Raw genomic sequence first — 72089 nt, 5'->3', positions numbered from 1 at the left:
AGCATATAATTGAATACTTACATCTACAAATGACAGAACGCTCTTAGTCTTTAAGAATATCCAGAATATGTACTATATCTGTAGGAGTTTAATATAATACCAGTCCCATATAATACCAGTATAATCTAGCTTATAATTGAATCTCCAAATGACAGAAGACTCTTAGTTTGATGACAGATTTTAAAGCATGCATTGCGTTGACAGCATGTTTCCTATGATACTCATCCAGACTCTCTCTCTCTTTTCCAGGCTCCTTTGACCAGCTCTGTCACCGTTTCTCCATCATCATCAGCTCTGCTTCCCGGCAGCTCAGGGTTTTGTGTGTATCGCCATGGTAACCCACAGCAAGTTTGACAACGCAATGAGCAGCGGCCTGTTTGACGCTAGCTTGCGGCTGCCGTCTCATCGCTTCAAGACCTTCAGCTCCAAGATGCAGTTCCAACTGGTGCAGCATGCCATCAGAATGCTGCAGGAGAGTGGCTTCTACTGGGGCGCCATCAGCGGGAAAGAGGCCAACCACCTGCTGAGCTCCGAGCCCAGCGGGACCTTCTTGGTCAGAGACAGTTCGGACAATCGGCACTTCTTCACGCTTAGCGTGAAAACTGAATCAGGCACCAAGAACCTGCGCGTGCAGTGCGACAACAAGTCCTTTTTCCTGCAGACGGACTCAAAGAGCATGCAGTCCGTACCCCGCTTTGACTGCGTGCTGAAACTGGTCCAGCACTACATGCCGAAGAGCGCTCTGTCCATCGGGATCCCTCGAAGTTCCTACTACATCTACACAGGAGGGGAGAAAATCCCTCTGGAGCTGCTCAGGCCTCTGCAGTGCACGATGTCCTCGCTTCAGCATCTCTGCAGGAAGACTGTAAACGGACACACGGATGTTTCCAGCAAGAGAGAACAGCTGCCCCAGCAGCTCAAAGACTTCCTGCAGGAGTATGACGCCCCTATTTAAAGCCTGAAAGAGGGAGCTGATTATGGCTTACATTTTTGGGCCTGGAAGTACATGGAGAGCACATGGAGTTGTTCAGCCACTGGTATGATCACTGATCCATTCCTATGCGGCTGATGTTGAAGCGCCATTCTTGCCATAAGAGACTTGATGGATGGATATTTTGCCAGTACAACAAACAACCCACTCTGTGGGCACCAATCACTGCCTTTGCACTGCCCTGAATCTCCACGCAGGGAGACGTTAGACAGAAACCAGCCGCCACCGCCCTTCTTCCAAGTAAATATTTGTGCCTTTCAAAGGAAAAAGGAAGAACTGCACAGCGGGCATGCTGTTGAGAAACAACTTGTGGACAGAAACAAAAAAACAGCAGGACTGAACACACACAAATACAGTTGAAGATCAAATTATTAGCCCTGTACTGTGAAATTTCAATTCTTTTTCAAATATTTCCCAAACAAAGCAAGAAATTTACTTTTTAATACTGTACATTCTTTTCTCTTTTTTAGTTTGGCTGGAATAATACTAGTTTAAAACTATTTTTAAAGGTCAACATTATTAAAAATTCGTTTTGTTTTTAGTTTACAGAGTAAACCACTGCTGTCCAATGAACTTTATTAGCATAGTTAAGCTTTTAAATGGCACTTCAAGCTGAATACTTGTATCTTACAATATAAGCAACATAATAGAAAGAAATTCGTTTTTAGAAATAAGTTATTGAAACTCTCTCTGTTAAACATCACTTGGGAAATCTCTGAAAAAGAATTAACCTCACAACATGGTGAATAATCCAACTTCAGCTTGATATAAAAGGACACTTTTCTGCTTGTACTTGAACGACAGACACTGTGGAACAAAATGTTGAGTGAAGATGTTTGTGTTAGCACCGTTACTGAATGTATTAACCAACACGGGTCTTCTGTGTCTGAGGATCGCCCGTGTTTTTTCAGACTTCTCATGCCAGACACTGTTTACATACATGAAGATGCATTTAGACCTTTTGTAAAGACATCTCAACCATGTTTGATGATGGATGTGACTCGTATTTATATTTATGAAACCGAAGAACCATTTCAATAATTTATTAAAGAGCACTATTTTTCTAAAAATGAATGCTGTGTCTTGGGCTTTTTCTCATTTCCTTGTCCTCATAAACATCTGTGGTGGTTCATGAATCAGAGTTGTCTGTGATTCAGATTCCTGGACTGCTCTCAGGAAGGGTTAAAGTTGATTCAGAGATATTGGCTTAAGCGAGCGGGAATGATCCTCCCCTCGCTCTTCCAGTAAGACTTTGACTGATATGAGGAAGCTCGGGATTACAGTCAATGTTTTACACACTCTTTAAGGGAACAACCTTGGGCAACAATAGCAACTTACTGTACTGATAAGCCTTTTACATAAGAGAGGAAAAATAAATACTACGCAGGGTTAAAGTTAGGGACAGGTTTAGGACGTACAGGTTTAAGAGTATGTTAATATCTAGTATGTAGGCTTATCAGATGACTTAAGTGGTAACACGTGTTATATAATATAATATAAAGGGGTTCCAAAATAAGCCGTTTCTAATCCACTAGTATCATGTATAATCAGATTCTGTCTACATTAAGTGCATAAAAAAGGTTACATATTTACACATTTAATAATGAACACACAATACGTTACTTTATTAGCAATTTAATACTAACGTGTGTGTGTGTGTGTTAGTTTAAAGAAGAGAACATTTTTAAGCAAAATACACTGTAAAGAGCGATTAACTGACATTAAATAGAGAGTAAACCTGTTGCCTTATAATTATTAAGTAAACAAACTATGTGCGTAATTATAAAAGTTTACTACTGACTTTGAGTAAAATCAACTTGTTGCATTAAAGGCTTTTTAAAGTAAAGTGACTAATCACTTTTTACAGTGTAGCTTCAATAATTATATAACTATAATAATATGTCTATGCTATGATAACAATACAGTACATAATGGTGTGCTAGTTAATTAGCTATTTAAAGGCTTAACTGGCTTAATTTGACAATTCATTGGACAACAGTGCTTAGCTTTAGCCAACCAGGGAAAACAATTTGTATGGGGCTAATAATATTGAGTTTAGTGGTTTCTCAGAATTGTAAAAAAAATGCTTGGTACTTTCCTTTTTACTTGGTAAATACGTGAAATAGAACCTTAATTTTGTAATAAGTTCATCTGTTAACACTTTAGGTCACAACTCATGCTAGTCACAATTCATGCTATAACTACTGCCTTATTACCTGTGATTATATGACACGATCTTATTCTACATCCCTAATACTACCCAAAACCTAAACCTAATTTCTACCTTACTAACTATTTTGTTCTAAGTTCACCTGGTAACACATTAGGTCATAATTTAGGCTAGTCACAATTCATGCTAGTCACAAGTCACACTATTAACTACTGCCTTATTACCTGTGGTTATAAAGTATGATCTTATTCTACATCCTTAATCCTACCTAAAACCTAAACCCAACTTCTACCTTACTAACTATTTGGTTATAAGTTCATCTGGTAGCACTTTAAGTCACAATTCATGCTAGTCACAATTCATGCTATTAACTACTGCCGTCTGTAGTTTTAAAGTATGGTATATTCTAGGCCTACATCCCTAATCCTACCCAAAACCTAAACTCAACTTCCACTATACTAAATATTTTGTAATAGGTTGATCCGGTAACACTTTAAGTCACATTTCATGCTAGTCACAAATCATGCTAGTCACAATTCATGCTTTTAACTACTGCCTTATTACCTGTAGTTATAAAGTATGATCTTATTCTACATCCCTAATCCTTCCCAAAATCTAAACCCAATTTCTACCTTACTTCCACTATTTTGTAATAAGTTCACCTGGTAGCACTTTAGGTCACAATTCATGCTAGTCACATTTCATACTAATAACTACTGGCTTATTACCTGTAGTTATAAAGTATGATCTTATTCTACATTCCTAATACTACCCAAAACCTAAACTCAAATTATACCTTACTAACTATTTTGTAATAAGTTCATCTGTTAAGGTCACAATTCATGTTAGTTACAATTCATGCTATAACAACTGACTTATTACCTGTAGTAATAATGTATGACCTTATTCTACATCCCCAATCCTTCCCAAAACCTAAACCCAAATTCTACCTTACTCCCACTATTTTGTAATAATTTCACCTGGTAACACTTTAGGTCACAATTCATGCTAGTCACAAATCATGCTAGTCACAATTCATGCTATTAACTACTGCCTTGTTACCTGTAGTTATAAAGTATGATCTTATTCTACATCCCTAATCCTTCCCAAAACCTTAACCCAATTTCTACCTTACTTCCACTATTTTGTAATAAGTTCACCTGGTAGCACTTTAGGTCACAATTCATGCTAGTCACAATTCATACTAGTAACTACTAGCTACCTGTAGTTGTGAAGTATGATCTTATTCTACATCCCTAATACTACCCAAAAGCTAAACCCAAATTCTACCTTACTAACTATTTTGTAATAAGTTCATCTGGTAAGGTCACAATTCATGCTAGTCACAATTCATGCTAGTCACAATTCTTGCTATTAACTACTGCCTTATTACCTGTAGTTGTGAAGTATGATCTTATTCTACATCCCTAATACTACCCAAAAGCTAAACCCAAATTATACCTTACTAACTATTTTGTAATAAGTTCATCTGTTAAGTTCACAATTCATGCTAGTCACAACTCATGCTATAACTACTGGCTTATTACCTGTAGTAATAATGTATGACCTTATTCTACATCCCTAATCCTTCCCAAAACCTAAACCCAACTTCTACCTTACTTACTTTTAAGAAGCAGCTAAATAGTAGTTTTTTAAGCTAGTGAATTGTGACAAAATAAACTGTTAGCATTCATCTTCAACATATATGTAAGTCTGTAGCTATAGATAATTTAAATGATATATGCTGGAGTTCATTAGTAATATGTCGCACTACAACAAACAAAACAAACATAAAATAAACCTGTTCATTCAAATAAAACATTTTCTTTTCTTTAAATATTTAGGTACACATTTAAACTAGAGCACATTTTTTATTTGTGTAGAAAGTTTGAGCAGAAGCCACCTCAAAAACAAAATTCGGAGAAACTGTAATTCCGCTTTAAGTGTACAAACTTTTCTCTGGTGTTTGCGTAGTAACAGCTGATCTCTCTCTCTCTCTCTCTCTCTCTCTCTCTCTCTGTTTCTCTGTATCTGTGATAAAGGGGAAGAGGTGTGTGACTGTCGCAACTCTTTTGAACTGCGTCTGCTGGGAAGGCAGTGGTGTTTCTGAAGTCACGCTGTGTGTTGTGGTGTACTTCAGCGGACTGGAATGCATACACTGTGCTTACACACTTCTGGGAGTAAACGTGAGGGGTTAGTCTGAGAATGTGCGTTTGAGAGTCATTGTGTTCGTGGAAGAGCAGTGCGCATGTGACAATGCAGAGTTAAATACGTCAGCACAATGCTGGGAAAATACATTTAGGCTGTCATTTAGTACATGCTTACAATTAAAAAGGTTTAACTTTGGTGATCAATAAATGTTGAAACACCAGACTTTAGCTTTGTTTTCATGCAAAGCCAAATTATTCTATAATTGTTTCCATGTACTTTCATGCTTAAGGTCTGAATGAAGTGGAAGCTGTGAATGTTTTTGTGTCTATTGTGATGCAGTTCCTAAAGAAACGGAATATTAAATGAGAAAACAGTGGGCGTGGCTTGTTTTTTTCTACTGCAAGCTGATTGGACATAGTAAAGTAACTAATAATTTAATAATTCTTTTCAATTATATAGGACTTTTCTGGACACTCAAAGCCAACCCAGGCTCATTCTGAAAACATACCTCCACGGACGTTTCTGGAGACCGCGAAATACGTCCTGGCGGCACGTTTTTCAGCAGTTTTTGTTTTCGCAAATCCGCCAGAGGTCGCCGTGTGCGCTTTTCAAGATCTTAAATTTCTCTCGCGAGTGCCATTCGCGCCTGCTGTTCTCGTGTAAACCCACCAGAGGCTGCTGTTGACTTACTTTCTGACTGACTGAGCGAACGATTGTCTGACCCACCCTCCCCCTTCCCTAAACCAAACCAATTTCATCGATTGACCCGCCCACCCACTTCCCTAAACCCAACCAACATGTTTCAAAAGCAATCCAAAAAAATAAAAGCCCTCGTCTGATTTTTGTTACCACGTTCTCAGATTTTACCACACTCTCACCCTGCTATTCACTTGTTTGTTTTATATTTTGAATTCTGTTTTTGTCTTACCTGCTTTCTGGAACCACTCTACACCGGACTTGAACCCCCATCTTTGTGGTCAACTCCTCTCTGCATCTCAAATCCGCCGACGGACGTGGCGCGCTAACAGGACATACTGGTTACAGCCGGAATGCCATCCATACGGAGGTAAGCGGTCGGTCAGCTGGTAAGCGCGAAAAGGAACGGCGTCACACCGACCCGTAGTGTTTGTTTAAAAAAATTAAATGCAGCCATACGTACCTCTGCTTACGTAATTCACTGTTTCCAGAAACGTCCGCGGAGGTACGTTTTCACAATGAGCCTGTGTTGCTTAAAGCTCTTTACATATTTTTGAGGGGAATCTTCTAATCCACCACCTGGATGATGCAACAGCAGCCATATTGCACCAGACCGTACACCACACACCAGCTGATTGGTGAAGAGGAGACATATGAAGCCATGGACAGGGCCAGTGGGCAAATTTGACAGGATGCCGGGGCTGAACCCCTACTCTTTTTTGAAGGACATCCTGGGATTTTCAACAACCACAGAGAGTCAGGACCTTGGTTTAACATCACATCCAAAAGACAGTACAGCACTCACTGTGTAGTACCCCATCAATGTATTGGGGCGTTAGGACCCACACAGACCACAGGATGAGTGACCCCTGCTGATCTCACTAACGCCACTTCCAGCAGCAACCTAGCTTTCCCATGTGGTCTCCCATCCAGGTACTGACCAGGCACAGCCCTGCTTAGCTTTAGTCAGCGACCATGTTGTAAAGTAGGCATTTCATTCAGAAAGATCGGGAAAATATTTACCTCCACCTCACTTTTTCTGGTTGTTGTCAAAACTGACAGTTGAAGGGGCGTGGTTAAATATGTTAGCCACACCCAATGCCTCAATTCATACGTACCCTACTGAAAAAAACAGCTTAAACCAGCCTAGGCTGGTTGGCTGGTTTTAGCTGGTTGACCAGCCTGGTTTAAGAGGGGTTTTGGCCATTTCCATAGCTTGACCACCTAGCCAGGCTGGGAGCCCAGCCAAAACCAGCTATGTCCAGCTTAAACCAGGCTGGACAAGCTGGTTTTAGCTGGATTTAGCTGGTCATTTTCCAGACTGACCAGCTAAGACCAGGCTGGAAATGGCTGGAAACCAGCCTGGAAATGGCCAAAACCCCTCTAAAACCAGGCTGGTCAACCAGCTAAAACCAGCCAACCAGCCTAGGCTGGTTTAAGCTGGATTTTTCAGCAGGGTAATCTGAGAATTTAACTGAAACAAACAGGAAGTGCATTTTTAAATCTTGCAGTTTGTCACGTCCACCAAAATGGATCAACTATTTGTTTGACGTCACTTCATACTTCAGTTCCTTATCAAATCTACCGACCAATCAAATGCTATCTAGTATCCCACATGCCTCGTCCCCTTCAAGAAGTTTCTCATTTGCTTTTCATTTGATGTGCTTTGAGCTCAACCACTTTCACTAGCAAAGCTGTGATAAAACAAAATGCTATTGGCTGATTTTTTTTATAAAAGGGGAGGGACTACTACAATATACCCCGCCCTCTCTTCATAATTTAAGTTTGTAATTACATCAAACTTTGCACTATTTACTTGTGCACTATTGGAAGCAGCCATTTGTAGTGGTGACCGAAACCATAGTGGATGTTCTGAAGTGCACTCAATTCAATCCCACAATGCACTGCATTACTGAGTGCGCAACCCATTTACACTAAACAGCTAGAAAATACCCATAATGCACTGAGATTTTTGCGCGCCAAATTAATTTTCGTTTAAGATGGCGTTCACAGCAGAATCCTATTAGCGAATTATTATTTAATTATTAAATTGTGGCTCAGTGGTTAGCACTATCGCCTCACAGCAAGAAAGTCAATGGTTCGAGTCCCAGCTGGGCCAGTTGGTATTTCTGTATGGAGTTTGCATGCTCTCCCCGTGTTCGCATGGGTTTCCTCCGGGAGCTCCGGTTTCCCCCACAGTCCAAAAACATGTGCTATAGGTGAAGTGAATAAACTAAATTGTTAGTGTATGAGTGTGCGTGTGAATGAGTATGTATGGATGTTTCTACCAGAAAGACTTTTTAGGTGGCAGATAAACGGTTAACATTTATTGTGAATTGTTTGGTTAAATGCAAGTTTGTTACTGTCCTTTCATAAAGTCCTTTGGCGTAAGCCCCATCTATGGTGCAGAACTCTGCATGAGCTGGCAGATCCTGCCTGAAGATGAAGGCAGGCTGAAGCCAACCCCCTGAGTGAAGAGGAGGTCAACTTGGTGGTGTTGGTGGGGAGGATGGAGGGAAACTTCCGCAACGTCACCTGAGTACAGTGAAACAGATTGTTTAGATGGGCTTATATGTAGTGTGCTTGGTTGTTATAGGCTGACAAGATAATTATTATGAATGACGTGAAATATCGGGGCGACGTTGTGGCGCACTTGTTAGTGCTGTCGCCTCACAGCAAGAACATTGCTGATTCGAGCCTTGGTTGGGTCAGTTGGCGATTCTGTGTGGAATTTCCTCCGGGTGCTCCGGTTTCCCTCACAGTCCAAAGACGTGGTACAGGTGAATTGGGTAGGCTAAAATTGTCCGTTGTGTATGGATGTGAATGAGCGTGTATGGATGTTTCCCAGAAATGGGAAGGACATCCGCTGCGTAAAACATATGCTGGATAAGTTGGCAGTTCATTCCGCTGTGGTGACATCAGATTAATAAAGGGAATGAGCTGAAAAGAAAATGAATGACGTGACATTCCAGTCTTCCTGGCAGAACTATCGCTAAAGCTTTCATTTCCCAGTAGGCTACTGGTTTGCAGTTGGAAGGGCATCCGCTGTGTAAAACATATGCCGGAACAGTTGGAAGTTCATTCCGCTGTGGCGACCCCTGATGAATAAAGAGACTAAGCTGAAGGAAAATTAATCAATAATCATTAAATTAATGTTGGTATGGCAGCTCACTGAGTGTTAAAAACAATAAAAGTGAGTCTTTCCAAAGGTTATTGAGTTTAAATGAGTTTGTAAAGATTATTTTGCTTCTTTTCAGACAAAAACAACTCATTTAACTTTGACATTATTTCTGAAAACAATATTTTTTCCTTGTCTAGAAAATGCTTCTTTATTCTGGGATTTTTAGGACTGGATTTAGACTGAAAAAAAGACAAAAACTCTAAATAAGAAAAGCATTTTTGTCAGTGTAGGACTATTTATAACCACAATAAGCAGTGCACATGTTGCATTTTAAAGCTAATTTTTAAGTGAAATTTTAAAATGATCTGCACATGAAAACGTTTCAGAGAAACAAGGTACTTCTGGCAATCAGACCTATTTCGTACAAACAGCCCTTTGCCATTTTCTTCTTCCTTCTATACTGACGTTTACAGTAAAACGAGAAAAGGCTCGCCTGTCTCATGTGAACCAGAAGACTCGTAACCAGGAAACAGTTTCATACCAGCCACATAAAGGTGTGAAGCCAGCTGCTGTGGCACCACATGGGCAGAGCAGAGTCTTCAGCGCTCCTGCGTTTACCAGAAATAAACACACTCAGCTGTTTGGCTGTGTTTCTTACACCCTCACCAATCTACTGCACTGGTAATAGTCAAAACACAAACTAAATTGCCAGCAAACTTTTTAAAATTTATTAATTTATTTATAGGGCAGCACAGTGGCTCAGTGGTTAGCGCTGTCATCTCACAGCAAGAAGGTCGCTGATTTGAGTCCCAACTGGACCAGTTGGCATTTCTTTGTGGAGTTTGCATGTTCTCCCCTTGTTCGCATGGGTACATGTGGTATAAGTGAATTGAGTAAGTTAAATTGTCCATAGTGTATGTGTGTGAATGAGTGTGTATGGATGTTTCCATGTGATTGGTTGCTGCTGGAAGGGCATCCGCTGCATAAAACATATGCTGGATAAGTTGGCGGTTCATTCCGCTGTGGCGACCCTTGATTAATAAAGGGACTAAGCCGAAAAGAAAATGAATGAATGAATAATTTATTTACAGGGCAGCATTGTGGCTCAGTGGTTAGCAGTGCCACCTCACAGCAAGAAGGTCGCTGATTCAAGTCCCAGCTCAGTTGACATTTCTATGTGGAGTTTGCATGTTCTCTCCATGTACGCGTGTTTCCTCAGGGCACTCCGATTTCCCCCACAGTCCAAAGACATGCGCTATAGGTGAATTGGGTAAGCTAAATTGGCCGTAGTGTATGTGTATGAATGAGTGTATGGGTGTTTTCCAGTACTGGGTTGCAGTTGGAATGGAAAATGAATGAATGGTTACACAAAATAACCTTTTTTGTTTTCATAATAGCTGTTCATTCACAACTTTTACGCTTCAGCGAAGCGAATCGCATGCATTTTTAATGCGTTTCCACTTGGAAATATCCCAGAATGCACGGAAAAATGCATGGGTGGAAATATAGCTGTTCATTTTTGTTGACACTACACATAGAAATTTGATATTATGGCAACATATGCAAAGTAGATGCATTATATGACACGTGTATATATATATATATATATATATATATATATATATATATATATATATATATATATATATATATATATATAGTTGAAGTCAGAATCATTAGCCCCCCTTTGAATTTTATTGTTCTTTTTTTAGATATTTCCCAAATTATGTTTAACAGAGCAAGGAAATTTTCACAGTATGTCTGATAATATTTTTTCTTCTGGAGAAAGTCTTATTTGTTTTAGTTGAGCTATAATAAAAGCAGTTTTTAAGGTCAAAATTATAAGCCCCTTTAAGCTATATATTTTTTCGATAGCCTACAGATCAAACCATCATTACACAATAACTTGCGTGTGTGTGTGTGTGTGTGTGTGTGTACATGTACAAATACACATTTGCAACAAATGTAAAAATATTGGAAGACTGTCTGTTTACATATATGTTTTTCAACCAATGTAATTTCAAATATCCACATATATGTTTACTGTAAATATCATGGCAATCTGGCAATCCCTCGGTTCGATAATAGTCCTTGTCAGTCCGCAGGTGACTGTGATGAGCCTGATTTTGAGCTACACGTTGTTCCCAATGTGTGATGCCCGAGGTTGTTGCTGTTGCTCTTTGTGTTGTCATTTTTTGATGGATTCTGCGATTCGTTTGCACTCAAACTTTGCTGTACCTTCACTGATGATGGTTCTCCACAGTGCTCGGTTCTTCGCTGTCATCTACTTGCAGATTTCTATTTCACATTTCATCAGATTTGCACTAAGGACATCTTTGAAACGTTTCTTTGGAGCACCTCTAGTATGTTTGCCCTTTTTCCGTTCACAGTAGAAGATCTGCTTAGGGAGACGACCATCAGACATTCACACTAGGTGACCGCTCCACCTCAACTGGTTTTGGATAATACAGGCTTCAATGCTGGGTAGTCTGGCCTCCTGTAGTGTTCTGACATTTGTTCTTCTGTCTTCCCATCGAATACTAAGTATCTGTTGGATGGTGGAACCTTTCGAGCATTTTTAGATTCATTCACCTGCCACTTTATTAGGTACACCTGTCCAACTGCTCGTTAATGCAAACTTCAAATCGGTCAATCACATGGCAGCAACTCAATGCATTTAGGTATGTAGACATGGTCAAGACGATCTGCTGCAGTTCAAACCGAGCATCAGAATGAGGAAGAAAGTTGATTCAAGTGACTTTGAACATGACATGGTTGTTGGTGCCAGACGGGCTGCTCTGAGTATTTCAGAAACTGTTGATCTACTGGGATTTTCATGCACAACCATCTCTAGGGTTTAAAGAGAATGGTTCAAACGTGAGAAGCAGTTCTGTGGGCGCAAATGTCTTGAGAAGAGGAGAATGGCCTGAGTGCTAACTCAAATAACCACTCATTACAGATGAGGTCTGCAGAAGAGCGTCTCTAAACACACACAACATGTCGAACCTTGAGGCGGATAGGCTACAGCAGCAGAAGACCACACCGGGTGCCACTCCTGTCAGCTAAGAACAGGAAACTGAGGCTACAATTCACACAGGCTCACTAAAATTGGAAGATTGTAAAAACGTTGCCTGGTCTGATGGGTCTCGATTTCTGCTGCCACATTCGAAGAATTAAGGCAGTTCTGAAGGCAAAAGGGGTCCAACCCGGTACTAGTAAGGTGTACCTAATAAAATACCTAATATACATGTTCATATTTGGCCATACATTGGATTTTCTTCAGCTCTGCATGTTAACCCTTTATAGGGAACCTGTTTAAGCACTCATTAAAAAACTGGAGTGTTATTAAGAGTTATTACAAACCTTCAGAACTTTTATGACTTACAAAATACAAAACTATACTGTACCCAGATGTCAATAAAGCTACCATACCAGGCTCTTCACCCAAAAAATGGGGTTAAATATTGTCTTTTATTTCTTCACAACAACAGTACACCTCTATATAGTTGCCAAATGTGTTTAAAAAAGAAGTATAGGATTTAGGATTGGGAGTGTGTCCAGATCTCCAAGAGAAAGCACTACTGTCTCTTATCATTAAGCTGCGGGGAAAAAAAGACAAAAAGTCCTTTCATAAAGTTTAATCGGTATCTTCGGCTCTACGCCAGCTGTCAAGAGTGTTCCAGTGTACTTCCATAATCAAATGTGAAATTCTCTAGTAGCGGCTGCTGTGATCATGTGATTCTGCAGAACTTCTGTGTAATTACGCAACAGAGAGAGAGAGAGAGAGAGAGAGACACTTTCACTCTGTCTTTTTTCTCTTTCACAAGCTTACGACAATATTTCTGCCTGTGCTGAGCTCAACGTGTGCCGCTTTAATACATTGCTTTTCTGAAGAAACAAGAAAGTCGTAGATTTACAATGAAAACTAGAGACAGAAGAAGACCGAAACAGGAAGTAGCTTGTCAAATTAAACATTTCGGGTTGAATTTTGACGTCATGAAGATTCACTGAACCCACCGAGGTCAAATATCATGGAGTTCACCTAAAAATGCTTAAAACAACTAACGTTTTGATTGGTGCTATTCATATACAGATTATTTTATTTATCTTGTATTTTTTTTTTGTAATCACCTCCCGGCCCATCTTCACGACTGAACCTCCCAGAACATTTATCTTACATGTCTTTGAAAATACAGTCATATCTTTATGGACATTGAGATAACCGCCGCTTACGCTGCAGTAAAACGTAAAGCTGGTGATGATAATCAAAGGGACTGTCCCTCACAAGCGGCTCATTGTTATTTTTCTCATTTGCAGGCTGCACTTTTCCTGCATGACGAAAGGGAAATGATGTAAGAGGCATATCATCAACACCGTTTGCTCTGTGCTTGATAACTGATTAAAAAGAGTGCACCGTTTTCAGCATGGACTAATAGGGCAACTCTTAAAAATAAATAAATTAATAAAAACTGTATTGTGACAGAGTGCAGGTAATAAATATAGAATGAGTCAGGCTGGGTTTGTCTTACTCCCACTTATAGACGCAGGTAAACACACCTACAGTACATATTGCGCATTGTGTAGGACGTCTACAACCATGTGAGGGCTTGTTTTAGAGTTATGTAACAGTCTGAACTCTCAGTGACATTTATGATGAGTTTACAGGGCAATGCTGGACTGTAAAAGGATGACCTTTTAAAATACACAAGATGGAAGTGAATAGATATGTGTATGGTGAAGAGATTCCAAACATTTTATCCAGGAGACACGCATTTTAACATTCAAAATGTTAAATCGACCCCTCACCATGTGAAGTTTTATAAATTATTTTGAGAGAAGCATGTTATATGATTGATCGTAGCTGGTCTCTCATCTGCAACCATGGATAAACCAATCAGATTAATCCAAACCTGCAATAAATAGCCCGTTTCACCTTAGTTCCCGTATCTTCGTTTTTAAAGAATCCCCCCGTCCAACACATTTCCCCCATTTCCTTCTTTACCAGGGGGAGCTCTCGAGAACTACCTCATCTTGGACCCCTGTACATGCTAATTGACCAGGGGGAGCCCTGGGCTCTATTATCTCCGAGCTCAGGGTTCTCTCCCAGGACAGCATGCCAAACCTGCAATTAGTATCAACCAACATCTAAGTGTGAACTATTGAATTAAAATAAACCCTACCAGACAAAAATTGAAAAGCCAACCCTTATGACCAAAATACTGTAGTAATTTATAGTAAAACTACAAAGTTTTTGAACCATACTATCGTGAAGTGTATTATACTGTGTACATATTACAGTATTTACAACACATTGTTTATTAATTTATTCATTCATTCATTTTCTTTTCGGCTTAGTCCCTTTATTAATCCGGAGTCGCCACAGTGGAATGAACCGCCAACTCATCCAGCACATGTTTTGCACAGCGGATGCCCTTCCAGCCGCAACCCATTTCTGGGAAACATCCATACACACTAACCCACACTCATACACTACGGAAAATTTACCCTATCCAATTCACCTGTACCGCATGTCTTTGGACTGTGGGGGAAACCGGAGCACCCGGAGGAAACCCACGCGAACACAGGAAGAACATCCAAACTCCACAGAGAAACGCCAGCTGATACAGCATACTGCAATATTAACTGTAGTGAACTGATAAACCATAGTAAATACAGTACCGTTTCTAAGTATATGTAAACTAGGTGGTCGCACATATCCCCAGTTGCAGGGGCACTAATGAGCGACCCCCTGTCCTGTCCCCAAGAATAAAACTATGGCTGCGTCTGAAATCGCCTACTACTCAGTAGCTACCACATTTGAATTTACTACTCGACCGTTAGAAAAGTACGTTCTATACAGCATGAATGGAAGCAGTATGAATAGACCTCGGACATGCTACATCTGACATTTTTTTATGATCACATGACCTACCTGCATCCATTGCGTCGCTTCACTCCCATTGATGAATTCTCTCGCATGGCATCATGGGATAGCATAGCGTCCATCAGACGCGCACTTCAGAATTTCACCAGAAGTAGTAAGTCAACTGGGTACTGCTTTCATACTGTTCTTCAAGTTCTATGAACTCTGACATACTACTTGGCTCACAAACATACTATATGGTATGGAAGTATGCGACGCAGCCTATTTGGATATAGTGAACACGTTACATAGGGGGACATTAAACAAATAATTTTTAGAGTGATTTCTAAAGAGGACACATATTTTTCTTAGCTAAAATTGTACTTTTAAATAACCCCTGTGACACTTTAAGTGTGCATCAAAGGCGATCACAAACCAGGTATGGGAGGCGGGTGCTCTAATGAGGATGCTAAACACTGCAGATTCTGGAATCTGAAAAGCAGAGAAACCCTGAGTGTAGGCTTCAAGCTGTTGTGTTCTCGCTGCTGTATAGACAATACTTTTCATCAATCGTTTGCTTCTTACTGACTTCTTACTTTTAGCATGTTTTGTCATACTCGTACTCAAAATATTATATCAATTGTCAAAAACATGGAACAGTGGAGAACCTTTCCAGGAGTTACCAGTTGGCTGACCAAAATTACCTCAAGAGCGCTCTGATAACAAGACATCACAAAAGATCCCACCTCAACATCCAAAGAACTGCAGGCCTCACTTGCCGCCATAAAAAAGATGAGTGTTCATGACTCCACCATAAGAAAGATGAGTGTTCATGACTCCACCATAAGAATGATGAGTGTTCATGACTCCACCATAAGATAAATGAGTGTTCATGACTCCACCATAAGAAAGATGAGTGTTCATGACTCCACCATAAGAAAGATGAGTGTTCATGACTCCACCATAAGAAAGGTGAGTGTTCATGACTCCACCATAAGAAAGATGAGTGTTCATGACTCCACCATAAGATAAATGAGTGTTCATGACTCCACCATAAGAAAGATGAGTGTTCATGACTCCACCATAAGAAAGGTGAGTGTTCATGACTCCACCATAAGAAAGATGAGTGTTCATGACTCCACCATAAGAAATATGAGTGTTCATGACTTCACCACAAGAAAGATCAGTGTTCATGACTCCACCATAAGAAAGATGAGTGTTCATGACTCCACCATAAGAAAGATGAGTGTTCATGACTCCACCATAAGAAATATAAGTGTTCATGACTCCACCATAAGAAAGGTGAGTGTTCATGACTCCACTATAAGAAATATAAGTGTTCATGACTCCACCATAAGAAAGGTGAGTGTTCATGACTCCACTATAAGAATCATAAGTGTTCATGACTCCACTATAAGAAAGATGAGTGTTCATGACTTCACCATAAGAAAGATGAGTGTTCATGACTCCACCATAAGAAAGATGAGTGTTCATGACTCCACCATAAGAAAGATGAGTGTTCACGACTCCACCATAAGAAAGATGAGTGTTCATGACTCCACCATAAGAAAGATGAGTGTTCACGACTCCACCATAAGAAAGATGAGTGTTCATGACTCCACCATAAGAAAGATGAGTGTTCATGACTCCACTATAAGAAATATAAGTGTTCATGACTCCACCATAAGAAAGGTGAGTGTTCATGACTCCACTATAAGAATCATAAGTGTTCATGACTCCACTATAAGAAAGATGAGTGTTCATGACTCCACCATAAGAAAGGTGAGTGTTCATGACTCCACCATAAGAAAGATGAGTGTTCACGACTCCACCATAAGAAAGATGAGTGTTCATGACTCCACCATAAGAAAGATGAGTGTTCACGACTCCACCATAAGAAAGATGAGTGTTCATGACTCCACCATAAGAAAGATGAGTGTTCATGACTCCACCATAAGAAAGGTGAGTGTTCATGACTCCACCATAAGAAAGATGAGTGTTCACGACTCCACCATAAGAAAGATGAGTGTTCACGACTCCACCATAAGAAAGATGAGTGTTCATGACTCCACCATAAGAAAGGTGAGTGTTCATGACTCCACCATAAAAAAGATGAGTGTTCATGACTCCACCATAAGAAAGAAACTGGGCAAAAATTATTCCAAGACAAAAACCACTCCTGAGCGAAAAAAAAAGGCTTGTCTCAGTTTTGCCATAGAACTTGATGATCCCAAAGACTTTAGGGAAAATACTCTGTGGAATGATGAGACAAAATTTGACGTTTCTAAATGTGTGTGTCCAATTATGTGTGACCAAAATTTCTCTACAGTGCTGTAACAGACTCACTGCAAGTTATCGAAAATGTTTGATTGCAGTTGTCGCTGGTAAGGGTGGCCCAACCAGTTATTCGGTTTAGGGGGCAAAATATAAAATAACATAATATATACACACACACATTCAGAGAGGGAATAATATTCATGTTGCGTTAATATTCACGACCTTTTCAAATATGATTAATATGGAGCATCTGATTCTGGGGTATTTTATGGGGTAATAAAGGTGCATTTAAAAGCATTTCTATACATCTTCTTGGATTTACCTAAGCTACATACCTGCTGTGTAGATACCAGAGAACGATTTAACTTATTGAACCACTGTAGAATATGGCATCTTTAAGATTTTTTTTTCATATTTGGACTGTAAATATGACAAAAACTATAATAAAACAATGTTTGCAGTGTTTTAGCATGACGATCATTAATCTTCAGAGTTTTTGTTATGTTCAGGACGCCCAGGGGCACCGCTGACTGATTTGGGCCCTATAACATAGTTTTTTTGGTGGGCCCCCTAAATTGTTATGAACAAAAGTGAAGAATGGCGGCGGTTTTGGGTCTGGGTTGTGACTGGAGAGCAGGGACTGGGAGTGTTGACATTGACGAAAGTGATACCTGGGGCCAGGGGGATGGGGGCAGTGGCTGAAGAGCAGTCCGGAGGGGGTGTGGGGTGTTTGGGGGGATGTTTTGTGGATGAGATGAGACTGGACCCCCTAATAGTAACTCTGAGGACCCCTAAAGTATGTGGGCCCTTAGAATTGTCCTAACTTTGCCCCTGAGGACGCTTGACAAAGACTGTGACTGTATCCTGCATGGGAGTTTCTCTCTCTCGCGCTTGCTCATGTTCAAACAATTACATTCAAAACCCACTTAGTATTGTCTACCAGCCCAAAAAATATTGATAAGAACTCCAATGTTTAGCAAGCCACAGGAATTTTTTTCTGTAAGAATGAACCGTTAAGCATGAGTTTTAGATTCCTTATAAAAGTGATCTCATCTTTCTCAAAAAAGGACTTGGGCAAAAACGGCGTAAAATGCTTTCATACAGGATGTTACTAATCGTGATTGCTAACTTTTTGATATGACTTTATATGTGCGCATCTGTCGGCATTGCTCAATGTGAGCCAGCATGACACGCATTGCAACACCTTTCAGAGCCGATGGAGATACTACAGAGCTGATGACATCATCCGCAGACTGCTCTGGGTACAGTCGGCCGAAATGAGGAAGCATTTGCATAACCCGTATAACAGTGGAAAAACTATTTATACTTCAGAACAAGCTGTATATATACAGTACAGCATGCGACTTGTGTTTGTTTGGGGGAAGTTTTCCGCAGAATTTTGTATGCGGTTTTGGTTTGCTGTTTTGTACACTGGAAACAGCAGATGTTCCTGTTTGGCGAATCAAAAACATTCGCATGGTGTTTTCCCTCAAAAGGCCCTAAAATGTGTTCCTTGATTCAGATGAAATTCACTGGGAATGAGGCTAAAATTCCAGATGCAGCAGTCAGAGGCCTGAGGGCCTTTCTTCTTCTTGTTTTGGATTGAAACGATGATAAAGAGCTTTCAGGAATCCCCTCGTTCCTGTTTCATCTGATACAGCGCCTCTATTTATAACGCCAGACTCATAATACCACACTTTCGGACAAAACCAGCACATCAGCTGCTTTGGATGGTGTTTCTCAGAAATAATAACTGGGTTCTAATAAACACTTTACTCTAGTTTTCCTGCAGAAGCGTGCGAGTGAGCTGAATTGCGTGAGCAGAATCGGCACATTGAGGACATTGAGTACTTTATTAACATCAAGTCATGCATTGCAGTTACGTAAAAAAGCAAACCACACCTCATGACTGAGGAACTCACTTTTTTTTGGTCTTTACAAGGTATTTGAGCTTCTTAAGAAACATCTGCGTTAATGAAATAGTTTTAATGATTTCAGCATTTAAATAATCTTTTCACGTCATGCTATGGAAATTGGGACAACAAAAGGTCAAGTCTTATATCTTGTTAGGCTTTCGCATAACAAAAAAAAGCTCAGTACAGGGTATTTATCATGTTTGAGTTTAGATTGTTTATCAAGCCTTGTATATAGAAGGAGGTTTAGTGATTTGGGTTGGTTTAGGAGTTGGGTTGTGTTGTAAAAAACGAGTAACGAGTAACGAGTGAAGATAGAGAGAACCCAGTCCAGGAGACTTGAAACAAGCAGAATTTCTTTATAGAGACGTGTTGGTTAATCTGCAGTCATACAGCATCTTCAAGAAGTCCATGTGTCTGCATTGGAGGTCTATTGGAGGTCTGCGAGTTTTATCACAAGTCTACTTTGAGACAAAGATGTCCTGTCTATAATGTCTTCTTACCCACATAGCAAAATATCTCTGGCCCAGCTCTGGCCCACACAATCAGCTTTTGCTTGGCCCACATGCCGCAGTGAATTACGGTACATGACTGGACCAAGTCTGTGCTTCCAGACAAGAGCCAAACATGGACCAAATCTGGGCCAAGTCTTAGCCAAGTTAATAACCCATAACTGATCCTGAACTGGGCCAGATATGTTGGTGTGTCACGACTGCAATGAAATTGATAAACCCATGAATCATTGCACTTTAGGCGTGCTATGGGCGTGCCTTTCCTCGAAGCGACCTGATAGGTAGAATTTTTTATTTTTATTTGAAAATAATATAAATGTGTTTTTTTATGGGTCAAGATAGACCAGACTCACATGGCCCATATATCAATTATTAACATCTGGGCCAAATACTACATTTTACATCTGGCCCAAGTATTGTGTGCCGCCTTAAAGACGGTGCCACCTCTGCCAAACCAGGCCCATGTTTGGCCCACATGCTGTATGCCACTGCCGGATGAATGCCTGCTGTGCCATTTATGCCAAATCTGGGCCAGAATTCTTTGCTACCTGGGTAGGAGGAGGGGCGATGGCTAAACAAAGCATGCCAATTAAGTTTTAGAGTCAGCATGACAACCAGCACATTGGTGTTAAAAACCTGCCCAGCATCTGACCACATAAGTTAATCAACAAAAGTTTCTTTGGCCTGAAAGTATCACCCGGAAGTATCACGCTTTGGCTCAGCCAGTAGTCAGAAAGACAAAGGGTAAATGTCCCTCATGGCTGGCCTGTTACTGAAATGATATAATTAAAAACCAAAGAATAGAACTTTTCAGTTATATGTAGACTATTGTTAATTTGAAAATAGATTATATACATTTATATTTCCACAGTTGGTAAAGTTAGAGGTTTTAGCAGAGTGACTGTTTATTAGTTGGCTAAGATAGGGACTGGTTTACTGGTATGGGCAGGTTTAAAGAGTTGTTTCACCCAAAAATCATTTACTTACCCTCTACAGTTCTTATAATTCCTTTATGACACAGGTGTCAAACTAATTATTCACACCTGATCAAACTAATTGAGTCCTTTAGGCTTGTTTGAAACCTACAGGTGAGTATGTTGGAGTTGGGTTGGAACTAAATTGTGCAGGGCTACGGCCCTCCAAGGAATTGAGTTCGACACCCCTGGCTTTTGAGTTTCTACACTCATGGGGGAAAAAGGAGATATTTTCAAGAATCTTGAAAACCTTTAACCATTGACGTTCATAGTAGGAAAAATTAAAATTATGGAATCCTATCAAATGGTGTACAATTCGTACGACCCTACTGAAAAAACCAGCTTAAACCAGCCTAAGCTGGTCAGGCTGGTTTTAGCTGGTCACCCAAGCTGGTTTTAGCTGGTTTCCCAGGCTGGTCATAGCTGGTTTGTCAGGCTGGTTTTAGAGGGGTGTTGGCTGCTTTTTAGCTGGTCTTAGCTGGTCAGGTTGGTCATAGCTGGTTTTAGCTGGTCAAGCTGGTCTTAGCTGGTTATAGCTGGTCAGGCTAGTCTTAGCTGGTTTTAGCTGGTCAGGCTGGTTTTAGAGGGGTTTTGGCCACTTTTTAGTTGGTCTTAGCTGGTCAGGTTGGTCTTAGCTGGTCAAGCTTGTCTTAGCTGGTTTTAGCTGGTCAAGCTGGTCTTAGCTGGTCAAGGTAGTCTTAGCTGGTTTTAGCTGGTCAGGCTGGTTTTAGAGGGGTTTTGGACACTTTTTAGTTGGTCCTAGTTGGTCAGGTTGGTCTTAGCTGTTTTTAGCTGGTCAGGCTGGTTTTAGAGGGGTTTTGGCCACTTTTTAGCTGGTCTTAGTTGGTCAGGTTGGTATCAGCTGGTGTTAGCTGGTCATAGCTGGTTTTAGAGAGGTTTTGGCCACTTTTTAGCTGGTCTTAGTTGGTCAGATTGGTCTTAGCTGGTTTTAGCGGGTCAGGCTGGTTTTTAGAGGGGAATTAGCCACTAAACTGTCAAAACGTAAAATACTTACGTTTTCTCGTGAGATCAGGGTGTCTTGTCTCATGTCGCATCACAATAAATGGCATTAATGCAACCAGAAGAAACAAAAAAAGATCAAAATATGTCATGACAGTTTCATTTTCAGCCCGGACGAGCAGGGTAGTTTCTGCTTACAGTAAAAACTCTCAAAGCAAAGCAAAGAGGTTAAATCAGAAAGTGAAAAAAGGAAAAAAAAAAGAGGTATAGTCATAACGATTCTCAAAGTTCAAAGCTTTATTGTATATCATCTCTTTTATATGATAACCCAGCTGTGGTGTTTCTCGTGTAAAGTGTGTATCGTGTGAGAACTACATAATGTCAATTCTGGTGACTCAATACAGCTTATTAAAAACAAATAATTAAACACCTTTTTCTTCACATATGCATTAATATTTGATTCTGCGCCACAAAAGATTGTGAATTAAATCATTCAAATTCAAATGAATGTTTTGAGTTATGTATTCATTCAAGTGCCCACTGATTATAAACAAAATAGAAAAAAAATATTGCATATAATAGTCGGTGCATCTAGCCCTGTGGTTAAACACACACCAGTTTTCTACACATATACAGTTGAAGTCAGAATTATTAGCCCCCCTGAATTATTAACCCCCTGTTTATTTTTTTCTCTCCAATTTCTGTTTAACAGAGAGAAGATTTTTCAACACATTTCTAAACATAATAGTTTTAATAACTCATTTCTAATTTATTTTATCTTTGCCATGATGACAGTAAATAATATTTAACTAGATATTTTTCAAGACACTTCTATACAGCTTAAAGTGACATTTAAAGGCTTAACTAGGTTAATTATGCTAACTTGGCAGGTTAGGGTAATTAGGCAAGTTATTGTATAATGATGGTTTGTTCTGTAGACTATAGAAAAAATATTTAGCTTAAAGTGGCTAATAATTTTGACCTTAAATGGTTTATAAAAAAATAAAAACTGCTTTTATTCTAGCCGAAATAAAACAAATAAGACTTTCTCCAGAAGAAAAAATATTATCAGACATACTGTGAAAATTTCCCTGCTCAGTTTAACAACAATTGGGAAATATTTAAAAAGCAAAACAAAAAAGAATTCAAGGGTGGCTTCTGTCTTGGTTTGATCTGCATCTCTGCCTGAGTTGTTGTCAGTATTGCCTGATTGTGAATGCTGAAAAGTACAGACAGGTTTTAATTTAAGTTTTAATTCAGCAGGATAGCGCTCAATTCAATTCAATTCAATTCACCTTTATTTGTATAGCGCTTTTACAATGTAGATTGTATCAAAGCAGCTTCACATAAAAGGTCATAGTAAATAGGAACAGTGTAGTTCAGTTTGTAGTGTTTAAGTTCAGTTGAGCTCAGTTCAGTGTGGTTTAATAATCACTACTGAGAGTCCAAACACTGAAGAGCAAATCCAACGATGCGCAGCTCTATAGATCCCGAACCATGCAAGCTAGTGGCGACAGCTAATTCTTATAAACTTCTTATAAATTCTTATAAATAAACTTCACTAATTTTTTCAGTGAAGAAAAAAGACCTTGAGAGAAACCAGGCTCAGTTGGGCACGACCATTTTAATTTCTCCGCTGGCCAAACGTCTTGTGCAGAGCTGCAGTCTCAGTGGCGGAGGCTGGAAGCTGGCCTCAGCGAAGACTCGTCTGTCCCTGGAGCGTCACAGGAATCAGTCTCATGTTCTCCACTCCTCCATGACCACCACAGTAGCTGCTCAGGATACGGCCTGGTCCAGGATATGGAAACCTTGGGATCATCTCATCGTTGGTCTTGGATCGAATCAGTGGCTCTGCATAGTCTGAGAGCCTCGGGAAGAGTATCCCCAGGTGGAAATGGAGAATAAAGCGAATAATTAGCGTAGCTGCTGTTCATAGTGTATATAAACAAGATGCAGAACCTGTGTGGAAGCCCGCTAAGTGGTGCACTGAGTGTATGCTTTACTGAACAGATAGGTCTTTAATCTAGTTTTGAATAGGGAGAGTGTGTCTGAGCCTCGGACGTCATCAGGAAGGCTATTCCAGAGTTTAGGAGCCATAAATGAGAAGGCTCGACCTCCTTTACTCGACGTTTGCTATTCTAGGTACTACCAGAAGCCCTGAGTTTTGAGATCTTAAAGAGCGAATTGGATTGTAGCGAGACAGAAGGTTGGTTAGGTAGATTATTTAAAGCTTTGCAGGTAAGAAGCAATATTTTAAATTCAATACGAAACTTAACAGGCAGCCAGTGTAAGGAGGATAAAATTGGGGTGATGTGATCAAATTTTCTAGACCTGGTAAGAACTCTGGCAGCTGCATTTTGTACTAATTGAAGTTTGTTAATAGAGGATGCTAGCGCTCCTTCTCATACTTCAGCCTCCTCATCAAAGTTCCTGAAAGCAAAGAAGGTCAAGGTGCTCCAGGATTGGCCAGCCCAGTCACCAGATATGAACATTATTGAGCATGTCTGGGGGTAAGATGATGGAGGCGGCATTGAAGACGACGGCATTGCCATTCCAGATGACGTCATTGCAGAGATGTATGGATGCAGTCCTCCAAGCTCATGGGAGTCATACACAATATTAATTCTTTTCCACTGCAGCATGACTTTATATTCTATACTGGACATTACTTCTGTTAAGTGACAAGACTTTTGTCTCAGCAAAGTCAGACCTTACTGTCCTAATGAAATAGTTAAAAATCAAGACACAATCATATTTTATTTTGGTAAAATAAGCGTAATCTAGAGGCCTCTGCCTTTCATATAAGCCACTTCTGACACCAAACGATCAACTAGAAGTCAAATTATTATTCATTGTTCTAATTGTTCCAAAGCCCGATGAAATTGTAAATTTCCTTTCTTTCTTTGATCAAATTTCTTTAAAATGCCAGCGTACAAGATCAGACAAAGAGTTAAAGTCAGTCTCCAGACAGCAACATGCAGAACAAAAAAAGCTGAGAAATGTGCCTGTTCATTTCAGTTGGAAAAGACAAGTAGTAGTTTGGATGTACTCCCAGAGAGGGAAATATTAAAACAACAACAACAACACTGCAGCCATGGCAACCATTCAGGATTCCAGCTAGAATCTGTGACGCCAGCAGAAAGAGAGCACAAACCAGCCCTCGCACACACATGAAAACACACTGCCCACCTGCAAAAATACCACCCCCACACACCACTGCCGTTGGCATGGCAGCCACATATAAAATATGTTTCTGAAGAAGCTATTTTTAAAGGCCAGGCTTGTTATAACACAGCATTTGCCTGGAAGTTTTCTCTTTCAAGGCCTTAAAGGGCACAATTAGTCACCCTCATGTCTTTCTAAACAGCAGTTCTGAAGAATCTTCACTCAGCGCTTTTCTACAGTTAGCAGAGATCACAATAAACAAAGAAACTGCATCATGAACAAAACATCTAGAACTTGTGTGATATTCAAACTAGGTCTGCGCAATTAATCGAAAATTCAGTATCGATTTCGATTTTGGCTTCTAACGATTATAAAAAAACATTAATCGAGATAAACGATTATTGCATCATATACCTCCCCCTTTCCAGTTGTACACATTTGTTGCTCTGCAAAGCTCAGTTCCACGTGAACAATACTAAAAGCATGTACTGCAATGTAACGTTTGCAGCACGGGATGCGCGTCATTCATTGACGTACATTTGAATCATTCATGTTTTTAAAAGCGCGAAAGAGTTCGCATGCTGTTGTGTGTGTGCGCGCTCAGCCTCAGAGACGAGCAGAGCGCACACATCTAAAGTCCCCTGCTGAAAAATCCAGCTTAAACCAGCCTAAGCTGGTTGGCTGGTTTTAGCTGGTTGATCAGGGGTGCGTTTCCCAAACAACAACATAACTCGCGGCTGAACTATCATAGTAAGATGGATCGGTTGGGATAAGAACGATGTAGTGACGAGTGTTTCCCAAAACCCGTAGTTACTCTGTTGCAGATTCGTCGTTTGAACCATGTTAGTTATATCGTAAAATGCCCATAATCATGATCTAAACGGGGTGGAGTGACTACTATTTTAGAGAAGAACCCCATCATTTCTTTGTGCAAATTCTATTGTTTTACACGCACACATTTAAAATAAAGTCCAATATTAGTTTTGGTTAAAACATGCACTCCCTTTCCATATTAATTGAAATATATGTAAATGACACATATAGAGCCTGTGTTTCCTTTACACATATTATTGAGAACATTACATATTCTATACTAAAACACTTACAAAAGCTAACACATATTCTAATCTCATATATAAATCAAATAAAAAAATAATGAAGCTATTTATTAAAACATGAAATTTTATGTTTATTATTTATTAGGAAATGAAAAAAATACTACTTTAAAAATAATATTAATAGTATTGATGATGATTATTATTATTAATATAATAATAATATAAATAATAATGATAATTATTAATATTTTTTTTATTGTTATTAACTTAGATATTGTTTATTTATTTTTTATTTTTGGAAACGTCAACTTTTACAACATATGTAAACCACTGCAGAAATGTTCTAACCAACGGGCCCATGTCATATACAGTACAGATACTTAATAAATAACCTGCTATAAATTAAAGGCATTATTATGATATGTTTTTTGTTTTCAGAAGCTTTGGAGACGTAACATAAATTTCACTTTTAAATAATAGGTCACCTTTAGTGTTTGTCATGAGCCAGGGCTGGGTTCAAAATGACATCAATGTTTTCAAAGTGCACTGCGAAGGGAGCACAATTGTAAACACGAAGATCGCTAAAACTGAACTGTAAAAATACTTTGAAAGCAAATTACACCTGAGAGTGATGACTTTATTGATTTTTTATTTATTATCATTCAAAGTTTAAATGTTAGAATGTTCTAAATAAATAGGACATAGGGGGGATAAGTAGGAATAGAACACAGCCAGGAGCTGTTTCTAACTACAGCTCCAGAGAGTGTCAGTGCACAAGTTTGCAATGCAGTTTGCGAATGTTCGTTGAAACGACGGATTTGGGAAATGCTGGTTTTAGCTGGTCATCTCCCAGCCTGACCAGCTAAGACCAGGCTGGAAATGGCTGGAAACTAGCCTGGAAGTGGCTGAAACCCCTCATAAACCAGGCTGGTCAAAAATGTTAGAATGTTCTAAATAAATGGGGCATAGGGGGGATAAGTAGGAATAGAATACAGCCAGGAACTATGTTTCTAACTACAGCTCCAGAGAGTGTCAGTGCACAAGTTTGCAATGCAGTTTGCGAATGTTCGTTGGAACGACGGATTTGAGAAATGCTGGTTTTAGCTGGTCATCTCCCAGCCTGACCAGCTAAGACCAGGCTGGAAATGGCCGGAAACTAGCCTGGAAGTGGCTGAAACCCCTCTAAAACCAGGCTGGTCAACCAGCTAAAATCAGCCAACCATCCTAGGCTGGTTTAAGATGGATTTTTCAGCAGGGTCATCTTAATGTGAGCGCTTTAATGGTCAAATAGGTGTCAAAATGCATTCTTTAGTGATCATTCATATTAACCCTCATTTATGCAAACAAACAAGTTTAGAATCAAAAGACATGTGAAAGTGAAACCATAAATCAGAACCGTACTGTTCTTAAAGTGACCGCGCGCAATATTTTTTTCAACCCATTTCTGGTTCCCCATTTCCCATAACTGGTTTCTTTTATCTTTGGCATGATGACAGTAAATAATATTTTACTAGATGTTTTTCAAGATACAAGCATTCAGCTTAAAGTGCAATTCAAAGGCTTAATTAGAGTAATTAGGCAAGTCATTGTATAACAGTGGTTATATAGTTGCTGCAGACAATCAAAAAAAATATTGCTTAAGGGGGCTAATAATATTGACCTTAAAATAGGTTTCAAAATATTAAAAACCGCTTTTATTTTAGCCAAAATAAAACAAATAAGACTTTCTTCAGAAGAAAAAATATAATAGGAAATACTGCGAAAAAATTCCTTGCTCTGTTAAACATCATTTGGGAAATATTTATAAAAAAAATTCACAGAAAGGCGAATAATTTTGACTTTAACTACGTTTTTCCTTTAACTATATTTTTTCCAGATTCAAACCCAAGTGATTTTCAGTGGCATCAAGCAGAAGTGTTTGCAAAATCACTCTTTGACGTTAGATGGCGCTACACAACTTCAAGCTCCTGACACCTGCTTGTAACACAGAAGAAGACAGAAAGGTGACACTCTTGTTGTCAAAGTTACTGGCAATTCGAACAAGCATGGATGGTTCAAGTAGCAGCTCCAGCTCTTGCGATGAAGAAATGATTATTGTTTGCCAGAGCAATAAGCAGCTCCATGTTCATATCGCCTCTGGGCGTTTTCTTCAATGTGCGCTCGCATTGACAGTTTTGCGCTTGAGCGCCTTCAAGTGCTGTTATATATATATATACATGGTTTCCGCTACATTCGTTCTTCCATGGCGGGGCGCCATGCCAAAATTCATCCTGCCACGGCTACATTACAGCTTCTCATTCAAAACATTTTATTTTTTTAATAGCGGGTGAGAATCGCACCAAACGTATTAAACAGTAAGTGAATTATAACTTTTCTGTAACTGACCGTAATAGTGCTGTGCGTCATTTGTTTAACGCTTTAAGGTTATGTGCTGACTGACTGGCTGACTGACAGGTGCGTGATGCGTGAGGCCAGCAAACACGACGTATAGCCGTTTCACTTTACTTCAGGACGCATTAATGTCGCTCAGTTGGTCTATTGGACACATTCATAAATATTCCTAGCAAATCTAATAAATGTTGGAGACATACTCGTTACATAAACGCACTAAATCACAAGAAGATCTGCGCTCAGTGTTGCCAGATGATGCTGACTGTTTCCAGCCCAAAAGCTGTCGAGATCACAAGCGTTTCTACACTATTCTAAGCATATGTATGCGAAGAACGGGGGCTATGGCATCTCTTTGGGAGATCAAAACAGGTTTATGAGGGCAGACCGCCCAAATTTTCACTACCCGCCTGTCACTTTTTACCCGCAAAAATAAATTCAAAACCGCCCAACCTGACAACACTGTTTGCGCTTGAGCAGCGCGTATTTGAGGGCGCGCAAGAAGCTTTGTGCACGAGCAGAGGAAATCGGTGCGCAAGCGAAGAGATTCATATGCTGTAGGCTATTACATAAATACAATCTCAACTTGTAATACTGCGCTTACGACATTTGTCATTGAAATAACGCCACCTCTAGTTAGTGAATCTGTGTAAAAAAGGCCTAGTAACTATTTACTTGAGTACATTTTTTGTACATCTGATTTTTTATCAGATACTCCACACAGAACTCCACACAGAAATGCCAACTGACCCAGCCGGAGCCCAACCTAGCGACCTTCTTGCTGTGGGGCGATTCTGCTACCCACTGCGCCACAGTGCTGCCAAAACTAAATCCTAAACAAACATAAACTTATAATCCAAAAACTTTAGTTGTAAAATGTGTGCTCAGTACAGCCACTGTTTGCTCATTTGCCTTTGGGTAACTAGGAATGACAAACAGCAGTAAACATTCAAAGTACTTTACAAACAAGTGTGTTTGTGACTATAAATACAATTAACATTAATATAATGAGAAAATATCAGCAATGCTTAATATATTTGTATATGTAAAGCGCTATGGATATTAAACGAATAGGCAAATATGTGATTTGCACTCAATTACAAAGCAAACATACAGCAGTAGCTACAATGAAAATAAGGGCTGCAGTGAGAGAATGGTTCACAGTGATGTTTGCAGTTCATACTTCAGCTAAATGAAGTCACATCACGTTTGTTTATATTAATTTATACAATAAAATTGCTCTATCAATAGTGGACTTACAATATTAAAGGGGACTTATGCATAAAAATCCCTTGTCTTTGAATATACAACACAATCTCACGGCAATTCGTAACTTTTTGATTTAGTGGCTAATTCGTACAAATTCGTACGATCTAATTCGTACTATTTAGTACGATTTGCTCATCCCCCAATAACGGTTGGGTTTAGGGGTGGGGTTAGGTGCCACGCCTCCTTTTTAAAATCGTACAATTTCGTACGACTGAACTCGTACGAATTCTTACGAATTAGCCACTAAACTGACAAAACGTAAAATACTTACGTTTTCTCGTGAGATCAGGCTGGAATATATGATATAATGGTAAAAATGTATTGATTTGGTTTTATAATCACACTTGAATAAGATACGTATTCTTAAGTTACTAGTATTCAGCTTTAAGTGCAATTTAAAAGCTTAACTAGCCATTCATTCATTCATTTTCTTTTTCAGCTTAGTCCTTTTTTATTAACCTGTGGTCGCCACAGCGGAATGAACCACCAACTAATCCAGAATATGTTTTACACAGCGGATACCAGCTGCAACCCATAACTAGAAAACACCATACACATTCATTCATTCACACACACTACGGACAATTTAGCTCACCTAATTCACCTATAGCGCATGTGTTTGGACAGCCTGATCTCGCAAGAAAACGTAAGTATTTTACGTTTTGTCAGTTTAGTGGCTAATTCGTACGAGTTCAGTCATACGAAATTGTACGATTTTAAAAAGGAGGCGTGGCACCTAACCCCACCCCTAAACCTAACCGTCATTGGGGGATGAGCAAATCGTACAAAATTGTACGAATTAGAGCGTACAAATTCGTACGAATTAGCCACTAAATCAATAAGTTACGAATTGCCGTGAGATTGTGTTGGTTTGGACTGTGGGGGAAACCGGAGCACCCGGAGAAAACCCACGCACACACGAGGAGGACATGCAAACTGCACACAGAAATGCCAACTGACCAAGCTGTGGCTCGAACCAGCGACTTTCTTGCTGTGAGGCGACCCTTCTTCTCACTGCGCCAATGTGATGCCCTTAACAAGCCATTTATCAAAAATATCCTAAGGTAGCTAATAATATTGCCTTAATTTATTTAATATTAATTTAAAAACTGCCTTTATTCAAGCTGAACTAAATAAATAACACTTCCTCCAAATAAAAAAAATACATGAAATACTTTGAAAATTTCATTGCACACATCAATTGGGAAATATTTGAAGAAAAATACAAATTTTACAGGATGCTAATAATTTAGCCTTCAGCTATATGTACGTGTTTGTAATTCCAATGGTTGAAAAAAAATCTACATGTAAATCGCCGTTTTTGCTTTATTTTGAAATATAAGTTGCAAATACAATGGTGGAAATAAGTATTCAACACGTCACCGTTTTTCTCAGAAACCATATTTCTAAAGGTGATGTTGGTAACAACCAAAGAAATACATATTAGAAAACACAACAAACCTAATTAGTTTACAAATGAAGTTCTGTGTAATAAAATAAACTGACATAGGTAAAAAGTATTGAACACATGAAGAAATGAGTGTGTAGAAAGGCAGAGAAAGCCCAGACAGCAGCTGAAATTTTTCAGTAGTTATCAGTAGCAACCCTCTGCCCTTCCTCACTGTAAATAAATATTAACTACATAAATATTAACTAATATTAATCTACATTAGCAGGATGATGAAGATGAAACCAAAGTGGACATTTCAGCAAGACAATGATCCAAATTACAGCCAAGGAAACTCTCAAATGCTTTCAGAGAAAGAAAATCAAGCTGTGGAATGGCCCAGCCAATCACCTGAATCAAATTTAATAGAAAATACAAATTAAAGATCAGATTTGATTGACGAGACCCACAGAACCATCTAGTTTTTGTACACTGTTGAAGTCTGTGGAAAAAAATCACGTAAATGACATATTTTATATATGTTAAATCCAAACATGACCTTGTATGTGCAGCCTGATATCATGAGGAAACGTAACTAGTTTACGTTTTGTCAGTTTAGTAGCCAACTCGTATAAATTCATACAGTTTAAATTGTATGAAAAATGTACAATTTTTAAAAAGAAGCGTGGCACCGAATCAGTGAACCCCACCCTCATTGGGGGCTAAGCAAATTGTAATAAATTGTATGAATGAGATTGTACAAATTCATACGAATAAGCCACTAATGTTGGTATGTCATATGAAATTTGCATATATTGCCACTTCCAGTTAAAGTCAAAATTATTAGGCCTCCTGGGTTTTTTTTTCTTTTTCAAATATTTCTCGAATGATTTTTAACAGAGCAAGTAATTTTTCACAGTATTTCCTATAATATTTTTTTCTTCTGGAGAAAGTCTTGATTTATTTTGGCTAGAATAAAAACAGTTTTTTTTTTTTTTAAAAGCCATTTTAAGGTCAATATTATTAGCTTCCTCAAGCAATATTTTTACAGCAGGGCTATTCAATTACAAATTTAGTTGGGCCAGATTGTCAAACCAAGAAGGTTAGCTGGGCCAGTCATTTTAGCGGCAAAGCAACTTATATGAACAAATTTTAAAACAACACAAACAAATGTATTGGAAAAACTCCAGGTTTATTCGTTGTTTCTTTTTTAACTTTGGTCAGTTTGCAGAGCAAAAGGTGCATACAAAAAGAGCTGAATTAACAGAATCTGAGGGTGTACTCACACGATGTACAGTTGCCTTGACCTGGGCTGAAGCATGCTTGTCCCCCCTCCCGTCTCCCCCAACAGCCCGCACTCACTTGCATTCGCGCATGGGCACGCTTATGTCATCGATGATGCGCTGTTCAGTTTAAGAAGCGCTCTCGCTCAGCACAGTCAAGATTTCTTTGTACCGTTATATAATTTTAGTAGTTTAGGATGCAGAGACACGCAGTCAAATATTTCGCCGAACAGATCAGCCACTTTTGATGCTCATAAACAATCATAAAATCCTCATCCTGCTGGAATTAGAAGGTCTGCTAAAGGTGCAGCTGTGGTGCAGTGAGGGGTTTGCATCTTTAATAATCTACGACAGTTTGCGTTCGTTAAACAGTAAGAATGATTAATACATTTATATGAAACAGGCCCTTAAAAGTCACGTCTTATCTTCAGTTTCAGGCTCGGGTACGCTTTGCACACTACAAGTGTACCGTGCCTGAGCCCGAGTGAACCGTGCTCAGGCACACCGCTTCCAATCGGGCACGCTCTGCATTGTTTACGTGTTGCAGGCTGCGTAATTTACGTAGGAATTTGCGTTTTTGACGGGACCATCGACATAATAAATACTTTATATTTATATTAATATAATATATTAAACAACAATTAATTAATAATATATATTAATTTATTATCTATAGGCGGAACCACGGGCTGGGCCGCTCGGAGGTTGATTCTGGGCCGTGGGCCGCCAATTGAATAGCCCTGGTCTACAGAATATATAGTCACTATACAATGATTTGCCGAATTACTCTAACTTGCCTAATTAACCTAGTAAAGCCTTTAATTCACACTTTAAGTTGAATACTAATATCTTAAATATCTAGTCAAATATTATTTACTGTCATCATGGCAAAGATAAAATAAATCAGTTATTAGAAATGAGTTATTAAAACTATTATGATTAGAAATGTGTTGAAAAAAAATCTTCCCTCCGTGAAAAAATACAGGGGGGCTAATAATTCAGGAGGGTTAATAATTTGGACTTCAACTGTACATCATATTCCGTTATGGGTTGCATTGTGAAGCCATTTTAATCTCCTCAAACAAACTTAGCTTAGGCCTTATTTTATTTGAAATGACATCATAGCAGTTCATTTCCTGATTTCACTTGATGTATATATCAAGATCTTATGATTTCCTAAGAACTCTTAGTGAAAGCGTTCAGCCCAGATGTGCTCTCGAAACAGTGGAAGTTTCTCATAGTTGGCCAATATTACAAAAGAGCGAAAGAGATCAGCTTGGAAAGAATGAGAAGAGATTGTGTCACAGCGGAGAATCATTGACCAATCGACAGCAAGACAATGTATATATATATATATATATATATATATATATATATATATATATATATATATATATATATATATATATATATATATATATACTGTATATATATATATATATATATATATATATATATATATATATATATATATATATATATATATAATGTACAAGTTGTGTTTTTGCTACAACAAAGACCAGACAACATTAGGCAAACATTCAAATAACATTACATGCCATGTACTGTAAAATGACCATTATTTGACATTTTTTTGCCAGAAAGCATTAAGACTATTCCATTTGAGCTGGGAAAAGATATTATAAAAACAAGATTAAATGGTCATTAGTTTATGTGTTCATGTTTGAATAATGTTGTACAGCATTTATTAATCATAGATCAACATTTACTAATGCATTATTCAAATCGAAAGTGCTAAATGAATAAATAAATAAAACTAATACATTTAAAATATATATATATTTTAAATAAATAAAATATATAAAAATAAATAATAAATGAAAATAATTTAGTAAAATAAATAAAAATGAATAAAAAACACATTCAATAAAACAAAAATGAATAAAAACACATTCAATAAAACAAAAATAAACAAATAACAATAAAAAACTAAATTACAAATAAATATAAATAAATAAAATAATATTAAAAAATAAAATAACAACAATAATATTAATAATACCTTTTAATTGTAATGCGCTTTTCTCAAACTCAATGCACTAAAAATAAACAAATTAATAAAAATAAAATGCATAAAATAAACAGATAACACTAAATAAAAATCAATATAATTATATTATAAATAAATATACTTAAATAATAAAAAACAATAAATAAAAATATTTAAAAACTCATTATAAATTAATAAAACTAAAAAATAAATAAAAAGTCATTTTAAATAAATAAAAATATGCAAAAATAAACAAAAATAAATTGGTAAAATAAATAAAAATGAATAAAAATAAAATAAAAAAACTAACAAATAAATAAAATGATATATAAATATATTAATAATAAGTATTATTATTATAACAACAACAATAATAATAATAATAATTTATTTATTTATTCTTTTTTTAATGAAATGATTGCATGTAGATTGCCAGTAAATCAGATATCGGGTATCGCAATGTTTCCTAATCAGCCAAACGGCAGTTTGGTGTCATATTTTTTCCATTTCTCATGACATAAAAATATAGAGAATTAAGCAACAAGCCTGATGGTGAAATGCAAGTTCCAGGTACAACCGTTTCAAAAATGTGTACTCTTAGTGTTTCACAACATCCAACATATTTATCTCAAGCTTTTTTCCTTTTTAAATGAATAATAATCAGATAGCGTCTGGCTCTTATTAAAAAGACCACAGGAAGCCATGCCCTCATGTTTAACTCAGTGCTGCAGTTACAAGAATAGCCCAGTGTTCTCACACATCAGCTGCTGTGTCAACAGCCCAGCACTTCCTCTTTCTCAGAAAACTATGTACACCATGTATGCGTGCAAACTTGCCTTTACGCCACAGAGGTGGGCACTTACACAGCATTTCCGACCCCTACACAAAAATCAGACTCGTCTGGAGCCCGGCTTATGAGACACCGCATTAAAACTTTCGAATGAATTACTTATGACTGCTCATCTGGCCAATACAGTCATCATCAAACTAGCCTTCTATTTAAAGGGAAAGTTCACACCAGAAATTACAATTTTCTCACTATTCATCTACTCACACGCAAGTGCTTGTGAACTTTTATGAGTTTGTTCCTCTGTTAAAAAAACCCAACAACAGATATTCTGAAGTATGTTAGAAAAAGCAGCCATTGACATCCATACAGGCACAACCAATACTTTGGAAGTCAATGGCTGATTTTCCAACATTCTTCAGAATATCTGTTTTTTCATCTGTTCAACAGAAGAAACTCTGGTTTGAAACAAGTGGAATATGAACAAATGATTACACTTTTTTTTTTTGGGGGGGGGGGGGGGGGGGAATGTTTTAATTAATGCTATATATATATATATATATATATATATATATATATATATATATATATATATATATATATATATATATATATATACACTATATGGTTATTCCTTACAATAAGAAAAATCTCAATGAGAATATCTTTATTATCATATGTTTATTATCATACACTCCCAAAAACTACACTAAAGCTGAGGCATTAGTATCTAAGAGGTCCATTTAGTATTTTAATAGTATATTAAGTATATTAAGAGTATATTCAGCCTGATCTCACGAGAAAACGTAAGTATTTTACGTTTAGTCAGTTTAGTGGCTAATTCATACGAATTCCTACGAGTTCAGTTGTACGAAATTGTACGATTTTAAAAAGGAGGCGTGGCACCTAACTCCACCCCCAACCCCAACCATCATTGTGATGAGCAAATTGTGCTAAATTGTATAAATTAGATTGTACGAATTCATACGAATTAGCCACTAAATCAATAAGTTACGAATTGCCGTGAGATTGCGTTGGTATATCAGTACCTAAAGTGTAGATATCATTCAATAAAAAGTACAAACATTTTTTTTCTTTGAACCCCTTGAAAAAGGACCAACCCTGTGACAGAAATTGTTAATAATTAACTTTTTTTGTTGTTGTTGTCTCTCAATCTAAATATACAGCTTTTATTTCAAAATGAAATAAATTATGGCAGTCAAAAATTGTCTAAGATCTTTTTTGTATTTAGTTTAGCCAATCTTTCCACAATATATACAGTAATTAAACATTTGTCAATTAAATAAAATAGTCCATTCGGACCAAATGCTGAATTGCACACCTGTCACACTCAAAAATGTAATGTTAGTTTGGTTAAGAGCTAATTAGAAAATAAATAAATTGAATTTGTATATTAAAAAGAGCATGAACTCATAAATTGTGGATACTTTTTTAATGTGTGTTGAGAACTTTTAAAATATTTTTTAAAAAGGTGTGGTGATGGAAAGGACAGGGTGGTGGTGGAAGTGACTTTGAACGTGGCATGGTTGTTGGTGCCAGACAGGCTGGTCTGAGTATTTCAGAAACTGCTGATCTACTGGGATTTTCACGCACAACCATGTCTAGGGTTTACAGAGAATGGTCTGAAAAAGAGAAAATATCTAGTGAGCGGCAGTTCTGTGGGCGCAAATGCCTTGCTGATGCCAGAGGTCAGAGGAGAATGGCTGGATGCACAACACGTTGAACCTTGAGGCAGATGGGCTACAGCAGCAGAAGACCACACTGGGTGCCACTCCTGTCAGATAAGAACTGGAAACTGAGGCTATAATTCACACAGACTCACCAAACATGGACAATAGAAGATTGGAAAAACATTGCCTGGTCTGAGTCTCGATTTCAGCTGCGACATTCAGATGGTAGGGTCAGAATTTGGCATCAACAATATGAAAGCATGGATCCATCCTGCCTTGTATCAACGGTTCAAGCTGGTGGTGGTGGTGTAATGGTGTGGAGGATGTTTTCTTGGCACATTTTGGGCCCATTAGTACCAATTGAGCATCGTGTCATGACTACAGCCTACCTGAGTATTGTTGGTGACCATGTCCATCCCTTTATGACCACAGTGTACCCACTCATCTTCTGATGGCTAATTCCAGCAGGATAACACACCATGTCATAAAGCGTGAATCATCTCAGACTGGTTTCTTGAACATGACAATGAGTTCACTGTACTCATATGGCCTTCACAGTCACCAGATTTCAATCCAATAGAGCGCCTTTGGGAAGTGGTGGAACAGGAGATTCGCATCATGGATGTGCAGCTGACAAATCTGCAGCAACTGTGTGATGCTATCATGTCATTGTGGACCAAAATATGAGGAATATTTCCAGTACCTTGTTGAATTTATGCCACGAAGGATGAAGGCAGTTCTGAAAGCAAAAGGGGGTCCAACCCACAAAGGTGTACCTAATAAAGTGGCCAGTGATATGGCCAGTGATACAGTATATATATATATATATATATATATATATATATATATATATATATATATATATATATATATATATGAGTTTAAGAAAAGAAGGAAACATAAGGTTTGGAACCACATTAGGGTGAGTAAATAGTGAGTAGCCTACATTTTTATATTTTGTGTGAACTATCCCTTTAACTGGATGGCAGAGACAATGCTATCTGTGTTTTCAATCTTAAATGTTTAAAATAACAGAAGATTTATACTAATATACAGTTATTTTCAAAGAAGAAGCATATAGTGCATACAGTGATGGAAATAAGTTGGGTTTTATAAATGGAGTGCTGGTATATTTTGAGTTTTGAATAATATTGAGGTAGTTTTGTTGCATAACCTAGCAACCTTGGCCTTGATAGATTTGATATAAAGAATAATTGGAGTAAAATACGGAATATAACTTGACATTAGCCCCTTTCACACATACAGGCCCTTTTTGAAAATACCGGTAAATGCTGCTCGTTGTGAACGCAGAGGGAAGATTGCCGTCTACTTTACTGAGGTGTCTACTTTAGCCAATCAGAACACTCAGACGCATTCACGTCAGTGTGGTTTATGAAAATAAAAGCCTGTGAATGTTTTTCCAGACACATTTAGCTGCTAGATGTTAGTCAGATAACGTTTCTATGTTCCTTTTTAATGCAAACTGTATAAAAAATGATCTATAAAATGCTTATGATAAACCGCTGTTTGTTTACTTCAAGCTCTGACGCGTGTGCACATAAAGCAGCCGGTGAGCGCCAGCACACACACATATTATGAACATCTCAACGTGCGAAAGTGTTCCTTCATATGTTTTCATCGAAGTTGTTCACAATACTTATCCATCCAGAGTTTGTAATGTAGTCAAATGTTTACAAATACAAGCGCAGCCGTTTAGAGCTCATTTCTGGTTAATGATGTCAGAATTTACCGGTATTTTAGAATGGATGTGTGAATGGTCTTTTCCGGAAAAATTACGTAACGTCCTTGGCTGTGTGAACAGTACATTTTTGAATTCACTGCTAAAGTTCTGGAAATTTTCTGGATATTTACTGGTATTACTGTGTGATAGGGGCTATTGTGGTAGCCTATTTAACACCTGGCATGAGAGGCTACAGTTCACAAGGTAGAAATAGATGTTACAGCAAGGCTAAACCACATTTGCAGTGCACATGGCTAATTTGCATAAAACTGCTAAAACCGTTACTGATGACTAACAGTTACTGCTTTGTGCAGTGTTTTCATGATACAGACCATAATCAATGAAGGAAAAAAGTTTTAATCTAACCAATAACGTCTCTCAATTTTGAAGAACACATTGTTGCTTTTTCACATCTGTCCTCAAACAATCTAAATCTAAATATTCCGCACATTGGGTTATATTAGGCTGTCCAGTCTCTGTGTTCAGTCCGTTGCAATCATTGTTGAAACCCAGACAGGCAGTCAGGCAGATTAATAGGAGAGTGGAGCAAAGCGAATCAAATGATTGGTAATTAAAAGGGGAAAAAATAAAAATAAAATAAATATATATACTTTTATATTAGACACACATCTGATGCTTGTATTTGCACCAGCTCCATGTCCACAACTTCACGCATCGGGTTAAATTAGGCTGTTTAGTCTCAGTTTTAAGTCCATTACTTCCATTGTATCTGTTCAGCTGAGGGAACGGAACCAACCCAGTGACGTCAGACAAACAACATTCCAAAACGGCGGCATCCTAGGTCTAAAATCTATAGTAAAACATGCCGTTTTCTTCTAAATGGTTACAGTAAGCATGTTTGTTTAATATGTTTTCATTAAAGTGGAACCCAATGTACAAAATAAGGTAAAGTTGACTGAATGCTTCATTTCCCCTTTAAAGGGAACAGCTGTTTTAATCAACTCAATAGGCAAAAAATCTGAAGTTCTCTGCTGTTGCTTTGTGGACAGTCATGGCTAAGATGAAGGAGCTCAGTGTGAGGACCTGCGGCTGCACATTGTGGCTGCTCACAAGTCAGGAAAGGGCTATAAGACATATTGAAATGTTTTGAAGTTCCAGTGGCTACAGTGGGAAGTAGAATACAAAACAATCTGCATTGTGAAAAAACTCAGCGGATGTGGTCGAAAGCCAAAAGTGACACCTGTACTGGCCAGAAAAATAGTGAGAAAAGTAAATAAGGATCACCACCAAGGTCATCCTGAAGAACCTGGGCTCTGATGGTGGCCACATCTCTAGGCAGACAGTACAAAAAGACACTGCACACCACTGCATGCAGACCAAGGAGGACACCAATTCTCCAGAGATGGCACACAAAAGCCTGCTTGGCTTTTGCAAATGCTCTTCTGGACAAAGAAAGACTTCTGGTCTTCTGTTTTCTGGTCAGATGAAACAAAAATTTTATTGTTTTGCCACAAGGATGTAACCTTCAACCCTAAGAACACCATCCCTACTGTCAAACATGGTTGTGGGAACCTAATGTTTTTCAGCCGGTGGATGAGGGAACATAATCACAGTAAATGTCACCATGAAAAAGGAGCAATATGTCAAAATTCTCAACGACATCAGGCTGTCTGCAAAAAAACTTGTCCTTGGGCACCAGTGGAAAATTCAGCATGACAGTGACCATCAACACACAGCAAATGTGGTGAAGAAATGGTTAGCAGACCAAAACATTAACGTTTTGCAGTGGCCAAGCCAGAGTCCTGTCTAAAATCCCCTTGAGAATCTATGGAGGGAGCCAAAGATCAGGGTGATGGCAAGGAGACTATCCAACCATGACCCAAAACACATAGCAAAAGCTGTGAAGAAATGTTTATCAGACAATAACATTAAAGTTTTGCAGTGGCCCAGCCAGAGTCCTGACTTAAATCCACTTGAGAATCTGTGGAGGGAGCCAAAGATCAGGGTGATGGCAAGGAGACTATCCAACCATGACCCAAAACACATAGCAAAAGCTGTGAAGAAATGTTTATCAGACAATAACATTAAAGTTTTGCAGTGGCCCAGCCAGAATCCTGACTTAAATCCACTTGAGAATCTGTGGAGGGAGATAAAGATCAGGGTGATGGCAGGGAGACTATCCAACCATGACCCAAAACACAGCAAAAGTTGTGGAGAAATATTTAGCTGACAATAACATTACAGTTTTGCAGTGGCCCAGCCAGAGTGCTGACATAAATCCTCATGAAAATCTGTGGAGGGGGAGCTAAAGATCAGGGTGATGGCAAGGAAACCCTCCAACCATGACCCAAAACACACAGCAAAAGTTGTGAAGAAATGTTTATCAGACAATGATATTAAAGTTTTGTTGTGGCCCACCCAGAGTCCTGACTTAAATCCACTTAAGAATCTGTGGAGGGAGCTAAACATCATGGTGTTGGCAAGGAGACCCTCCAACCATGACCCAAAACACACAGCAAAAGTTGTGAAGAAATGTTTAGCAGACAATGATATTAAAGTTTTGCTGTGGCCCAGCCAGAGTCCTGACTTAAATCCACTTGAGAATCTGTGGGAGCTAAAGATCATGATGTTGGCAATGAGACCGACCAACTTTAAAGAGTTGAAACTCATTGCTAAAGATGAATGGGCAAAAATACCAGTAGAGTAGCAAAAAGCTGGTCAGCAATAATAGAAAGCATTTGAATGCTCTAACAGCCAATGGAGGCTATTCTATTGATTATTGAGAAGGGTATGAATAATTTTGGACATAATTTTTTTTTGTTCAAATGTAAATAAAAGCTGAGAAATATCTATATTTTAACACAAAAATGACTCTTGTACATCTTCTTATTATCTTTTGAGAGTCATTTCTGGTCAAAAGAAACTTTCAGGTTGATTAAAAGTAACTTTAAGTCAGAATTTGTCAGGAGGGGTATGGATTATTTTCCTACTTCCAAAGAAATGTAATCATAGGGTTAAGCAGAAATCTTTTCTTACGGCACTGATTATCAAAACATACTTAATTTAGATAATATTTCTCAGAAAACAAGACTTTATTACTGTACTTCTGTCGTTGGAAAACCCGATATGAGGACTATTTCCTATTCCTCAGTCTATTTAATATACATTCTTTATTCTAAAATAACCCAAAAGCATAATCGGTCCAAATTTAGATGAGCTGTCATCTACTTTAGCACGAAATGTTTTTTCCATTATTACTTGCTTTATGGTAAAACACATCAGTCGATCACGCAGTCATAAACAGGCATTTGTCTGAGTAAAATCTTCTGGTGCTTCTCATGTTTGCCAGTGCTTTACAGTAACCAAACGTTCAGATTTCCTCTCGTGGAAACCTTGATCTCTCGGGTGGTCTCACCAGCCCCTCTTTTTCGTAGTTTCACAATCTTTTTGACTCAGTCTGAGAAAAAAGAAAAAAAAAGACCCTCACTGTACTACAGATCGCACACATTATCAGTCTTCATCACATAGTGGATGCTGCGGTCATGTTTCTTTCCACTCGCTGCCATTGTGTGTGTGCTATCTGTCACAGAGCTTTTTTTTCCACTGCTGCAGACCTTCAATGCATTGTGAAAGATCGACGACTGTAACGTCCTTTCAGTTTTCCAGGAATCAGAGTCGTGCGGCAGGTGCTGTTCACACATCTGTGCGGTTAACGAGTTCAGCGGAGAAGAACTACATCGTGTCTGTCAGATGAACACAAAGCCTCTGCAGGCTGAGGATCCGCGATACGGGATATTTTTAACTAGCCTCAGGCTATTAGGAGGGCATGTGAGGGCAAAGACGCTAAGTGAATTTCTCAGAAGAAGACAGTCATAATGCTGTGCTCAAAAAGACACCCAGAAGAAAACTCTATTACTCAGACTCTGGGCTTTCCTTACTCAGGAGACGTGCTCGTAGAGATATGGGGTGTTGATTTTTTATTTATTTAAATCTGAAAGGTGTACTGCACTGTTAAACTGTTTTAACCGGTTAAAGAATAAACTCAGCAGTTAATGTTTAATTAAAGAGGTCCTATTATGCAAAAATCATTATTCAACACAGTTGAGTGGTGACAGTCTGTGAATATATCCAGCTTAATAATGGAAAAATGTATTAATTGTATTTTTTATAATCACACTTTATAAAAACATTCTGCAGGAACACTTTGGTCGACATTTTCTCTTTATATATGTCATCAGAGGGGGGAAAGCCTCACCCATTAGGCACAATCTCTCCCTCATTAGCATTGAAAGATAATCTTGTTTTTAAAATCTGCCACTATGCTGAGTACGGTCTGTCTGCGGTCTGCAAGACGGGCATAATATGAAGGGACATACCCTGTAGTAAGTTAAAGGCATAACTTGAAGTTATGGAGACCCACATGTCAAAACTATGTTGTCGGCAAGATGGCGCAGTACATCAGTTATTAGCATCTACACCTTTCCCAAACCTAAACCCAACCATAGTAGTTATTAATGTCTACACCTACCCCAACTTTTAACCCAACAATCAGTTATTAACATCTACACCTACCCCAACCCTTAACCCAACCATCAGTTATAAATGTCTTCACCTTCCCGAAACCTAAACCCAACCATTATAGTTATTAATGTCTACACCTACCCCAAACCTTAACCCAACAATCACAGTTATTAGTGTCTACACCTACCCCAACCCTTTAATCAACCATGACTGTTATTAACATCTACACCTACCCCAATCCTTAACCCAACCATCATAGTTATTAACGTCAACACCTTCCCCAACCCTTAACCCAACCATCATAGTTGTTAACATCTACACCTTCCCCAACGCTTAACCCAACATCACAGTTATTAATGTCTACACCTTCCCCAACCCTGAACCCAACATCAGTTATTAACGTCTACACCTTCCCCAACACTTAACCCAACATCACAGTTATTAATGTCTACACCTTCCCCAACGCTTAACCCAACATCACAGTTATTGATGTCTACACCTTCCCCAACCCTGAACCCAACCATCATAGTTATTAATGTCAACACCTTCCCCAACCCTTAACCCAACCATCACAGTTGTTAACATCTACACCTTCCCCAACACTTAACCCAACATTCACAGTTATTAATATCTACACCTACCCCAACCCTTTAACCAACCATGACAGTTATTAACATCTACACCTACCCCAACCCTTAACTCAACCATCATAGTTATTAACGTCAACACCTTCCCCAACCCTTAACCCAACTGTCATAGTTATTAACGTCAACACCTTCCCCAACCCTTAACCCAACCATCATAGTTATTAAGGGCTACACCTTCACTAACCCTAAACCTAATCATCACAGTTATTAATGTCTACACCTTCCCGAACGCTTAACCCAACATCACAGTTATTAACATCTACATTTTCGCCAACGTTTAACCCAACCATCACAGTTATTAACATCTACACCTTCACTAACCCTCAACCTAATCATCACAGTTATAAATGTCTACACCTTCCCAAAACCTAAACCCAACCATCACAGTCATTAATGGCTACACCTACCCCAACCCTTAACCCAACCATCATAGTTACTAACTGTCTACACCTTCCCCAACCCTGAAACCAATCATCACAGTTGTTAATGCCTACACCTTCCCTAACCCATCTGTCATAGTTATTAATGTCTACACCTTCCCCAACCCTACCCTAAATCCAACCATCACAGTTAACGTACAGCCACAAGTTACGGAGGCTTATTTACAACCACAGTGGGCGAAGCCAAGTAGACTAACTGTCATGACAAAATGGTCAGTGAGACAGTCAGTGAGACATCTGATCCTTTCAGAAACGGACAAACGCGAAAGTGAAGCACGAAAAACCAAAGGAGAAGCCCGAAAAAAACAAAGGAGCAGATGATTTTTTCAGCAACCTAAAACATGAAACAAACTGCCATCACCTTTTGGACTATTATGAACTCGGAATGACGGAATTACTTTCTAACAGAGGCTACATGTGCTGGTGAAGATTCAAGATACAGATGAGAGGTTTGCACTGACTGTCGGTTATATGTTGCATGTTGTTTTTGAACCCAAATAAGGACTAAAAGTATGCTGTGTGTAGCTTATCTGTAACTGGTGACATATCGGAGACTGTACAAGTCTGTATGTGTTCATATATGTTGCATTTATTTATTTATTTTATATAATTGCATACATTACAGTAGGCTATTTTACACTATCATTGATCTGCAGTTATAATCAAATCATGTTCATAGAAAGGTTAGTAATGAACATTTATACACAAGTGGTTTTTATTACACACCATTGGTACCCTTTTGGCAGTGGAAACAAAAGCCTGATAAAGGTGACCCGTACCGACTCGTACCATACTGTGGAACACTCTTAGAAATAAAGGCACGTAAGCAGTCACTGGGGTGGTACCTTTTCAAAAGATACAAATTTGTACCTAAAAGGTCTATATTAATACCTCAAGGGTACATATTAGAACCTAAAAATACAAAACTGTTCCTCTTAAAATTTGTAGGTACTAATATATACTTCTGACGTACCAATATGGACACTTCAAGTACAAATGTGTACCTTTTGAAAAGGTACCACCCCATTGACAGCTCCCGTTCCTTTATTTCTGAGAGTGCACTCAGTGGAAACGAGCCATAACTGGCCCCTTCCTTCCCATCAATTACTTATTAACTGATTCACTCTGGAGTGATTCATTCGGTTGATTCTGAACTGAACCGATTCATACTGTAGTTGCATGACTCTCTAAATATGCCACACCTTCTCTTCCAAATCAGAGACAAACATAATGGTTGTACAGCACCACTTTTAACCTAACATAAACTGAACAACGGCTTTTTTGTGTAACTTATTACACAATTTTTAAGGTTTTTAATGTTAATTTGTTTTAAGGCTAATGAAACTGATCTTACACCAAATCAACCATTAACCACATTTCAAAGAATAAAAGTCATACAAGTAGACCTTTAAAATAGCCTAGTATCATATTATGATAATACAGATTATTATAAACTATAGACAAATAATAAAAGACAACACAAACCATCTTAGTTATTATTTTTTAGACATCCAAACCGGTAAAGCGGACCTTCATGCTATCTAAAAAACATGTGTAAACCAGTTGAGACCAGACTTGATTTGATACCATTCACTTCCTTATTGACAAATCCCAAATTTTGCATTCAAATGACTATAGGTCAGAGGTGTAAAGAGTACCTGAAAACCATACTTGAGTAAAAGTACAGTTACTTTACTGTAAAAATTACTCCATTACAAGTTACAACTCATCAATTCCAATAAGACTTGAGTAAAAGTATTAAAGTATGCGATTTAAAAAAAACTTAAGTATTTTACTTATACTGAATGTAGACTTAAAGAACACCAAGAAAGGTTTTATTTCCTAATATAGAAATTTAATTGAATACCTCAATGTTTCTAAATGGCAGAACAAAATAGATTAAAAAAAAGAACAAAAAGTCTCAGTCAAACTCAAATGTTCAAAAAAAAGACGCAAACAATTTTCAAAAAAAAAAAAAAAAAGTAGTAAAACGTGAAAAAAATTCAGAGCTGACTTTCATGTAATTCACCTCTCGGTCTCAGAGGGGGGCAATACTTTTATTTTGAGTAGTTTTTCAATTGATTAGGATGTTTTCTCTGTATTAAAATTAAACAAAGAGGAGCAGTGTTATTTTTAAACTTAGTAAACTACATACAAATTCAATGAAAAATGCATCACTAACTCACAGCTAAATGCTCCTGATGCAAAATGTATAATTTCAGTGATACATTTATTCACGTTGCACCAAAAAAATTAAGCAATTAAAAATTAATTCACCTTCACGTGATTTAGCTCATAAATAGCATACAGTACCCTCAGCACCCTGCAGATAGCGATATCGCCTCGTCTGCCCAACAAATTAGCCGTGGTAGATAAAGATGCCGACTTGTCGCGCACAATCACAATGTAACGAGAAACGGTAAACGTCCGTTCAAATGTAGTGAAGTAAAGAGTACATATATTCAATCAAAAATGTAGTCAAGTAGAGAGTAAAAGTTGCTTATATTTTTAATACACAGTACAAGTACAAAATAGCCAAAAAATACTTAAGTAAAGTAACGAAGTCCATTTACTTAAGTACTTTACACTACTGCTATAGGTCCACTTTTCTGTCCTAAGTTTGTTTGCTAAATGAGACCCAATGTAAGATTACAGGAGTCTCTGTTAAAAGAAATAGGGGAGTTGAGTGAAGTTAACCACGTGCTCTCTGGAGAAAGATTGAAGACAGAAATCAGTGACTTTTGATCTTCTCTTTGATGCGAGTGCGTAAAGGCGTATGTGAAAGAAAGGTGTTTTAGTCAGACTCTCTCTCCCGCTTCAGTGATTCAGAGAAGAGTTCAATACTATAGTACCTGAGAAATGTGACTCACTTGAGGTTTCAGGAAACCCTTCCGATGATCACAGTGTATCCTGACACAAATGATTCAGCACTGCCACATGTCTGTTGTTCTGAAATCAGTTCTTCACTGTTTAAAAAAAGAGCCCTCCAGTCTATCTATCTATCTATCTATCTATCTATCTATCTATCTATCTATCTATCTATCTATCTATCTATCTATCTATCTATCTATCTATCTATCTATCTATCTATCTATCTATTTTTGCATCCGGAAAGTATTCATAGGGCTTCACTTTTTCCACATTTTTTATGTTACAGCCTTATTCCAAAATGGATTAAATTAATTTATTTCCTCAAAATTCGACACACAATACCTCATAATGACAATGTAAAAAGAGATTTTTTGAAATTGTTGCAAATTTATCAAAAATAAAAAACCAACTTTGTTGATGCACCTTTGGCAGCAATTACAGCCTCAAGTCCTTTTGAATATGATGCCACAAACTTGGCTCACCTGTCTTTGGGAATTTTTGCCCATTCCTCTTTGCAGTACCTCTCAAGCTCTATCAGGTTGCATGGGAAGCGACGGTGTACAGCCGGCGGAGTGCCTTGGGTCATTGTCCTGCTGGAAGATGAACCGTCACCCTAGTCTGAGGTCTTCATGCTTGGTTTGTGCTTTGACATGCACTGTCAACCCTGGGACTTTATATAGACAGGTGTATGCCTTTTCAAATCATGTCCAATCAATTGAATTTACCACAGGTGTACTCCAATTAATCTGTTGAAACATCTCAAGAACTATCAGCGGAAACAGAGCTCAATTTAGAGCTTTACAGCAATTTAGAGCTTCTGTATGACAATTTAGAGCTTCTGTATGTCCATCCATCACCCATATCTGTGAACCTGTCTGTTTGTCTGACTGTCCTCTATCTATCCATCCATCCGTCTGTCTTTTTATCTATCTATATTTCAATCTGTCTATATATTTCTGTCTGTCTGTTGTATATTTATCCATCCATTCATCTGTATTTCTGTCTGTCCATCTATCTGTATTTATGTCTGTCTGTCTGTCTGACTATCTATATTTTCTGTCTGACTGTCCTATATCTATCCATCCACCCATCCGTCTGTCTGTCTGTCTGTCTTTCTATATTTCTGTATGTCCGTCCATCCGTCATTCATCCATCTGTCTTTGTCTGCCTGTCTGACTGTCCTCTATCCATCCATCCGCCTGTCTGTCTGTCTGTCTGTCTATATTTCTGTCTGTCTATCTATATTACATATATTATTATCCTCTATATATCTGTGTGCCTGTCTGTCTTCTATCCATCCATCCATTCATCCATCCATCCGTCCATCTTTCTATCTATATTTCCGTCTGTCTACCTATGTTTCTGTCTGTCTATATTTCTGTCTGTCTACCTATGTTTCTGTTTGTCTGTCTATACTTCTGTCTATCTATATTTCTGTCTGTCTGTCTGTCTATCTATATTTCTGTCTATCTATATTTCTGTCTGTCTGTCTGTCTGTCTATATTTCTGTCTATCTATATTTCTGTCTGTCTGTATTTCTGTCTGTCTGTCTATATTTCTGTCTGTCTGTCTGTCTATCTATCTATATTTCATATATTATTGTCCTCCATCCTTCTAAGTGCCTGTCTGTTTTCTATCCATCCATCTATCCATCTTTCTATCCATATTTCTGTTTGTCTATATTTCTGTCTGTCTGCCTATCTATATTTCGGTCTGTGTATCTATGTTTCTGTCTGCCTGTCTATATTTCTGTCTGTCTGTCTATATTTCTGTCTATCTATATTTCTGTCTGTCTGCCTGTCTATATTTCTGTCTGTCTATACTTCTGTCTGTCTGTCTATCTATATTTCATATATTATTATCCTCCATCCGTCTATGTGCCTGTCTGTTTTCCATCCATCCATCCATCCATCCATCCATCCATCCATCCATCCATCCATCCATACATCCATCCATCCATCCGTCTTTCTATCTATATTTCTGTTTGTCTATATTTCTATCTGTCTGTCTGTCTTTCTGTCTATATTTCTGTCTGTCTGTCTATCTATATTTCTGTCAATCTATATTTCTGTCTGTGTATCTATATTTCTGTCTGTCTGTGTATCTATATTTCTGTCTGTCTGTCTGTCTGTCTGTCTGTGTATCTATATTTCTGTCTGTCTGTCTGTCTGTCTGTCTGTTTATCTATATTTCTGTCTGTCTATCAATATGTCTGTCTGTCTATATTTCTGTCTGTCTGTCTATCTATATTTCTGTCGGTCTGTCTATGTGTTTGACAATACAGCAAAATCTCATGCAGAGCTCCTCACTATTATGACAATATTAAATAATAACTCAGACCCCTTTGAACATCCTCATTTGAACTCCTGCTCACTGAGCTTCATCACGCCATGTGCCTAATCTACAGAGGGAAGGAAATGTGAATATATACACAATGGCTTTTGTCGTTGGTGTACTGAGTGAAACTTCAGAGCTGTGAACCAGAGAGGAAACATCAGGTCTGCTCAGACAGGAAATGACAAACGCAGTGCATTAATGAGCACTCATAAAATCAACAACACTCATCACACCTTACAGATCTGTGAGGAAACATGAGCTCATCACTGAAATTCGCATCCGTTTGCACAGTTTTCTTTGGTTCTGTTTTAAATCGATGGTCCTCTTTAGACATCCTGGGTTTAGGAAAGGAGGAGGGTGGGTCAGTCGATAGGTCAGTCAGTCAGACATTCAGGCAGTCGGCAGCGCCCTTTGGTGGGTTTACGCAAGAAGAGCAGACGCTAATGGCACTCGCAAGAGAAATTTGAGATCTCAAAGAGCATACACAGCAGCCTCTGGTGGATCCATGAAATCAAAAACTGCAAAAAAAAACGTAGCTCCTGGAATGTGTTTGGTGCTCTCCAGAATTGTATATAGAGGTACGTTTTCAGAATGAGCCTGGGTTGCATTAGTTTTTTCACCTTAAAGCAGGGGTCACCAATCTCGGTCCAGGAGGGCCGGTGTCCCTGCAGGGTTTAGCTCCAACTTGCCTCAACACACCTGCCTGGATGTTTCAAGTATACCCAATAAGACCTTGATTAGCTTGTTCAGGTGTGTTTGATTAGAGTTAGAGCTAAAATCTGTAGGGCACTGGCCCTCCAGGAAGATCTTTGGTGACCCCTGCCTTAAAGGGTCAGTTCACCCAAAACTGTATTAATATATTTACATACTCTCAGGTGTTTGGAAACTAAAAAGAAATATATTTTAACGAATTTTGGTCAAATGACTCTTCGAAGTAGTCAAAAATACTATGGCAGTCAATGGCTACTGGTTTCCAACTTTTTTTTTTTCAAAATATCTTTTGTATTTACCAGAAACCTGAAGCTTAAATAGAATTGTGGCAAATGAAGGGTTTAATAATGATTTCCGATCCCATTTCCTCAACATAGGCTCATTCTGAAAACGTAGCCATTTCTGGAGATCGCAAAATATGTAGCCAGAGGAACGAATGGCTGCATTTCATCTTTAAAACTGACAATACAGGGCAGTACGGCGCTGTTCCTTTTCACACTTACCAGCTGACCGATTACCTCCGTGTGGAAGGTTTTTCCACTGTTACCAGTTTATCCAGTGGCTCGTTGTGTACGTCGGTGGATTTGTGGTGGTAAAAATCAGGCGGTCGCGAGGGCTTTTCTTTTTCTGGGTTGCTTTTCAAAACATTGTCGGTTGGGTTTGTGGGTCGGTCAGTCAGTCAGTCAGTTGACAGCGGCCTCTGGTGGATTTACGCGAGAAGAGCAGGCGTGAGAGAAATTGAGATCTGAAAAAATGTCCACAGCGGCCTCTGGCAGATATGTTAAAACAAAAGCTGCAAAAAACATACCTCCTGGGGCGTATTTGGTGCTCTCCAGAAATGTATACATGGGTACATGATCAAAATGAGCCGGGGTTGCAATTTTTGTTGATCTGTTCCTAAAAAAAATTAATAAAATACCCTGGTACAAAGGTATAATAAACATGAACCGGCTTCAAAGAACCATGGGATGAGCATCAAGCCAATCAATGACACTTATTTTATTATTTTTAAAAGCATAACTATGATGTATCTTCAGAATAGTTAATCATTTGTATATATGAGTGATGACTGTTGTAAATGTATCGTATCAGTGTGTAGGTGGTGTTAAAGCTGAAGAATATCAGCCCACTGATAGGTGCAGTTTCACCCACACTTCAGAGTCAGTTCAGTGGGCGTTGAACACACCCCGATTCTCAAAACAGCACATCCAAATTTGACTCAGTTATAGTCAGCCAGACCTCAGCATCCCCCTTTACCTGGAAATGCTTTGAACTCTTCTGCCATTGTGAGCTCCGACGAAGACTTATAATAAATGCAGATGGGTTTCCCACAGATCACACGGAGTGCTAAGAAACGTTTTATTGTGTCAGGATCATGTGCATATGGACACACACACACACAAGCTCCATTCAGAGGACTGCAGATAGGACCGTATCCATTCATTCCCTTTTCCTGGAATTTGCCACAGATAAAAAGTTTCCATTCAAATCAATAGCTCCGCCTCTCTGGAGATAAAGCCACATGTATTTAAATTAGCCTTATTCATTGATTTAAATGAATGGAGCATTCAGTATAGGCTGGAGAATACAGCACAACGCTAAACATGGGCATTGGGATAACTTAAATTTTAAACTCAAATGAATGCTATCAGTTTTAATTCATTGTCTGTAAATAGATTCTTGCTGCATTCAAAAAATAATTTGTGCTGCTTTTTCAAACTACTTATTTAAAATGAGCTGAAACAACACAATTCCTGAGTTTTTTGGGGGTACAACATATTTGTTTATGTTCAATCCACTTAAATCAGTAATAATTATTAACTTAATTGACTTGTGTTGCACAACATTGTGGAATTAAGTGGAACCCAGCATTTTTACAGTGTGCCTTGAAGTCTTTAGTTGAATCAAATGAACTTTTCTAGTCATATTGGCTTATTTAATTTAAACGGACCAAAAAATATTAAGATTTATAAAGTTAAAAAGTTCGTGGAAACCTGATTAACTTATCGAAATAAGTTAAAGCAACATTGAAATATTTGTTGTCTTGACTTTTTGTTGTTACATTTTTGACAGCATTGGATCATTTAAACTTGACAGTAGTGTTTTGGTGGCCTGGAAACGCAAACTTTTGATTGATTCTTGCTGCATTCAAAAAAATAATTTGTGCTGCTTCTTCAAACTACTTATTTAAAATGAGCTGAAACAACATCATTCTTAAGTTTTTTGGCACAACTTAATTGTTTTATGTTCAATTCACTTAAATTTGAAAGAAATAATTAAGTTAAAATAGTCGACTTGTGTTTTTCGTTGAATCAAATGAACTTTTCAAGTCATCTCGACTTCGAGTCATCTCGATCTCTGACTAAAACTATTAAGCTGTATGACTTAAAAAGGTTGTTGAAATCTGATTAACTTATCGAAATAAGTTAAAGCAACAGTAAAATATTTGTTGTCTTGACTTTTTGTTGTTACATTTTTGACAGCATTGGATCATTTAAACATCTCTATTTTATAACTGAAAACTTCTTTTGCCTTTTAATCGTTTAATCACTTGACAGTGGTGTTTTTGGGACCTGGAAACGCAAACTTTTGATAATGTTTTTTCCAAAAAACGCAAGTTGATCAAAATAAAACGGTTCAAAACACTTGCAAATTAGGGTGTTTTTGGCTTCTGGCGATAGCAGAACCCATTTTAGTGCTAAAACAATTAAAAAGAGCCATACTTTGAAATGTTTATTCAAACTACTTATTTAAAATGAGCTGAAATAACATCAATCTTAAATTTTTTTGGGACAACTTAATTGTTTTATGTTCAATTCACTTAAATTTGTAGGAAATAATTAAGTTAACATAGTTAACTTGTGTTGAGACAACATCGTGGAATTGTGTGGCACCCAGCATTTTTTACAGTGTGCCTTCAATTTTTTAGTTGAATCAAATGAACTTTTGGAGTCATCTCGACTTACTTCCTTTAAACTGACAAAAAATATTGAGCTGTATGACTTAAAAAGTTAGTTGAAACCTGATTAACTTATCGATGTAAGTTAAAGCAACATTAAAATATTTGTTGTCTTGACTTTTTGTTGTTACATTTTTGCCAGCATTGGATCATTTAAACAACTCTATTTTATAACTGAAAACCTGTTATGCCTTTTAATCACTCAATCACTTAATAGTGTTGTTTTGAGAACCTGGAAACGCAAACTTTTGATAATGTTTTTTTCTAAAAAAACGCAAGTTGATCAAAATAAAACGGTTCAAAACACTAACAAATTAGGGTGTTTTTGGCTTCTGGCGATAGCAGAACCCATTTTGATGCTAAATACAATTAAAAAGAGCCATACTTTGAAATGTTTGTTCAAACTACTTATTTAAAATGAGCTGAAATAACATCATTCTTAAATTTTTTTGGGAGAACTTAATTGTTTTATGTTCAATCCACTTAAATTTGTAGGAAATAATTAAGTTAACATAGTTGACTTGTGTTGGCACAACATTGTGGAATTGTGTGGCACCCAGCATTTTTTACAGTGCGCCTTCAATTTTTTAGTTGAATCAAATGAATTTTTTGAGTCACCCCGACTTACTTCATTTAAACTGACAAAAACTATTGAGCTGTATGACTTAAAAAGTTAGTTGAAACCTGATTAACTTGTCGAAGTAAGTTAAAGCAAAATTAAAATATTTGTTGTCGACTTTTTGTTGTTACATTTTTGCCAGCATTGGATCATTTAAACAACTCTATTTTATAACTGAAAACATGTTATGCCTTTTAATCACTCAATCACTTAATAGTGTTGTTTTGAGAACCTGGAAACGCAAACTTTTAATAATGTTTTTTCTAAAAAACGCAAGTTGATCAAAATAAAACGGTTCAAAACACAAGCAAATTAGGGTGTTTTTGGCTTCTGGCGATAGCAGAACCCATTTTGATGCTAAATACAATTAAAAAGAGCCATACTTTGAAATGTTTGTTCAAACTGCTTATTTAAAATGAGCTGAAATTACATAATTCTTGACTTTTTTGGGGACAGATAATTGTTTTATGTTCAATCCACTTAAATTTGTAATAATCATTAACTAAATTAACTTGTGTTTGGACAACATGGAGGAATTGTGTGGCACGCAGCATTTTGTACAGTGTGCCTTAAATTTTTTTTAGTTGAATCAAATCAACTTTTCTAGTCATCTCGACTTACTTCAGTCAAACTGACTAAAAAAAATGAAGTTGTATAACTTAAAAAAACTAGTTGAAACCTGATTGAGTTAAAGCAACATTAAAATATTTGTTGTCCTGACTTTTTGTAATTTTTTACAGCATTAAAGTGTGAGGTTGGGGGATCATTTAAACTACACTGTTTTATAACTAAAAAACGTAAAAATAAATAAATAAATAATAATAATAATAATTTTTAAAAAAAGCATTTTCATCCTTCAATCACTTAATCGTGGTGTTTTGGGGACCTGAAATTGCAAAGTTTTGATAATGTTTTTTTTTTTTCAATAAATAGAAGTTCAAAATAAAACGATTCAAAACACTAGCAAATCAGGGTATTTTAGCAGACCGTTTTTTGGGTGCTAAATACAATCAAAAAGAGCCATACTTTGAAATGTTTGTTCAAACTACTTATTTACTTATTTAAAACAGTTCCTCCACAGTCCAAAGACATGCGGTACAGGTGAACTGGGAAGGCTAAATTGTCCATAGTGTATGTGTGTGAATGAGTGTGTGTGGATGTTTCCCAGAGATGGGTTGCGGCTGGAAGGGCATCCGCTGCGTAAAACATGTGCTGGATAAGTTGGTGGTTCATTCCGCTGTGGCGACCCCGGATTAATAAAGGGACCAAGCCGAAAAGAAAATGAATGAATGAATGATTGATTAAATGGGTACTAAACGAAATTATTGGCTGAAAATCCTGCCTTCAATTAAATTGAATTTGTCCAATGATAAAACCATTAACAATGAGGTGTTTTCTAGTGCTGCTTTTTCATCTAAATATAGTTTCACTGCATTAGCATGTGATCATGCTGAAAAAAAACCCATTAACACCCATTATGAGGTGTTTTCTAGAAGGAATGGCATAACGGATTAAAACCTGTAAGTACTTTCCAGCACCACAATCCCATCAATTTTAATTCAATATCACCAACGACACAGGCAGAAATGAGGCTCAAACCAGCACAGAAACTCCAGACTCTTTCACTGAAGGCCAAAAGCACTCATTCGCTCTTCAACTCTGTCTTTCACAAGTCCGAAACAAAGATGAAAACTATTTTAATTACATTTTGACCTGAAATTATACATGGACATTAATCCATTACTAAAACTGCAAATGTAACCTAAATAAAACGTTAAACGCACAGTACTGGATATTACATATAGGACCAAAACTTCAGATGCCTAAAAGCTTCCTTATTGTGCAGCACATCATCATTAATGCAGGATTTAACTTCTCTTTTTACTATACACAGTGGATTGAGTCTGCAAATAACACTGACATGACATGCAGTTCATCATTAAAAGGGTAACCTGGGCCTTTGTTGCCAGCTAGCTGTGCTATTATATTTCTTCCAAGGAAATTCCTGCTGGCACCGCTGTGCAGTTCGTCTTTTGAATGGAGACAGGTTTTCCCATTGTGGAGGGAGAAGCCTTTGAACAAACATGTGTAAACACAGGACACAATTACAAGTGGACCGGAAAAAGACCTGCTTGTCATATTATGTGGCTGTTAACAGCTCTGTTTGCGCACAAGAATTCTGTCTAAGAAACTGTTTTAATTTGTGTGCTTTACTTGTGGTTCTCTATTGGTTTTTCCTCAGGACTCAGATTTTACATGATTCGCATGAGTGGTGAACTGACAGAATACCATCACTGGAAACAATATGCAAAATCTCTGCATGAAATGTTCCTTCTGCTCTCGCTTTTCTGAACCAAATGTTTACAGAAGCAATATTTTACACCATGCATCAACAATTTCAAAGCTGAGAGTCTTAAAGTTGGCATGGAATGGAAGTTAAGATTCTCCCTTTTCCCCTGTCGTGATATACGTCTAATTTAAATGGTCTTGAACTTAGAATGTATGGTGGTTCATGATTTAGTCCTTTAGAAATGAAATTGGATCATTGAGAGATGTGTGTTACTAGCAGAATTGGAGGAAAGATTGACAAATGGACGAAAGCATGGAAGAAACAAGACATGCACCGATAGCCCTGACCTAAAGGCGTTCCATGTGACCAGAAGTGAAGAAAACTCATGAGGCAGATAATGATAAGATGGTGTGTGGACTTTGGAGGTTTTACGATGTGGTCACATGTTGATTGGTCAGTTTGAATGTCTCAATATTTGGGCTTTGGTCACATGGTCAAGAAAGATACAAAATAGATGTTAAACTTTGCTCTGTTATTTTTCCTGCTCTGCTCCTCTCCTGTTCTGGAGTCTACCTTCTCTGGCTCTACTGCGCTTAGGCTTTCTTTGAGGCCTACTTGCTCTCTTTGGGCCTACTCACACTATGCTATTCGAACCGTGCCCAGGCCCGATTGTTTGAGAAGTGTGAGTGCTCTGAATCAGGCTCAAGCATGGTTCACTTGGCCGGCCCTGGCCCAGTTGGAAGAGGTGTGCCAGAGCACGGTTCACTTGGGCTTTGAAAGCTCGAAACTGAAAGCGAGACGTGACTTTTAAGGGACTGTTTCATATGTGTTTAATAATCATTCTTAATGTTCAATGAATGCAAACTGTCGTAGTTTATTAAAGACGCAAACCTCTCACTGCACGAAAGCTCCGCACCTTCAGCAAACCTCCTAATTCCTGCAGCACGAGGACTTTATGATTGTTTATGAGCGTCAAAAGTGGCTGATCTGTTCTGTAAAATATTTGACTGCGTGTCGCTGCATATCAAATGACTTAAACGACGATATAACTGAAGAAATCTCCACTGTGCTGAGCGAGAGCGCTTCTGACCAGCGCATCATCGATGACGCAAGCGTGCCCAGACCCGAATGTAATGTGAGTGCGGGCCGTCGGAGGAGACGGGAGGGGGGACAAGCGTGCTTTTTTTCAAGGAAACTATACATAGTGTGAGTACGCCCATTGTCTCTCCCTCTCCCTGTGTCTCCTTCTACCTCTGGTAACTTTATTTTAGTTTAAGCTGGGTACAATTATTATCATATCTTTTTATCATTTCATATTTGATCATTTTAAACAGTTATTTGTAATTATTTCAGTTATAACCAAAGCAAACTATTTTCATTAAATCATTTTATTATGAAGTATTTGTGAATTACTTTTGATTTAACATCAACACTTAATTGCTCCATATTGTAATACAATACAATCACATAATATCAACGCTCTCCCACATATTTGGCTATTAATACTGCCCTTATTTCCGTTCTTTTGTATAAGATTGCAGTAGAATGGTTTGACTAGGAATGTAAAGTTTTTTTACCATCAATACTGATCACTTTTTAGTCATTCGGCAGAACTACAGCTCGAACCGCTGTGGTTTAAACCCATTCTTACAAAAGATTATGATGGCAAAATTAATATTTACAAAATAATGAAGTTCACAGATACACTGTAAAAATGATGACAGAAATCAAGACAACAAATACTTTTATGTTGCTTTAACATTTTAATAAATGAATCAGGTTTCAACGAATGTTTTAAAGTTATACAAAGATGAACTTAATTGTTTTTAGTCAGTCTGACTGATGCAAATTGAGATGACTAGAAAAGTTCATTTGTTTCGACTAAAGATTTAAGGCAGCAAGGTTTTTTTTTTTATTTTTACAGTGTACATTGTTTATATCTAAGCACATTTTGATTTCGGTAAAAAGCAGAGAGAGTTATTCCCACAATGCCCTGAAAATGAACTGAGGACTGAGATTTGCTATTCTAGGCTTTACAAGAATCCAAGCCCTCTTTACTGTCATAATGACCACATGCGCTGTGAGACGGAGGCTCAGACACTTACAGTAGCTGAACACTGCCCAGCTCACTGCAGAAATGTGCACCTCAACTCTCCTGTTTCCACCAAACCTGTTGGTCAGGAGCTCCACAGGGTCAAAATACATGACTTTTGGTCACTCATGCCAATGCCAAACCTTAGTTTTAATGGTGCTAGCAGCTAAAATCTTGGGCTGTGGAGAATAGAAAGCATGTATTGTTCTCTTAAGACTCCTCCTTCACTGTCTTTCCCATATTCGAGAGAGTTATGGTGTGGAGAAGCCCCAAAGAAGTGTATCACTCAGACTGTTTAATGCTCATCAGAGTGAAGTATGAGGGTGGATCAGTGATGGTTTGGGCTTGTAATATCATGGCATTCCCTAGGCCAAATACTTGTGCTAGATTGGTTTGTCACTGCCAAAGGCTACTGAACCATTCAGGAGGAACATGTGCACCCAATAGTGTACTTTAGTGTACTTTTAGGGCATACTCACACTATGTACAGTTTCCTTGAACCATGCCGAAGCACGCTTGTCCCCCCTCCCCTCTCCCCTGATGGTCTGCATGCTTACGTCATCGATGATGCACTGTTCAGTTTAACAGAAGAGAAGCGCTCTCGCTCAGCACAATGGAGATTTCTTTAGTCATATCATTTTAGTCATTTAGTCGAGATGCAGTGACACAGTCAAATAATTTGCAGAACAACTCAGTCAGTTTTGATGGTTATAAATTATCATAAAAGTCATTGTGCTGCAGGTATTAGGAGGTTTGCTGAAGGTGCAGCTGACATGCAGCGAGGGATTTGCATCTTTAATTAATTTACAACAGTTTGCGTTCATTGAACAGTAAGAATGATTAATAAATCCATATGAAACAGTCCCTTAAAATTTATGTCTTATTCTCAGTTTTGGGCTCAGGCACACTTTGCACTCAAACTGCAACTGTACCATGTCAAAGCCCAAGTGAAGCCCTGTTGCAATAGCAAACATGTCGTGTTGTGCGGTAGGATGCCAAATAAGTTCACATACCCTGTAAGTTCACATACCCTGCAGTACAGGTGCTGTTCGCTGTCAGAATGCAGTTGTATTGTTTGTTGATGATTACCCAGGCCTTGTACTGCTCCGTCTTCTTTCCTTGTCTTTGGCTAGGCAGAACCTCGGTTTTTAGCATTACAAATTTTGAATCTGGTAACTATGGAACATTATTTCTTGCACATGACCACACAGAACAAAATGTTGGCATCCAAAGACTTGTAGGCCTTTAACTTTTCTCTTGTAAAAACACTTGTTGTTGTTGTATATTTCGGGCTGGATGCTTGGCTGTTTCGTCTTATCCAATATCCATTGGGAGAGTGCCATCGCAAATGGACCTGTCAGATGAACGCTGCTCACTTTAACGTTAGTTTTGCTGAATAACTGTGCTTATCACTGGGTGACAAGCTGTTATAATATGCTATAAGCATTACATAAATAATATGTAATCAATATAACTTACCTCTAAGACAACAACAAACTCTGTACCGCATCGGATGTCATTCCCTCGCTGTAAATGTTGGCGCTCCTGTTTTTTTTCTGCAAACTCACGCGCATCCTGAATGTTAACAAACATGGTAATTTGTCTATTGTGCTTAAAATACAAATGTAAATTTAAATGGACATGCCCAAGTAATATTTACTTAGTATTTTGTAATATATTGAACTAATGCAAAAAAAGACATACGCGAGTAACACTAACGCCCATGCACACGGGGCGTCAGCGTCAACGCTTCCCATTCACTTTGAACGGGTGATGTCATGGGTGCCGAACTGCATTGCGGATCCATCGGCACCACTTCAGTTGCATTACTTGCTGCAGAAGTTGGGACTTTTCAAGCGCCAACGGAAGTGTCAGCCAATCAGATCGCTGTATCGCTGTATGCAAATACACCAGATCAGACAGTAGTCAATTGCTGACTAATTTCATTGGCTGACACTGCTATGACGATCGCGTCAACCCCAACTTCAGACACGCCCTCTGTCAAGCGTTGACGCTGAAGCCCCGTGTGAATCTGGCGTTACTTCACAGAAGTCAGGCAGTCCATGTGCATGCTCTGTTACATTCAAACTTGGCGGGTGGAGCAGATAAGAGCAACCGAAGATTTCCTCACAGACTGATGTGATATTTACAAGGTAAGTTACGTTATTTGGTTTTGTTCGCAGAACAGTATAGAGCTCGTGTCTGCAGTTTTGGTGGTTAAAGAGAATGCATGAAGTGTTATTTGAGCGAGTTTGCTAAAGATTCGATTAGCATAAACATCCATTATTAGCAAACAATATTTGTGTCTAAAACAATTATGTTGCAGTCTTTTTTGGGAGGGTTTTCACCTTTAATTGATAGGACAGTAGAGAGTATTGACAGGAAAGTGTGGGAAGCAGAGAGAGGGGAAGGATCGGCATAGGACCACAAGGCTGGAATTGAACTCAGGTCGCCGTGAGCACCAGAGTGCATGTGTCGACGCACTAACCACTACATCACTGGCGCCGATGATTATGTTGCATTCTAAAGGTAATCTTCAGAGAAGTATAATCTACAGTGAACTTTAAGATGATTTTTTTTTTTCGAATGTGAGTGTCCAAGTGTAGCGGAAAATTACGATAAGGACAAAATTATCTGAACATTAACAATACCCTCCTGTGCTATCTGTATTAAAAATACGTTGTTGTTTTTTAGATAGGACAGCCTCAAAACTCATACCTGAGCCCTGATAGGCCAAACGTGAGCAAGAAGGCTGCTGATTCCAGTCCCGGCTAAGTCAGTTGGCATATCTGTGTGAAGTTTGCATGTTCTCCCTCTGGGTTTCCTCCGGGAGCTCTGGTTACAGTCCAAAGACATGCAGTATAGGTGAATTGAATAAACTAAATTGGCCATGGCGTATGAGTGTGAATGTGTGTATGGGTGTTTCCCAGTACTGGGTTGCGGCTGGAAGTTGGCGGTTCATTCCGCTGTGGCGATGCCTGATGAATAAGCCGAAGGAAAATGAATGAATAATAGTAATAATAATTAGACAGATATGCATCTAATGTATCATATATTTATGGATTGATTGATTGTTTGGTGTGCAAATAAAGATTTTCTTAATGCTTTAAGGTAATGTGTTTTCTTGAATGTAAATATGGAGGATAAATATATATTTATAACTATTGGTCAAAAAAATGCATTTGTAAAATATTATATTCATGTAAATAAATTTTAGGCAATATGTTTTAGCTATTTCTGTATATTTTGAAAAACATTTGAAAATATATGCTGTATTTTTAACATACGGGTGGCGTGAGAGCGTAAGGGCTTCAGCACGAGATCTTCCAGCGTTTCTCTTACGCAGGTCACATCCCGTAAGTGTGTTCCTGATGCTCGCAGTACTCCACAGTAAGTGTGTTTATCAGAGCAGCGGCTCAGGAATTCAGCTCAGCCACATTCCTCTGCTTTAAGTGTGCTGCATTACTGAACAACCATATGAACAGTGACGCTCAAATATTCCTGGCAGCCTTGTGAATCAGTCAACACTGTGTCAATGAACGAACAAAGCTTTTACTATAATTACAATAACTGTTACTATTGGAATTTTCATTGGTAAAACAGTAGCTGTTTCTTAGTGATTGGTCCTGCACTGCTTTTCATAGGCTGCTTAAAGTTTTTATCTTGTTTCTAGTTCAAATATAACAAAGTTATTAAAATAAAGAGAATTTTATAGATGAGCAAGACATATTGTCATGTTTTAAGAAATAATATGCCAAATTAAAGAGAGTTTTTCCTTAAAACAAGTAAAATAATATATATATATATATATATATATATATATATATATATATATATATATATATATATATATATGTATATGTATATATATATGTATATGTATATATGTATGTATATATGTATGTATGTGTATATATGTATGTATATGTATATATGTATGTATAGATATGTGTAAATATATATATATATATATATATATATATATATATATATATATATATATATATATATATATATATATATATATATATATAAATACATATATATATATATATACATACACATATATATATAAATACATATATATATATATATATATATATATATACATACACATATATAAACATATATATATAACATATATATAACATATATATAACATATATATAAATACATATATATATATATACATATACATACACATATATATAAATACATATATATATATATATATATATATATATATATATATATATATATATATATATATATATATATACATACACATATATATAAATACACATATATATATATATATATATATATATATATATATATATATATATATATATATATATATATATATATATACACATATATAAACATATATATATAACATATATATAACATATATATAACATATATATAAATACATATATATATATACATATATATATATATATATACATGGCGAGCTACTGGAGAAACTGGTAACAGCGGGAAATCTGTTCATACTGAGCTGGTAAGCGTGAACAGGAATAGCATTATACCGCCCTGTAGCATTCATTTTAAAGACAAGATGCAGCCATACGTACTACTCGCTACATAATTCGCGATCTCCAGAAATGTATATAGGGCTACGTTTTCAGAATAAGCCTATGTTGATTAAACATCATTTAGGAAATATAAAAAAAATTGTGTGTATGTCACAGAAGGAATGGGACTCAGGTAAGTTCGTGACAATATAGTTCATTGTGAAGGATGGCAGTAATAAGCAGGTCTATGCAGGTAATGTTGATAATCCGGGTTGATGAAGCTGATGACGGAAACCATGTTAAACTGTATTATATTGCAGGATGATTATGAATACAGGAACTGTTAGAGCCATAAAGAACACTAAGAATATTTGTAATATTTTTCTATAATATTATTTGTATTGTGATATATAGTTATTGCTATTTAATACAGCACTTAATGTGTATATTTTGTGATATTATATTATGTACATGACGTTTTATATGTTAAATAATGACATACGTCATATGTATGCGTAAGCAACAGGAAAAAAGATTAGAAAGAAGGAAGGGGCTTGATAGTAGACAGTCTTTTGACCGTTCTTTGAAACCATATTTATATTGAAACTTGGTAAAGTGTAAATAGTTCTTCCCTTTGTTTTTTGATTTTGTTGTTCCTGACAAACGAAAAGTAAACTGTTGCATTGCAAGTTTGTGGTTTTACGCGTCAATCCTTTGTGCCAAGTCCCTATGGAAATGGTGGAGAACTGGAAGAAATAGATCGCCATTACAGAAACAGATGACGAAATCCAGGAAGAAGACCAGACGAGGAACCAGGAAGACACAACACTAAGAAAATGAGGAAAGAGACAAGGAAGGTAAGTTGTATATCTGAGAGGATCAACACGGATTGTGTACTGAAGGGTTTGTCCTTTCTGTCTAGCGACGAGGACGGTGTCCTGACACTTTATCCTACCATTCAGATTTTGTTAACAACACCGTATTTGAATGGTTCTGAGGTTTGGGTTAGGGATTAGAGGTAGGTTAGGGCGATATTACAGCTTCATATCACACTACTCCACATTAAAATTTACACTGGTGGCAAAATCTGATAGCGTCATCAGAATGTACTACCTACTTTTTGAATGGGATGTGAGACAATCTGACAAGGTAGGACAAATCGACAGAAGACCGGATGATGAGTGAAGATTAGGGGGAGAACCAGGTCTGATTGTGACTGTGTGTGTGTGTAAATAAAAAAAAAAACACATAATGTTTAGTCCCTCTGGTTTTACTGCATTTACTAGGAATGCCTTTGAGTAATACGTTAAAATTTGTTTTGTTCTTTAAATGTCCGATAGAATTTATTTAAAATTACAAATAATGTTGTTGTTTTTTTTTGTCAGATTAACAAACGTTATTGTTATGTTATTAATATTCATTATTTTTTAATACATACATTGTTACGATTAACCCTTAGCATTAGTTTTAAATGTATATATGTAGAATGAGCCAGTGTTGGTTAAACATCATTTAGGAAATATAAAAATATTTGTGACTTCAACTGTGTGTGTGTGTGTGTATGTGTGTGTTTGTGTGTGTGTGTGTGTGTGTGTGTGTGTGTGTGTGTATGCCACAGAATGGATGGGACTCAGGTAAGTAAGTGACAATATAGTTTGTTGTGTAGGATGGCAGTAATAAGCAGGTCTGTGCAGGTAATGTTGATAATCTGACGGAAACCAGGTTACACTGTAGCATATTGCAGGATGATTATGGATACAGGAACCGATGACGAAATCCAGGAAGAAAACCAGACGAGGAAACAGGAAGACACAGCACTAGAAAAAAGACAAGGAAACGCTGGAGATCATAGGAGACAAGGAAGGTAAGTTATACATCTAAGAGGAGCAGCACTGATCATGTACTGAAGAGTTTGTCCTTTCTGTCTACAACACAAAACAACACTTTTCCCTGCGTCACTTCTGGTGTGTGGAACATTCCCTTTCCATAAAGAATCTGTCATTGTAAATTTGTATCGGGACTGGTTTTGCGTCGTGTTAATTTTTTCTCTAAAATGTAAATTTGTAAAAGTGTTTCACACTTTGTAATATTGTTTTGCACTTCCCGGCCACCGTACAGGAGAGAGCAGGAAAAAGCGAAAGAGCAAGAGAAAGAAAACCACACACACACACACACTACAACAACTACTCGCAACACAGTTAGGACAAAAACATAAGGCAAAAAATAAAACAAACAAGTAAATAACAGGGTGAGAATGTGGTAAGATCGGTCAGTCAGTCGACAGCGGCCTCTGGTGGATTTACGCGAGAACAGCAGGCGTGAATGGCACTCGCGAGAGAAATTTGAGATTTGAAAAAGCAAACAGAGTGGCCTCTGGTGGATTTACATGAGAACAACAGGCATGAATGGCACTCGCGAGAGAAATTTGAGATCTGAAAAAGCGTACACAGCGGCCTCTGGTGGACTTACGTGAGAACAGCAGGCGTGAATGGCTCTCGCAAGAGAAATTTGAGATTTGAAAAAGCAAACAGACAGCCTCTGGTGGATTTACGTGAGAACAACAGGCATGAATGGCACTCGCGAGAGAAATTTGAGATCTGAAAAAGCATACACAGCGGCCTCTGGTGGACTTACATGAGAACAGCAGGCGTGAATGGCTCTCGCGAGAGAAATTTGAGATTTGAAAAAGCAAACAGACAGCCTCTGGTGGATTTACGTGAGAACAACAGGCATGAATGGCACTCGCGAGAGAAATTTGAGACCTGAAAAAGCGTACACAGCGGCCTCTGGTGGACTTACATGAGAACAGCAGGCATGAATGGCTCTCGCGAGACAAATTTGAGGACTGAAAAAGCGTACACAGCGGCCTCTGGTGGACTTACATGAGAACAGCAGGTGTGAATGGCTCTCGCGAGAGAAATTTGACATTTGAAAAAGCAAACAGACAGCCTCTGGTGGATTTACGTGAGAACAACAGGCATGAATGGCACTCGCGAGAGAAATTTGAGATCTGAAAAAGCGTACACAGCGGCCTCGCGAAAACAAAAACTGCAAAAAACTTACCTCCTGGGACGTATTAGATGCTCTCCAGAAATGTATATAGGGGTACGTTTTTTAAAATGAGCCTGGGTTGAAGAAGACAGCTTATTTTAAGCACAAATGATGCATGAGAATGAGCCTACACACACACACACGTGCAAAGGTTTCTATGAAGTATGGTTTAATTATGTGTTATTACCAGCCTTTTATTGAGTGTCAGGTTTGAATCTAGCCAAATGAGCCATAAAACTTTTCTTTAAGGTCAGTTCCATTTAATCTGTCTTGAATTAGACTGAAGTCAATTAGGTTGTGAGAACGGCACCGTTTTCTCCTGAATTGAGTGTTCATGGCATGTTTAAACTCTTCTAAGCTACTGTAAATATAACCGACAGCATTCCAAAGAACAATTACACGCTTATAAACAATGACTCATACAGTGAGTTTGGCAGAACCACATCTGAGCATGCACACACATGGGCACAGCCTACACACAAGACAAACGTATCAGTTTGAAACTGGCATTACTAGAAATTATCTGCACTGTTCCTAGAAATTATCGAGAAATTATCTGCAGCATTATCTGAAGTGTCCTATTTATACTTCTATTTAAATGTGCTTTGTAGACTCAGAAATAGCTGGGTGTTGCCTCTTCAAGAGGTACATTTTTGTTGCTAATATGGACACGTTAAAGGCACATTACGCATCAAATATCCAAAAAACATTAGTAGTTTATAGTTTTAAAATGTTGTTATATGTTTTGCTGAATTCTGTCATGGTCAACACAGGCTCATTCTAAAAACGTAGCCCTATATACGTTTCTGGAGATCACGAATTATGTAGCCAGAGCTACGTATGTCTGCATTTCATTTTTAATATAAATGCTACGGGGTGGTGTGACGCCATTCCTTTTCGCACTTATCAGCTGACTGCTTAACTCTGTATGGATGGCTTTCCCGCTGTTACCAGTTTGTCCAGTTAGCTCACCATGTGTGTTGTCGGACATAAGAGAGGAGTTGACCGCAATGACTGAAATCAAGTCTGGTGAGGAACGGTTCCATAAAGCAGGTAAGACAAAAACAGAAGCAAAACAAAAACTAAACAAGGAAATAGCAGGGTGGGAATGTGGTAAAATCTGAAAACCTGGTAAAAAAAAAAAATCAGGGGCCTAATGTACAAAGACTTGCGTTAAATTCGTACTAAAACAAATGTGCGTACGCAGTAAAAAATTCTGATGTATGAAACACTGCGTACGCGGAATCCCACTCATATTCTCTTTGTACATCTATTTTATACTTCATACTTATACTTTGTACAATTAACGTGAAACTGAGTGCACGTGCATGAGCGCAAAAACCCCTCCCTGCCTCCTCCCCCTAATAAATATGGTAATGACTCCACTTTGGCAAAACCAAACAAAAAAGCAATGGCAAAAGCAAGCAAAAAGAGAAACTTTACAGAATGTGAATTGGAGGTGCTCTTTTCAGAGGTAGACCGGAGAAAAACAGTGCTATTAATAACAAAAGATAAAAAATAGAGTGGGAGAGTTTAGCTGACGCAGTTAACGCAGTGGGGTCTGAACATCGCACTGTGAACTAATTAAAAAAGAAATGGTCTGATGTAAAGGTGCAGGTTAAGAGGAGAACATCGGCGCACCGTCAAAGAGTGGACCGAACAGGCGGGAGAACAAGGGATGCTGAACTAACACCCTTTCAGGAGAGAGCTGCCTCAATTGTGGGTGACACTTAACTGTCTGGTGTAGTATCCGTGTCTGTGGGAGACACAGATGTATTAGTGGAACACTTTGTTAGGGCGGTATAGCAGCACCCCTCCACTTTTATCAAGGCAGCACCAACGGCATTTCAGCTGCCCAATCGCCCGCTCTACAACTGACCAAGTACCTGCCACCTTGGAGCCCCATCCCAACCATGCTGTTTGTGAGGATGAATGAATCATGGGTTGACCAAGGCCACCTTGCTACAATATTTGTTTAGCGCATTTGAGCATCACATATTATTTGCACATTTATTGAATGGAAATGTTTCTGATTCACGTATGCAAATTAGTCTTCAGATGCCATCTTTTATAGCAATCCGCGTGCAGTCGATTGCTCCGATTACATTGGGAAAACCGGCGATCGCTGCAAATTGCACTTTAATGTTTGGCTGGTCAACTGCATGGTATGGAAACCCTATACACATGCTAGACATGTGGATGATCCGTCAGTGCATGGCTCAAATATACTTTGTAGTGTGCAGTTTAACATAATTGCCTCTAGGAGTCGCCAATGGAAATTAATAAATCCAAACGTGAGCATGAAATCTGGCGTCCGCAAAGTTTTTGTGCATACGCAGTGTTGATACATGAGGCCCCTGGTGAGGGCTTTTCTTTTTCTGGATTGCTTTTGAAGATTGTTGGTTTGGTTTAGGGAAGTGAATGGGCAGGTCAATCAATACTATTCGTTTGGTTTAGGGAAGGAGGAGGGTGGGTCAGTTGATCAGTCAGTCATTCAGTCAGTCAGTCAACAGTGGCCTCTGGTGGATTTCCACGAGAACAGAAGGCACGAATGGCACTTGCGAGAGAAATTTGATCTCAAAAATCATACACAGCGGCCTCTGGCAAATCGCGACAACAAAAACTGCAAAAAAAAAAAAAACAGCTCCTGGAACGTATTTGGAACTCTCCAGAAATATATATGGAGGTATGTTTTTAGAATGAGCCTGGGTTGGTCATGGTAGTCCAATGATGACATATAATACAGGTAAAAGGTACTGCTCCATAACTTAATAACAGATTTCATCCATGTCATGGAGGCAGATGGAGCCATTTAAAAAAAATCCATTTAAGTATTGGTGAAATAACGTGATAATGCATTGATGTTATGAATCGTTGCTGACATGTTATCAATTTCTACTCAAGAAGAAATGATTGAACCCCGGTGCACTTGAGTAAATTATGATGACGATTTTTATGTGTTCACTAGAGTAAATCTGATTAAAGTAAGCTCCACATCTAACTATCAGGCACCAGTAGAGTAAATGCGTTCGAGTAAAACATATACAACTAAAATGGAGCGGGTGCTTTTTAAAATGAATGACGGTGAATGAATGCCACTAATATTTGCATACTCCACATATTAATTCCATTTTTGTTTAGTTCAATTATGACTTTAGTCGGATTAGGGTAATCAAAAATCGCTGTTTACATGGTAGACGCTTAATCAGAGTATTGTCTTAATCATATTAAAGTATTGTTGCCCATGTAAACATACTGAATGTTCGACTTAACCACACCGTCAGGGCTCTGCAAACTCCGTAAATCAGTGAAAGATGATTTACGCTTAGTCGTGTCAGGAATCCAACCACAGATTAGCATGTTGTCCTCACAGAAACAGGCTTAGCCATCACACTGAATCAGGTAAGCTGTATATTTATGTTGAATGCAATAATGCTACGCACTTTAAACACAGCAAGTAATATGTGAATGATGTTTGCACATGCATTATAACTTTGGCTCGAGGGAGGGGTGTCTGGGGAGGGGCGCGAGTGAAATTGGACAAACTGAAATTGGGGGGGGGCATGTGTCATAAAACTTTGAAAACCCCTGCTTTAGATCATGTAGGTTAACTGAAGACCCCAACTCCCATGATTCCACATTCAGTCATGACTTCAACGAACTGTGTCTTTGTTAGTTGTTAATATGCACCTTAGTGGTGGTGAAAATAACATAGTGTGCCTTTAAATACAAGTGTACCTTTTGAAAAGGTTCCACCCCAGTGAGATCTATTGTACCTTTCATTTCTCAGAGCAGGTGTGTCAAAGTCAATTCCTGGAGGGCCGAGTTTAGTTCCAACCATGCTCCAATACATTTACCTGTAGGTTTCAAACCAGCCTGAAGGACTCAAAAAGTTTGATCAGGTGTGTTTATTTAGAGTTGAAACTTTTTGTCTCTTATGGAACGAGATTGTAAACCCCATCTTGGAGTATTTAGAAAATGCTGTCTAATTCATAAGGCTATCGGCTTTTTGTTGTAAGAATTTGTACACTACCTGAAGAAAGCCCTTCTATTAAGAGTTAGTTTACAAAAAAATATAAATTAGCCCATGGATTACTCACCCTTTAATCACACATTTAATATGTATTATATATATATATATATATATATATATATATATATATATATATATATATATATATATATATATATATATATATACACACGTATGTAGCTTTGGAGGTTAAATTTGACTTTGGGTGCATTAGCATATTTTGTAGCAACAGGAGGCAACTGTCATGACGCAACAGTGTAGCTAACAATTCTGACCCAGATTTGGCATAAATCTGACACAGCAGGTATTCGTCCTGCACTAGCATACAGCATGTGGACCAAACATGGCCCAGGTTTGGCAAATGTGGCACCATCTTTAAGGGGGCATGCAAGACATGGGCCAGATGTCAAATGTAGTATTTGGCCCAGATGTTCAAAATTGATATGTGGTCCACGTGTTTGGCCTATCTTGATCCACATTTATTATTTGATTATTTTGAGTAAAGAAATACTTTAATGCAAAAAGTAATTTCCATCTTCCTGTTTGCATCATCTAATGCCTTTATTTTAATCCAGGAATCAATCAAGATTTATTCATCTAGGCATGTTGCAAAATAACAGAATTTAACCTACATAGATTATCAGAATCAGAAAGAGCTTTATTGCCAGGTATGTTCACACATACAAGGAATTTGTTTTGGTGACAGAGCTTCTACAGTGCAACAGGATTACAGAAACAGGACAAAAAAACAGATAATAAATATATTAAAACAATAGAAGTAAGTAGTGAGTGCAAATATACAGATTGACAAGTGTATGTACATGTTTATTACTATATACAACGTTATATGTGCAGCTGTTATGTGCAAATTGGCATGTAAAGTGTGTTGTTAAATAAGTGTATATGTGTATAAAAGTGTATAGCAGTAGTGATGTTGGTTCCACAATTATTATCATCAAGTGTTCATGAGATGGATTGCCTGAGGGAAGAAACTGTTTCTGTGTCGGGCTGTTCTGGTGCGCAGTGCTCTGTAGCGTCGACCAAAAGGTAAAAGTTCAAAGAGGCAGTGTGCTGGGTGTGAGGGGTCCAGAGTGATTTTGGCAGCCCTTTTGCTTGCTCTGGATCAGTACAGTTCTTGGGGAGTAGGAAGGGTTGTACCAGTGATATTTTATTAACCAAATTATTGTTTTACAAATTATATTATTATTAATTAACCATTACTAACCATTACCATTATTGATGTGCCTAAAACACAATGCTTCACGGGTTTATCAATTTCTTTGCAGTCGTGACACACCAAATCTGGCTTCCAGACAATGGCCAAACATGGACCATATCTGGCCCAGTTTAGGCCGAGTTATGGTTTATTAACTTGGCTGACACTAGGCCCAGATGTGGTCCATGTCTGGCTCTTATATGGAAGCCAAAATGAATAAATGAAATATAAAGCAAAGGATGTTATTAATGTAACGAACCAGACGATACACCAGAGGTGCGGGCAAAATAAGGACAATTTATTAGGCACAAAGTCAAGCAAAGGCAGGCTGACGCACGCTGGGTTTCATCTTGTGCGCAGCACTGGTATGGCTTACGAAGGCTCGGGTGAGCTCTAAGGGAGCCTGCAAGGCTGGTCCAGCCTGATCTCACGAGAAAACGTAAGTATTTTACGTTTTAACAGTTTAGTGGCTAATTCGTACGAATTCCTACGAGTTCAGTCGTACGAAATTGTACGATTTTAAAAAGGAGGCGTGGCACCTAACCCCACCCCTAAACCCAACCGTCATTGGCGGATGAGCAAATCGTACTAAATTGTACGAATTAGATCGTACGAATTCGTACAAATTAACCACTAAATCAAAAAGTTACGAATTGCCGTGAGATTGTGTTGGCTGGTCGGTGAGAGGGTAGAAGAGGAGAACTGACAAACGCTGACAACCCCGGCTGGGGATGAAGTCCTGATTAGACACTTGAGAGCTGGAGATCGATAGGCAAAGCAGAGTAGAGGTAAGTGGACATATACTGATTCACGTAAGACAGGACAAACTAGACAGGACAAACTACAAAGAGAGTAACATAAGTGGAGACAGACAACGTTACATACTACAAAAAGAGTATAATAATCTGACACTGAAACAGAGAACACAGAGGTAGAAATAGAGATGCTAATCAGCTACGAGTGAAGGCAGGTGCCATAGCAATGACTGCAAATAGCAAGGATCAACAGCTGAGAGGCGAGAACAATACTGAAAATGAGGAAATTAGTGAGATCAGACCTGACTCATGACAATTAATTTATGTATTCAAGTTTTAGGCAATCCCCCCACCTCGAAAATATTCTCTTTTTTTGCAAGCTGAAATATGGCCAGGGGCGAATTTAACAATAAGCGAGGTAAGCGGCCGCTTAGGGCCCATGGAAATCTGGGGGCCCCCAATAAATATCTAGAGGTATAAATTATACCTATAAACTATATATAATGTTGTTTTCTATCATATTTGTATGGTGAGAGTCAAACAAATAAAATTTTAAAGCAATTAAATATTATGTAATATAGATAAAATTTAATATTAACATAATAATGTAATGTTATGCAACAATAATATTATAAAATAAAAT

General features: G+C 38.0%; 1 protein-coding gene across 1 annotated transcript in view; it reads left to right on the top strand.

The window, feature by feature from the left end:
• The window catches only part of socs3a (suppressor of cytokine signaling 3a), a 2579-nt gene extending 514 nt beyond the window's left edge, over nt 1-2065 (top strand). Inside the window, exon 2 of the mRNA XM_056454283.1 lies at nt 250-2065. Coding sequence (XP_056310258.1) covers nt 332-955 — 624 coding nt within the window. The 5' untranslated portion in view covers nt 250-331 and the 3' untranslated portion in view covers nt 956-2065. The remainder of the gene's footprint in view (nt 1-249) is intronic.
• Nucleotides 2066-72089: the final 70024 nt, after the last annotated feature.

This window comes from Danio aesculapii, chromosome 3 (genome assembly GCF_903798145.1).
Source record: "Danio aesculapii chromosome 3, fDanAes4.1, whole genome shotgun sequence".
In the NCBI taxonomy this organism is placed as follows: Eukaryota; Metazoa; Chordata; class Actinopteri; order Cypriniformes; family Danionidae; genus Danio; species Danio aesculapii.
The sequence above is the reverse complement of the archived record's forward strand: the minus strand, read 5'-3'. Positions and strand labels throughout refer to the sequence as shown.